The sequence below is a fragment of the Mauremys mutica genome, chromosome 3 (genome assembly GCF_020497125.1).
Source record: "Mauremys mutica isolate MM-2020 ecotype Southern chromosome 3, ASM2049712v1, whole genome shotgun sequence".
NCBI classification, from domain to species: Eukaryota; Metazoa; Chordata; order Testudines; family Geoemydidae; genus Mauremys; species Mauremys mutica.
Window position 1 is genome coordinate 110,046,065 of NC_059074.1, and position 67,192 is coordinate 110,113,256.

Below are 67,192 nucleotides of genomic sequence, written 5' to 3' on the forward strand. Positions count from 1 at the left end.
TTAATAATCATGTATTGCGTGGACACCACCTTTTTATTTTTAAAGCTATCTCCCCATACCAGTCTTTAGCATAGTAAAAAGCTACCGTGTGGATGGAGTCCTACTCTTTCATGAATAATCCTAGTATATGTATGTTAAAAAAAATTCCCAAGAGTTTTATTTACATTTTTCCTAACATTCCTAGTATAAAGCCTATCTCCACTATAGTTTTTACTGACAACCTAGTTGCTCTGCATTGTTGCTACTATTATTTTAAGCAACAGCCTTCTCCATATGCCCAAAAACTTTAGCCATAGGCCCAGGAGACTAGATATTGAAGCGTTCTTTGTGGCCATGGGGAGCATTACAACCAATAAAATATAACCTCGTTGGAGCTTTTTGAGTGAGTTATAAGGATAACTGATAGTGGCTTTTGATTAATCTAGTTCTATCTTTAATGGTGGAGGAAAACCTACATAACAGCATCTGCCAGCTTCAATAGCAAAACATCAAAGTATATCATTATGTGGAAATCAACATACTCAGAAAATTTATATTCTTCAGGAGTATAAAGTGAATTTGGGTTTAGAGATTAAGTGTATTTATAGATTATGTATCTTCCAGTTTTCAGAAGTCTGATTTGACAGTGAAATTCCCTTGTGCTAATGTGATTTAAAAAATATTCCTAACTGCAATCCAACAGCCAGCCATAGAGTGCCACATTTAAATACTGAAAGGAGTGTTCAGAAGCTTAACAAAAAAATATAAAGTAAATTCATACCAAATAAAGGGAAACTCCAAATGTATTTTATTAGAATTTTAACAGACATTGCAAAAAAAAATTGCATAATGATTGAAAACGTAACATTTTAAAAAGGTAGCAATGCAGCATCAAGTAAAAGACAAAGAATGCAACAGCTGTGTACATATGCTGTAAAGGAGATTGCAACAGGGGAGTCGGAATTTGGGGAAAATGAGAATGAGGATATTTTTGAAGTCCCAGGACAAATATGAACAAAAACAGGCAAGTTCTGATAGACTGATTACATATTACCGATGTTTTACAGACTGCATAGCAGTGTAAAATAAATGTTGTTATACTAATTACGTAATGTATTCCTGCATCTGAAACAATTTACAAGCAGAAATTTTGTTTACATCATTGATATTTTAATAGCTCTGGATTTTCATAAAAATAGAAACTTATATTAACAAAAAAGTCAGTATCTAATATTTGAGAACAAAAGTGCATGTGTTGAGAATGTAGTGTTATCTGTCAAGATGAAAATATCTAATATTTAAAATGCCTATTTTAACAAAGCAGCATAACTGATTTTACTTTAGCTGCATATTTGCACTGAGCTACAGGCTAGATGTTGTCAATATAAGCCCTTGCAGTACCCTCTTCTCTCTAGAGAAAGACCTCTGCCCAGCCCAGTTATTCTATAGTAAGCAGGATCCTGGTAGTTACAAACAATACTAAGTACCAAAGTCACAGCAGTGCTTGGCTAAGTGAATATCTACTACCTTGGAGGCAGTTTTAAAGATGGAGCCTGAATAGTCTGAGTTCTTCCAGTATGACAGCTACTTCTGGATGTCAGGGAAAGGCAGCAAGGGTCTATTATAGCTAAGAGATACAGTGCTGAAAGGGAAACTGTCCCTGCATGGGACTGGAGGTTTCTCTCTCTTGGTTTTGAGAGTAAAGGGCATTGCAACACACTAGAGGGCAGGGGGGTAGGGATCCTTCTACCTACAGCTAAAACCTAATTTGTATGTCCAAATTAGTATATCATCTATGTTCCCTGCAGCTACCACCATAGATATGTATGGAGAGTTACCGAAAACAGATTAACTTTTTTTTTTTTGTGCAGAGGGTTCTTCCCCCATTTGCTCCCAACCAAGGTGGGAGGAAGAAGTGCCAAAAAGACACATGGTCCAGAGATTCAGACATTCTAGAGAACGGGATGCAGAGAGCTTGTTTTGCTTGAGCTCTTCAACAGTTTTGTCATATGGCACTGAAGAACTGGGTTTTGTTTCTTTCTGGAGCACCTTTAGCATTCTGAACAGAAAAAGGCAATGACTGTTTAGCTGGATTGGACCCAGAATGGACAATACACAGATGCTGTAATTGTGAACTGTAGCCAGGTTAGCCATAAACAAGTATGTCTTATAGAAGTTACAAGCTTTAAATGTAACCACTTCTGTAGCATTCTCTCCTTAAGGGTACCTTGTTTTACCTAAAATTGAAATACATACTGTATTTCATCATTCCAAACTCTGGTCTGTTTTTGTTTTAGTGTGTGGCACAGTTACCAAGTGCAACAGTCCGTGGTCACCAACACAAAAGTCTGAAAGTTGTTTTGAATTAAGCTAGTGTACTTTTGCTATTACCAGGGCATTTCTCATAGTACATACTTCCTATTCACAAAATGCTATGCAAGTTTCTACATTACAGGAGACTGTGGAAACAATTTACAGTTCATTTAATCAAAGATGTGGCTGAACAGAACATTTTGAATATGCCATATGCAACTCATGGAAATGGTCTCATCTTATGAAGATGATACATTTTGATGCACTTAGGCAATTAAAATGCCCTCAATCAGTGTAGCATTTTTATAGACAAATCAACAGAAATGAAAGACAATACATGTCACAATACCATAAAACAATTTAAGCCCTTTCATTAGCTGCATTTTAAATCCACAGTTGTGCATCCCATATTCCAATTTATGACAAGAAATAGGAAGATTTTGTTCAAGCATTTTCTCCTTTAATCAACTATAGGATTGGCGAATGGGATTAAAAAAAAATATATAAACTCAAATGCCAACCTAACAGCTAATAAATATTTCATGGTTTTAACTTCAAGAGGTTTGCTCCCAAAAGTGAAATAACTGTTAGTTCGCAAGAAAAGTAACCACTGCTGACTCTTCAAAAGAAAGTTGTGCTAAAATTAATCTGCCATAAATCAGAGTTCACTTAGCTCATTGCTACATATTTTTAAAAATGCATATCCTAGATCACATGTATATTAACTAGGATGAGCACTAGAACACTGATTAAACTAAGAAATTCGCACACGTGCTTAAAAAGTCAAGGGTTTGTCTGAGACATCTACTTCAAAGTTTTGAATAGTGTTCAGCTTTTGAATGTTTAGTAATTTGTAACAAGACCAAACACACAAAATGTGTTTGGTTGGGATCCTGTCTCACTAGAACTCAAAGTATCCTATATGAATGTGCATACCTATAGAAGTTCATTTCTGAAATTTTATTAATTCAGCAAAAATATGGGCACCAGTGAATCAAAAAAAACATACATTAGAGATTTTTTTTTAAAATTATATAAGTTAGATAAAACTACCCTGTCCAGCAAGTTCCAAATTTTTCAAACATTAAGGCAACTTTCAATACTTTCAACTAAACAGTATTATAAAAAATAAATGTCACTTCAAAACATTATATACATAGTGACAGAGTAGATTTAACTAGAAATCATCTTTAGTACATTAATAAAGTGTCACATAATATTACATAGAGGTTATATCAGGTGCTTGAGTGTATGTGCAAGTGGAGTGACATCGCATTTAAAGTACAGGTTTCAAGACAGAGCGGAGTGAACGTCCTTCTTTAGTGAGTTCTCGTGTTACACACATACATGGCAGCGGGACAGCCTCCTCCCTTCTCTCTACAGCATTATAATTACATTTCTTCAAGTGGTCAGCCATGCTTACGATGTCCGCAAACTTCCACTCATTTACAGTACAAAAAGCTGTACTGAACCGCCACACCTGGAAAACAAGTACGTGCTTAGCATCAAACTGGTTCTTTGTAAACAGAGAATCAAACTAGTACTACCCTGAACACTTCATTTTGTAACTAATTTGGGTCCACCACTAGTTACAGCTAAATCAATATTACCAGCTAAGTTCCAGTCAGTAATATCCAGCTTGACTTTCAGATTCTAGGCTGAGTTTACAGGATGGAAGTTTGGGGTAGGAGCTGAGGTGGGGAAGAGAATCATTTTACTTTTAAACTGAGCACATCTGATCAGGAAGTTACATGTCAGGCAAAAACATTGTGTGGTTTTAAGTCAGTGTGGTTCTAGTTTGAAAAGTAAGGTTCTGGTTGTTAGTCGTGCTAAGTATCTGCAAGTCCAACTGAAGAGAAAGGAGATGCAGGTACTCAGTTCTTCTTCATGTAATGTGTAACTTAGTGCCTGATTTTTCAAAATTATTTACTTGATGAAGACACTCAATACCATGGCAAGAGACATGATATAAACACCTGAATAGAACTTAGAATTCTATGCTTTCATTTCTTATCTTTATACTATTTAAAATTAGACAAAACTCCTGCTTTCAGATTATATATAAGTATAGTATTAAATAAAGTTATGGAAGCATAACTATACTATGGTTTCTAGATAAATTTTTCGTAGTATTACAGAACTATTACTTTACATATTACCATGATAGAAAACAATGGACAGGAATTACCTCAAATCCCATTCCCTAAACTGTTGGGGATATGCTGAATGTGCTAGGAACATAAGAACGGCCGTACCGGGTCAGACCAAAGGTCCATCTAGCCCAGTATCCTGTCTACCGACAGTGGCCAATGCCAGGTGCCCCAGAGGGAGAGGGCCTAACAGGCAATGATCAAGTGATCGCTCGCCTGCCATCCATCTCCATCCTCTGACAAACAGAGGCTGGAGACACCATTCCTTACCCATCCTGGCTAATAGCCATTAATGGACTTAACCACCATGAATTTATCCAGTTCTCTTTTAAACGCTGTTATAGTCCTAGCCTTCACAACCTCCTCAGGTAAGGAGTTCCACAAGTTGACTGTGTGCTGCGTGAAGAACTTCCTTGTATTTGTTTTAAACCTGCTGCCCATTAATTTCATTTGGTGACCCCTAGTTCTTGTATTATGGGAATAAGTAAATAACTTTTCCTTATCCACTTTCTCCACATCACTCATGATTTTAGATCTCTATCATATCCCTAGTCTCCTCTTTTCCAAGCTGAAGAGTCTTAGCCTCTTTAATCTCTCCTCACATGGGACCCATTCCAAACCCCTAATCATTTTAGTTGCCCTTTTCTGAACCTTTTCTAGTGCCAGTATATCTTTTTTGAGATGAGGAGACCACATCTGTATGCAGTATTCGAGATGTGGGCATACCATCGATTTATATAAGGGCAATAATATATTCTCAGTCTTATTCTCTATCCCCTTTTTAATGATTCCTAACATCCTGTTTGCTTTTTTGACCGCCTCTGCACACTGCGTGGACATCTTTAGAGAACTATCCACGATGACTCCAAGATCTTTTTCCTGACTTCTTGTAGCTAAATTAGCCCCCATCATATCGTATGTATAGTTGGGGTTATTTTTTCCATTACCTGGAAAAGGTGACAACCAAACTACTTACTGTAGCACTTTTTTTTTTTTTCAAATTGGCTCTCAGAATAGCATTGGGTTCCACAGAAGATGGTCTTTTTCAACAGACACCATGATGTCAATTAACCAGGGGGGTGTGGGTGTGGGTGTGGGTGGGGTGGGGATAGGGAAAACAGTCATCCTCAGAACAAGAGCAGATATGTCCCATACCTTCCTTCCTATCTCCAAGACACAAAATTATCTTACCTTTTCTTTTATTTGCCATGAAGAACTTCCATCTGGGTACTTTCTCTTTTCCCAAAGCAGTATGACCATTCCACGTGCTTGAAGCAAGCTTCCACATACATCTCTCATTAATCGTGACACTCTTGAAAGCTGACACAAACTAAAACCATCTAGAAAACCAGCAATATGTTGTAGAACCTCAAAAGGAAGACTACTCAGATGATCACTACATGGACCAATGAGGCAGCTTTTGGCTGGTTCTACTAATACTGTAGATATACAAGGCTGAACTCCAAATGACCGCAGATGGCGATCATGAATAATCTTTGCCCCTTGTGTTGAAGGACAAAACCTACGTTGAGAGTATGTACACCCATAGTATGCCAAGGGACACCTCTGCTCCATCCAGCCATTGAGGCCAGCATGAATGTCACCATGCACATTCTTAAAATGCGAAGAAAATTCATTTCGCCTAAACAGTTGTCCACAAACAAATGTAAACATTGAACGCTGTTTTGTTTGGTATCTAGCCACACATTCCAATACCAAGTCCAGACCAAGTGTCTGAAAAGGACTTGGATTTGAGAGCTGTGGGTTGGCATGATCACATGCTGAAGCTGAAGCTATTTCCCCTACCATTGTATTCGTGGCCAATATCGCAGATGGAAGGGAAAATGTTTGAGTCCCAAAATCAATGCGATATCCATCAACAATGCGACTATCTGATATCCCCCTACCACCCGGAGAGTCTCCTAGACAGAACAGCAAAGCTGCTGTGATTAGATCTATCCCCTGAAGACCCATAGGGTCTTCTGTTATCTCCAAATCTGATGTATCAACAGCTTTGTCTTCCTTTGGTGTAGACCAACAGTGGTTAACAAGAAAATTGTATGATCGATGATGAATTAGAGAAAACACATCTACATTTCTCAATCTTTCTTGTTCCAATTGCCTCTCTAACACTTCCTCTCCACTGGAGACATGTGGCAGTTGTATATGGGTAAGAGCACCATTAAATAAACTGTGAGGCATTATCACTTCTCTAAGTTGTTGTGCTGCTACAGGAAAGGAGCTGCAAGACTTCAATGCTCCATCATCAGGAGATGCAATACATTCACCATTTGCTATATTAGATGGTTTTGAATCACACACATCTAGATCTTCATTCTGGTCCAATGCCTCTGTACCTATATTTTCTGCATGAAAACCATTACACAGAGCAGAAGCATTACCAAGATTCACATTCAAGTCACGTTTTTGCACTATATCATAACAAAAATCACTTGAACCATTTTGTTCCGATTGTGAATTTTGGCTCAGGACATCGAAGTCAATTCCACCAACTGCTCCCATGTTATCTTCATCTGGATATTCATGGTCTGACAATTTACTTTGAATACATCCATTAGTAGTTTGTTCTTTGATCTGAAAATCTTCATTCATCTCATATGGCAAAATACATAGTCTTGAACTTAACATGCTTATGTCTCTTGTAGCAGTGTTCAGTATATCTAATGCAGCAGCTAAACTCTTAGTAGTTTCTACAGTAGCTTGATAAAGTGCACTGTAGGAATCTCCATCTGCAGGTATCAACCCATTTGAAAGCACTGTGTCAGGAGCACTTGACTTAACAGAAGTCTGCTCTCTAGGTTCTGATATCTGATCAGCTGCTTTTGACATCATAGTTGCTACTTTGAGGGATTCTAATAGCATGCGCTGGTCTTGAAGGGCTAAAGCCATGTCTAACTGCTCTACTTCATCAACATCTTTACTTAGATTTTCATAAGATTTCCGGTCTGCATAGCTGACTGGCCATCTATTCCATTCCATAGTGCAGCAAACCACACTTGCAGGACAAATTTCTAGATGTTCAGCGATTTTGTTTCGGGCTACATTAAAGGGACATCCAAAGCCACTATTCAAACAAGGCACTCTTTCAAATGGACACAAAATGCGATGCTCTTCAGCTTTGCATGAATGAAAGACTGCTCCACAAACCAGCGGGCAGCCAATCAAGTCACAGGAAATTCCAGTCTCTGGTCTGGTCATGCAACGCCGACTGACACAATTGACACAGTGTAAATGCTGCTGATGTTCCTCCATGATTCAAGTCCAGCTCTGGGAAGGGAGAGAAAGGAGATAAAACAATCTTAATTTTTAACTCAGTATTTGTTAAAGTTTACTAATAAAACAAATAACTACTTATTCTTGGTCTATAATGTATACAGAGTTATAAATGAACACTACACTAATTGATCACAAACCATAAGTACAGTAATAAGTGACACTTTACCCCCCCCCCCCCAAAAGAGAGCTTGAGTAACAGAGAAATGAAGGTTACTCAACTGTAATCTAGAGTTTTTCAAGATGGAGAACACAGCAGGACAAGAGGCAAACCTCTTAAATCCTGGTCTCTTCCCCTCTGAATCAACCATAGGATCAGTAAGCCTGAAGCAAGGTGCAGGAAGTAATAAATACATTTATAAAGAAAACAAATGAACTAAAATTTCTAATATTAATCCTAACTAAGAAATCTAACTAAGGCACTGAGTGTTTAAAGAACATGGATAAGTCTGGAGAAATTCCTAGTCCATCTGCTGCCACAGTTGGAAGGTAATAAGGTAGTTGGAGTTTCGTGGTGCCTTTTACTATCTTACCCATAAAACTTTGAGGAACAGCGAGGGAAAGACTCCAATGGCCACCAGCAGAGCTGCACTGCTAGTGCATCCTATGAGTGGGAATATATAATGGCCACTCAAGGAAGAAATCAAGTTACACTGTTTTAAAGTGACCTCAAACAAGATCATGGACACTTCTTAAATTTTTAAAATAGTTTCACATCTTTATGAAAAGTGTTTGCTCAAAGCTCTAGTGTGCAGCAGTTTTACTATCCTTTCTAATTTGCTAACCTCCTCCCCCCAGATCAGTAAAATCAAAAAGGCACATTTCCAAGTGTCCTAAAATGGCTTTTACTTCTCCCTATTTGGTGATGCTAATGCTAGTGAGAAGATGGGGGAGCAATAAAGGAACTCCACATAATTGGAGTCATGTGATCAGTTTTATTGTGAAGCAGGCACAACTGAAAAGCACGTTGGCACTAGAAAGTTGGATTCCTTGTTCTGATTTGGACGGCAGAGTAAACCCGGCATTCCATGTTTCACCACTGCAAACATTTGTATTTGAAAGTACATTGCATTACTATGTTTCAAAGTCAGTTTATCTTCCCCTCCCTCTCACATTTTTAAGATATGGGGAGGAATACACTAAAAATTAGAGGGCAGGGTAAAGGAGACAATTGCTCAACAACATTTTCTTACTGCTATTTACATTCAGTCCATGTTTACCCCAAACCCTTGTGGTTAAACTCTATTAATCTTGGGAAAAAATAAATGTACAGGTTGCTCATTTATGCTTTAACCCCTTGCTTTAGCACAATTAGCAATCTCACAATATCACAATCATCATACTGCATCACTCCATGATTCTCATGACATGTTTTACTGAAAGACTAAACCGATGAAGTACAGAAAATATTCTTAAATCATTAATTTTTTGTAGAGATTTAAAGGAACACAGAACAAATTTACATCCCTCTGCCCACCAAAATAAATAGGTTTTCTAAAAATAAACTGAATATAAAACTTAAAGTTAATACAACAGAATTGTTTCCATGTTTGATTTCCAATGGCAAACAAATATACCCTGCAATGTTTTCAACTCAAGCAATGCAGCAGTATGCTATTGCAGAAAAACTTTGAAATGAAATTAACTGACTATAAATAGAAATGAAAGGGACTAGAATTTTTTTCATTGTCTAAACTGACAAATGTCAGTAACCAACCAACAAACTAACCAGTTTTTATATTTTTTTTACTTTTAGTAACTTAAGGTGTTATTTGTCACAGAAAGTTATTCATGGGATTTTAAATCTATGCTCCTCTGATACTTAAAGTTGGCTTGAATTTCAAAATGTGAAGTATCAGCCCCCTAAATTTGAATAATTCAAATGTTTTGGCCACCCACTTTTCTGAACTCTACTAACAAAGAAGCATATGTGCTGCACTTGATAGGCACAACACAGCTGGTTTATTTTTCCCCCACTATGAAGAGTTCCTTTTTATTTATAGGTAACAAATTAGCTTTTCATCCTATGTTGTAAATACAGGTTTCAGAGTGGCAGCCATGTTAGTCTGTATCCGCAAAAAGAACAGGAGTACTTGTGGCACCTTAGAGACTAACACATTTATTTGAGCATAAGCTTTCGTGGGCTACAGCCAACTTCATCAGATGCATCGAATGGAACATATAGTAAGAAGATATATATACGTACAGAGAACATGAAAAGGTTGAAGTTGCCATACCAACTCTAAGAGGTTAATTAATTAAGATGAGCTATTATCAGTTTACCAACCACTAAAGTTACACAATTTGTCAAAGGCTTCTTGCATACATCCTACAGATTAAGTCAATAGTGTCTAAAGCAATTCTTCATTGAAGTTTTAAAACGTATTGACTGTAAATAATTAAAAGGAGGGTGGGGGAAGAAAGGTCCCTAACAGAATTTTCCATAAGCTATTCTGCCAGGAGTTCCTTTTAAGTTAAGACTCATGCACAAATTTCTAATCTGAACAGAAATAGTTTAAAAATGACCTCTTTACAGCTATGGAAAAATATTTCCCTTCCCTTCGGATTCTATTAGTTGAAAAGGAACATCGAGCAGGTTACTCAAAGGAAGCATTCCTTTCACCATATTAGAATTAGTTTCTCTGATAGGACTGCCCCATCCTGCACACACACAGGCAATTTGCAACCTTTATTGCAAGTTTATTGAAGTTACAAAATTACTACAAAATTCCCCATCACAAAGTGACCTAGTCATTTAATGTATGGTTGAAAGGCTAACTGATGAGACTTTGTGTTGTAGGAGCAAATTGCCAACAGTCCTCAAATACAAATTGAGTTTGTTTAGGCATTGTCTACACTACAGCCGTGTCACTAAAAGTCAGGCAGTATAACCACTGTTTGTTGGCACTTTTGACAACAAAATACTTCCATCCCCTACAAGCAGGGTTTGCATGTTCGCATTGTGGACAGGAGAGCACTCCTGCCTTCAATGAGCCCTTTACCCTGCCACTTGCCGTGGCAAAACTTTTGTCTTTCGGGGGAGGCTTTTTTAAGCACCTGTGAACGACAAAAGTTTTGTCGTTCAATTGGTAGTGTAGACAAAGCCTCAGTCTGGAGAAGAGAAGGCTGAGAGGGGAAGTGATAACAGTTTAAGTACATAAAAAGGTTGTTACAGGGAGGAAAAACTGTTCTCGTTACTGAGGATAGGACAAGAAGCAATGGGCTTAAATTGCAGTAAGAGCGGTCTAGGCTGGACATTAGGAAAAATGTTTTAACTGTTAGGGTGGTTAAACACTGGAATAAATTTCCTGGAGAGGTTGTGGAATCTCCAGCACTGGAAATTTTTAAGAGCAGGTCAGACAAACACCTGTCAGAGATGGTCTAGAGAATTCTTAGCCCTGTCATGAGTGCAGGGGACTGGACTGGAGGTCCACTCGAGGTCCTACGATTCTATGATTTTTAGTAACTGTTCCCTAAAATCTAGTCACCCAAACTTGATGTTCAAAACTTGTCTTTCATAAATATTAGAGCTGGTCAGGAATATTTTGAAACATTTTTGTTTGAAAATGCTGATTTGTCAAAACCAAGCCTATTTTCAGGAAAGGGGCAGTTATCCCAAGTTTCTTGGTCTGAAAAGCTTTTGGAAAGTTTCAAAACTGTGAAGCATTCTTGGTTTTGGTTCTAAATGTCTGTAACATTTAAGTTAGTTATAATAAAACTATTTTTTTAAAAAAAGGTCAACATCAAAATGTTTTAACAAACCCAAACCAACAATTTTTCAGACTGTCAGTTTACCAAATTTTTTGTTCTACTAAACATGCAAACTATGGCAGCCAATTAACACTGGTGTACATTAACATATATTCCCTAAAGAGATACATGTAATAAAAATGTAGCATCTTTAAAATGCCAAGAACTGGGCGGACATACTCCGGGTGCCTCCCAACCATGACTCTTTGTGTATCTCCTGCCCCTTCATGTCATCTTTTCCCCCTCCATATGCTCAAATACCCTCCTGAGATTTTTTGGGGGAGTGTGTGTGGGGGCAGGGGAGAAATAGCCCTGCAGCAACAAGGTTTGGTTTATTCAATTTCCCATAGTTATTTTTCAAGAGAACTACAAACATCGTTAAAAGTGACCAGTGACTTCACTAACTCAGCTGCAGCCCAGATCAAACTTGGGCTCCGGGGAAGAAGAGAATCGATCTAAGATATGCAACTTCAGCTACGAGAATAGCATAGCTGATGTCGACATATCTTAGATTGACTTACCTCGTGTCCTCACGGCACAGGGTTGACTACCTCCACTCTCCCGTCAACTCTGCTTCTGCCTCTCGGCAGTGGTGGAGTTCCACAGTTGACGGCAGAGCAATCGGGGATCAATTTATCGCGTCTACACTAGACGTGATAAATCAATCACTACCTGATCCAATAGGTAGTGAAGACCTGCCCTAAGAACACTATTGCTTGGCTCTGTGAATGCAAAAATGTGAAACAAATAAAGAAGTAAATGTAGCCATCATGAAACACTACCTTTAAATCGACTATACAAGTTTACACAAGAGCACGCTACTATAGCACTAATGCACCCTAGCAAGCTATATTGGTCTTTAAAGTCAGATTGTGTGAAATTTGAGCTCTGTGATTAGTAATTCATCTTTTGTTAAGTTTCCAGCCTCCTCTCGCAGCCACTAGCTGGCATTCACTAGTACTGAGTCAAGTATTGATCACACACATGCAGACAACATTTTAAAGTGTCTGGGAGAGGGAGAAACAACAAGGAGTCTTTGTAGCACATCAGAGACTAACAAATTTATTTGGGCGGGAGGGAGGACATGGTGGAGACTTTTCAAATAAACTTAATGGACACTATATTAATGCCAGATCCGACACTAAAATTTAATCATTTATACTAGGCAGACTCAACTTATTTAGCCCATTATTAACTAGGTTTTTGTGTTTGCACTGAATGAATATCTGCTTCTTAATAACAATGTTTTTAAAAAAAAAACCTTTAGACGTGGATTTACATTTTCAGTAGGCAATTAGTACTTCAAATTCACCAACATTCTGCAGGCTGCACAGTTAGGACTTCAGAACACCAGTTGAAGAAGTGTAATTTTGTCAGCAGAGTGTTTTATTCATATCTTATTACCAAACAGCAAATCTTTTTGGATGTTCTTTTCATGAATTTGTTATTTTAATCCCTGCTAATCAACATTGAACATCTACAGTGGACTTTCACTAGTTTAAACCAACTCACTGTTTTAAAGTGTCAGTGTAACCCAAAAATTAATTGCCCATAACTAGGGCTACAATTATGTCTTGGAGGTCATGGAATCTGTGACTTCCAGAGACCTCCGTGACATTTTCTGCCTCGGGGCTGAACTGCTGGCAGCAAGAAGCCCCACAGCTCTCAGCTGCTGCTTGTGGAGGCCCCAAGCAGCTCCTAGCCACTGGGCAGCAGGGGGACCCCGGAGCTCCTTCCCTGGGGGTCCCCCAGAGCTCTCACTCACCACATGCGGCTGGGATCACCGTAGCTGCCCAGCCGTGGCGGTAGGCAGGAGGTCCCCCCACAGTAGCCCAGCCACTATGGGTGCTGGACCTTCCTCCCTCCCCATTTTGTCAGAGATATTTTTAGTAAAAATCACAGACAAGTCACAAGCTTCTGTGAATTTTTGTTTATTGCCCATGACCTGCCCATGATTTTTACTAAAAATATCCGAGACAAAATCTGAGCCTTACCCATAACACAAAATGTTTAAGTCTACATCAAAATTTGTACATTTTCCATTTGGGAAATTTAAGTTTAAGTAGTATTCATTTGTTTTAGGAATAATCAAACATATGAATGATGAGTTAGTTGCCATTACTACATTTAATTTTTCAAGCTAACATACCTACTGAAGTTCCTAATTTTTATTTTGCCATTTTCATTAGTTACAATATCCCCCACATCTAAGCTTCTGTGTGATCCAGGAAGTAAAGAAATCTTTATTACTCAAATTTCAGGCTGCAATCTTTTAAATAAAAAATGAGTGATTATGTCACTGAAAACAGGGAGCAAGAACCTCGAAACACTAATGTATGTGTTAACTTGAAGAGAAGAAAAACTTTGGTAAAAAAGAATTTAGGTTTGAAGATACCTAAATGTTTAACACTGTGTGAAAGTTGTTCTTTAAAAACAGTAATATAAAACTCGAAGAGTAAACAGATCAAGTAGTTGTGTTGCAATAATATGAGAAATGACAAGGGAAAATATAAACATTATTTGCAGATAGAACATGCCCTGAAAAAGAATTGACTTATGTTACCTTACATGATACTAGTTTCTTACCATACTTTATGTCAAATTAGTGACTATACAAAGAACGAACAGCTGTACTTTTCTGATTATGTAATGTCAGCAACTAGGTTCAGTTCATCTGAGATGCTGAAGTATTTACGCTTGACTGTTACTAGCAGAGAAACCTAAAAATACATCCAGTTCCAGTGAGGTGACCACCGCTCTCAGAATTTGAAGGGTCACTTGATGTTATTGTACATACAATATAGTCAGCTGACCAGATCAGCCAGAACATGCTTTGAAAACCTGCCATAATGAAAAGGATTAAAATTCCAGCTGTTATGAACAACCTCATGATGATAGCTGTTGTGCTAATACAAATATTAAGACAGAGTTTAATAATGGCTTCAAATTGTGGGCATACAATATTCCGGATGCAGTGAAGGGAACCTTCTCTCTCTGCCTCTTCTATCCTACAAATAAGCTGCTGTACTGACACAATATCAAACTCAAGAGTGAATAGTTGCTTGCCCCCACACTCTCCTCAGATATAAATGCTTGCCTTTTTTGTTTCATGTGTTTGAGAAGCAAAATTTTACAAGATTAAGTTGAGGTATCTTTTAGACCTTGTAGCAAGGCACCTTCTTCACCTCACTGGGCTCAACATTTCCCCCTCTGGCAGTTGGGGGCCCGGAGCAAATCAGTCCCACTTTGGAGATTTTTTTATTCCTCACTCAGGTTTTATTTTTGAATATTTACAAGGTGGACCTCAGGGTAGGCCCAAGGCCAGCCAAACAAAGAGAAACAAGTTCATAACATAAAAAGGAAATACCTCTCCCTGTCGCCTCTCTGGGATGGTGCCTTGTTATGCTGCTCTGGGGTGCCAGTCCTTCCCCAAAGAGTCTGTTAGCTGGCTTGCTTCCCTTATAAGCAAGAAAGCAGTCTTCCATCCAGGAAGATTTTTCTCCCTGCTGCAGCTTGTCTCTCATCTCTCCCTCCCTCTCTCTCTCTCTCACACACACACACACACACACACACACACACACACACACCAGAAAAGGGTTTTTTAAAGGTCACAGGGAGCCCTTAATTGATCTGAGGTGTCCTTAAGTTGACCTGAAGTAACCTCTTTCCCACCTCTCTCTGGTAGCTGTCTGTCCTGTCTCATTTTGTCACAACTTGCATAGTCATGATGCTAAAAAGGCCACTTTCCTACTTGCTTTCACTTTTAAAAAAAAGTTTCTAGCCCTTAAGATTTTGAAGGGAACCTTTCCAATGTGAATCAAGTATAAACTGATGTTATAGCATCTGCCTGAATGCAGACTGACCGATCTCTGTGCCTCTACTGCTCCTCAGCACAGGGCCAGCTCTACTGTTTTCGCCGCCCCAAGCAGCGCGCCGAATTGCTGCCGCAGACGGTGGGGGAAGTCCATGCGACGTTAGGGCGGCACACGTGTTTCCGCGGTGGCGGCAATTTGGCAGCAGCTTCTGTCTTCAGTCAGAAGACAGAAGTTGCGCCGCCACGGACAGCTCAACATAGAAGCTGCCGCCAAATTGCCGCCGCCACGGAAACGCGCGTGCCGCCCTAACGGTACACAGACTGCCCCCGCCATCCGCGGTGGCAATTCGGCACGCTGCTTAGGGGCAAAAACACACAGACTGCCGCTCCTTGCAGATTGCCGCCCCAAGCACCTGCTTGGAATGCTGGTGCCTGGAGCTGGCCCTGCCTCAGCATCTTCTAAGCTGCAGCAGAATGAAAATTGACCAGTCTATTCAGAATCCTTTGAAATTGATAGTTGCATACTAACTTTTGCTTCGGAAAAAACAAGGAACAGAAATAGGCAATGCAGCTAGTCACTGAAGAAGAGGACTCAAATGAAGACAGACATTTCCTTTTAGCAGCCAGACAGTTAATACAAAAGGCAGAATCCAGAAAGCGCATCCAGAAGAGAATCCTGGTAGTTTGGGGAGGATGTGGAAAGATTTGGCATCTCATCTGGAATGGCTCCTGGACACTGCCACCCTACTGACCCTACCATCTTTCATACTGGTTTTTCACCAGTATATTTAATCCTCTATTGTGTCTGGTAAAAATTTCACACCCTATATTTGAGAGGGTGGATTTGTGTGTTGAGTGTAGGTGGGCAGGAGAGACAGATGGGGGAAGATTTGTGATATGTGTTAGAAAACAACTGGATGAAAGATTCTGGAGGAGAAGAAAGGAGAAAAAATACTGGAGAAGGTAAAGAACACAATGTAGATAAAAATATAAGTACATGGAAGCAGGAGAAAGAAAAACTGAAGATGAATATTTTCCTGAGTTATCAGGATTCATCACGGGAGAAAGAACCCACAAAGGGAAAGGCGGTGAATCAATCCACCCTCCCAATGAAATGCAAGTTTCAAGTGCATTACAGAAAATGGATCAACAATGGTTACAGTTAGATACAGAACACAGATAGACCTATTTTACTCTTTTAAACCACATGATGCATGCTTGGATAGAAATTTCTCATTTTAACTAGTAAATTTAGTTCTCAGGTTAGTAAGCACTGGGTAAATTTTTAAAGTTCTTATATAATCTTCCCCAGCCCACCCTCGCCACCTTCAAAATTTTAAAATAATTTACAAGTTAGAAAAAAGTGAGATAAGAACTCATCCTCTACTATAGCAGGACAATTACACTAACATTTCAAGTATGCATATTATTTGTAGCACTGTTTTTTTCCATTTTATTAAGTTTCAAATAATGGGGCAGATTCATTGAACTGGTCGAAGAACATGCAAGTTCTATATCCTTGCTTCAACTAGAACTCTTCTGCTAAAGGAAGTTTTACCCTAAAAGAAGGCAGGTGATATACCACAACCTGTCATTCCTATGGGTTTTGACTAAAGGAGGGTAGCTTTAATGCCCACTGAGGGCTTCAGAGGAACAAAGGGTGCTCAGATAAGCTGAATACAGCCATCCCCTGGCCATGATCGCTTCAAAGCCAATGCAGTCTCTGCCACCACAAAACAGAGGGTGCAGCCTCAACTTCCTGCTCAAACTTCCCTCCCCACTTCTGCACTGCTGGAAGCAAGTGCAGACTGTGAGGGGAATTTAACCCAGTATTAGTTTCTTTATTGTAAATAAATAAAATCTTTATTTTCGTTGTAAATGCATACTATTTTATTTAAAATGAGTTATTAATCAAGTTCCAGTCATATCTAGTGTTATTTGGTAATCATTCATACGAAATAATTATGTAAAACAAGTAGATGGCCATATATAATGCCGTATATATAATCATAAGGTACATTTAGACACTGATCTCAGTATGTATTTAATACACCCGTGTAAGCCCTTTGACTGGAACTTTATTTTATGATGTACAGCAATTATTATGCAATTTTTAATTGTTTCTTGGATAAAAAAATGTGGTTATTATAGATAAAGCACCCAATGGTATTAGGCACTTCAGATAAATACACAATATAGCACTTCCCTGATGAGTTTATAATCTAATTTTAAATTTATAAAACTACAACAGTAAGGAGGATGAATTAGAAAGGGTAAGGCTTATAGTTTCAAGATTAAGCAGCTACTCAGCCGAGATACGTGCACATCTTGATTCCAGAATTTTTTTATTTATTTTTTTAAGGGCAAATTAACACTTCCTGTAGCAAGAGTCAAGTGAGTTTTAGGAGATACACCTCTATCCCATTATAACGCCACCTGATATAACATGAATTTGGATATAACGCGGTAAAGCAGCACTCCGGGGCGGGGAGGGGAGGGCTGCGCACTCCGGCAGATCAAAGTAAGTTGGAGGCTCCTGAGGACAGCGTTATATCGAGGTAGAGGTGTACTTGAACAAAGAGGTTTTGTTCAGAAAAAAGGAACTGAGAAGGCATGATTTGTCTGAACAGCATAAAAAAAAGATCATAGACAAATTGTCAAAGCATATACAATGAACAGGATTTTGTATTTTATATGGATTTATAATCCCATAGTCAGTTTTCAGAAAAAAAACTACTGTTAAGGCAGCTTCATGGACTTGTATGTTTCTCTCATAATTACGTCTAATCATATGTATTCAGTCTACAAGAGGTTTCCCCATAGCATTTAGAAGACATGCTGGGTTCCTTTCTTCTCATCATCATCATCATCATAAGGTTCTACAGGCCACTTACATCTTCAGCAATAACTGTGCAAAGCAACTGCCTTCAATGCATTTGCACAGGTGAATACAACTAGAACAGGGGTCAGCAACCTTTCAGAAGTGGTGTGCCGAGTCTTCATTTATTCACTTTAATTTAAGGTTTTGTATGTCAGTCATACATTTTAACATTTTTAGAAGGTTTCTTTCTCTAAGTCTAGAATATATAACTAAACTATTGTTGTATGTAAAGTAAATAAGGTTTTTAAAATGTTTAAGAAGCTTCATTTAAAATTAAATTAAAATGCAGAGCCCCCCCGGACCGGTGGCCAGGACCCAGGCAGCGTGAGTGCCGCTGAAAATCAGCTTGCGTGCCACCTTCGGCACGTGTACCATAGGTTGCCTACCCCTGAACTAGAACTTAGTAAACAAGGCTTTTGATGCCCAAGAAGGAACAAAATTCCACTCCCTTTCTTAAAGTGCTGGCTCTCCATGGCTAACATGAATAAAAAGCAGTAAACTTACTTTAATCACTAAATTCAGTAGAGAGAGCTCTGAAAACACACAAGTAACATACTACTAACTTTACTGTCATAAAGCATGACTATTTAGAACCACTATAAGATAGAAAGCAGAAAAACGACATTCACAACACTGTTTCCTGATATCTTATGGGGAAAAAAAACACTAAGAGAGATTCAGTTAGCATCTTACAGCTCTATGCATCAACAAACTATTTCTGATGAATGAGCAAAACAAATACTATAATGCTTCGAAAGGCAAATGACCTAAAATCATGTCTGACGCAAAATTATAGCTGCTTCTAAGAAGTCCAGCAGTGAGACTGAGCGGAAGAAATAAAAATCCTCAGCACTTATTATTCCTTTTTAGATTTTAATATTAGAGAGAAAGTTTTATATATTTTACTAGCTCTAGGAGTTATAAGCCTGTCTAGAGGCCCCTTATGCCCCTGTTTTCTTGTCCTAAAACTATCTCCTCATTCTTCAGAGTATTTATTAAGACATACTTCCTTCAGAAAGCCTTCTGACTATAGTCCAGAAATAGAATAATTTAAAGAAAAAAACCCCAAGATCATTCTACCGCTTCTAGATTGGACCCCCTGCAGTTGGTGCCTTAGTCTGCAAGACACCGGTCTTACTTCAGAATGCAAGCCTCTCTCAGGTGGAACTCAGCCTTCTCTCCAACAGCTTTAAATAAATTATTTAACATATTCTCATTTTAAAAAGAATTATCAGGATTTCCGTTTTGTGTTTTTGTGACAGGTCTGCTCTGCTTTCTTGGTGTCTTGCCCCATTCCCCAATTAACAGTCCAAAACTTTGATTAACCTTGGGCAATGGACTACTACATGACAACTACACCTGGAGCAGCTATACTTAGTGCATGGCTCAGGCACAAAAGCACTCTACCTGCTGAGGTGGTGCCAGAGGGAAGTCAGCTAGAGAGCCAGTTTGGCTTCATGTGTAAAGTACTTCTGAACTTGAACTCAGTACAACTGCTTGATTGTTGCAGACTCTGCAAAAGATTAAATCAAAAAAGATAAAAGGCTACATTTTTTACTGTAAGGACTACTCCCTACTTGTACAATCCTCTAAAAAGAGTTGTGTGCTTGCCTATCTCAGGCTGCAGGTATGTTTGTATGACTAACATTTTGCAAAATTCTATATTCCACAAAGGACAAATAAAATGCAATTAGTTTTATTATTAATCTTAATAAAGAATAGGGCAAACAACCTTAGCACCAAAGACGGTAAGTTTTTAAACACTTGTCTGATGCCAGTTATCAGTCACGCGAGATTGCTACTTCATAGATTTTAAGGCCAGAAGCCTTAAAATTAAGTTTATCTAGTCTGCCCTCCTGCATAACAACCACCACTGATTTCACATAGCGATTCCTACATCTAATTCAAAAACTGGCATCTTGAATAAGAACATATCTTTTAGTAAGATTTCCAATCATGAATAAAAGATTCCAAGTTATGAAGAATTTACCACAGCCCATGGGTATATGTTCTAGTGGTTAATTACTCTTAAAAATTTGCATTGAATTTCCAATTTGAATTTGTGTAGTTTCAATTTCCAGACATTGGACTTTGTTAAGCATTTATCTGCAGCATTAAAGAGCCTTCAAGTGCCCTATCTTTGCTCTGTATATGCATGTAGCCACGCACTGCTTGTAGCTGCTAGGGGATATGGAGCACAGGGATGGTAAAAACGAAGGGGAAAAACGTATCCTTTAAGACTGTACCCTCTCTGAGAAAAGTTCTGTCAAGCTAAATCAGAGGTTAAGAAACAAGATGAGAGGGAAGCAGTCTGACCTAGAGAAGTAATGAAACACTGCACAAGCATAAGAATAATTATGCACCTGTGTTTATACTTATAAATGCAAAGATCTACATTAATGCACGATGGTTGACATTTTTAGCTGCATAATCAAAACCACAGCTACATACACCCTCTTGCATATATGATATACGTTATTTCTACAGAGTATGTTGCGTTTAATCCTTTAATTCATGCATGTTGTCGCATTTTCACTGGAAAAACATCTACATTTGTGACCTTTGCCTAATTATAGAAGTCAATCATAAAATCTTGTTGAAACTTTGTTTCTGTGGTTTCTACACATACATTTGTATGTACCCAATTGGAATGAACAAGCATATTTAAATACAAACTGAACAGATGAAATCCTGTATCTAGTGATCAAGCACTGAAATGCAGGTGCAATGCATTGTTGTTTAATTTTACATATATGCATGCATATCTGGGGATCTGATCATTATTTTGTACTATTGTAGCACCTAAAGGCCCCAACTGGGCCCCCATTTTTCAGTGCACTAAGACAGTCTCTGTCCTGAAAGAGCTTCCAATCTAAATAAACAAGACATACAACAGAGAGGAGAAGGATACACCATACATATGTGCAAACAGCAGGATGATCAGTCCCCTTAAGTCCATCCTATGTGTTAAAAGTTAAGAAAATAAACCTCCCTTCGACTTTCAGGCACTTAACTTCAGTATCATTAAACCATATCTCATTATACAATTTAAAACATTCATACTCATTGGAGTCTAGCATGTTTTTTCCCTATTTTCCCCTCTATTTGAGTTTTAGAGCATCAGAAATCAGAGGCCCTTTTTACCAGGTAACTGAGTAATACAAAGCAGGGAGGAAAAAGAATTCAAGGCTTTTCATTAACCTTTAAAAAGCCACTTTTGAGCTAGAATGAGACATCTAAGCCCCCAAAGTAAGTTTCAGAATGTTATAAAGGACATGTAAACAAGGGCTTAAATTTGAAGAGCTCTCAAATAGTTGCTAGAATGTACCTTTTAGCAACACAAAAGAGAATGTGTACTGATAACTGCCCAATGATCATATCTGTCAATATACTCGCTGTTTTATAGTTATTGAATTAGAATGAAGAACACTGTGTAAAGAAAAAAAGATTGGCTCTTCACGATTGTTTTGAGATAATTTTTAGAGGACAATGAATCATCCATTTCTCATCTATATTTGCCAGTTAAAAACAGAAGTATTTTCCAAAAGTCAGCACACATGAAACTAAGATATATAATCCACGGGCTCCAAACGAGCATGCTTGTCCAAACCTTCTCAAGGGCAGATGACAATAGTGACTCAGCTAAAACAGAGTGTTCTGAGTATTGCAATGCACTGTGGCTGTGGTAAACAAAGCATACTTTAAAAAAACTACCTCATTTGTTACAGAGCTGTCACTCAAAACTGTTATGATTCTCCACAGCACATAAACATACCCACATGGGGGGCGACGGACAGGGGTGGGCGGGGAGATGACGAAGACGACTACTGATTCTATGAGAGACATACTTCTAAGCAACTCAAATTTACCTTAACTTTAAGTATGATTGTCAAAACTGAAGATAATTTTAGCACCTACATAAAGTTTTTTTAAAACTGTTGCAACAGATACCAGTAGTTTGATGAACAACTTGAACCAAGATCTTTTGTTAAATGTTTTTGTACTGACCATTACTTCTGCTAAGATTTTGTACTAAAAAGTAGTAAGCTTACTAATTAGAAATTTAGCCAACAATATACCTTATATTTGCTTTTAAAAAAACATTTGACAGGATTTTATAGTAGTGCTTAGAACAATTGTTTTGCCTTTGGTAAACATAAAAATTGGTTTCTATGTGATTATATTCCCTCCATTTATCCATAAATGTCTGTTGCATATTCTTTATATGCACGTGGTACTGAGAGGTATTTCAACACGAAAATATTCAGACATACTATACATCAGTCATAAGTACTTTCATAATTACAGTGTATACACAAAAAATGTTAAAGACATTAGTTTTCAAAGTCAAGTTAGAAAAATCTAAGAATTTAGATTGCCCATGCAACCTTAATTCTGCCCTCTTGTGTGTATGCAGTCTTTGATTACATGATCAGTCTTTGATTACATGATCACATACTATTTTTAACAGGATCATTGCCTCATTCAGTGCAGAGAGGATGGACTACACTCACAGAATGAGTCAGCTGTTCAATACTTCTTTTTATCCTGTAGTAGTGGCTCCTGCATACCATCCAAACCCTTCAGTGAACACAGAATTATTAATTTCTTCATGGTCTTTTCTAGGGTATTCATCATCATAGTATCTGACTGAATGCCTCACTAACAAATGAATTTATCTCCACTGTGAGATAAGAGCATTATGCCCAGATGGGGAAAATAAGACAGAGATTTGCCTAATGCCAGACAGACAGAATTAGGATTCCTAACCCTATATTCATACCTCCAGACCACATTGTATTACTGACAGAGTGCAAAGCATCCACTTTATTTGCAGTGGGAGCACTCAACGCTTCTGTTTATCGGGCTCCAAGTGTTTCAAGAAGCCCCCTGCCAAAATTTTGGTTTATGTGACTTGTGTAACATCACATATGAAGTTTGAAACAGAGGCAGTGAGAAAACTGTGCTTTCATGTGGCATTCACCTGCCTTGAACATGAGACCATCCTCTCTTCTTGCAGTCTCTTCCTTTCTTCTCTAAATACCTTTCCACTTCTGCAACAAATGAGGCAAAGATCATACAAAATGCCTCACACAAGCCTGATTCATTCTTATACATTGAATAAAGGAATGCTCTTGTAAAAAAAAAATAATAGTATGTGATCATGTAATTAAAGACTATCATAATGCATACACACAAGAAGGCTAAATTAAAATTGCACAGGCAGCTTAAATTTAGACACTTTTTAACCTTTCAGCTGTTTGACTTTGCAACCTAAATAATATTCTTTTAACAGTTTTGTGTTATGTTATGTTGACTTTTTTTTTTTAAGTAAAAACAAAAGTATATGCAAATATGACAATCCCACTATTGTACATCATCTGCAGAGTTTGAACCCTAAACCTTCAAAACTGCAACACCGGTTGAGTTACAGAATTATTTATATTACCTGGCAGTGACAAAAGGTTCTTATCCTGGGTGATGTGGGGGATTGGGCTATGTTCTGGGCCCAGAGAAAGGGAAGGGAACCCAGCCCAGCCCACCTCTCTCTTTCCTCACTTCCTGGGGGAGGTTATCTGCTCCCTGGGTTCTCAGTGTTGCTGTTGCTGCTTATTTAATATGTTAATAATACAAACAACAAAAGAGAGATGCAGATTTGAAAAGTTACTCAGACAAATCTGAATGGAATTTCAGGGGACAAAGAAAAAAAACTTCTCCAGCCCTACAGCTTTCTCCCTTCCAAATGTCCAAGGTGTTACAGCGTCTCAAAATAGACTGCATGATTTTTTTTTTACAGCTAAAAGTTTTAGGCAAAGTCACTGCCCAGCCCTGCTATATTTATGTTTGTTATTCTTTATTATCATAGAATCGTAGGACTGGAAGGGACCTCGAGGTCATCTAGTCCAGTTCCCTGTACTCATGGCAAGATGAAGTATTATCATCAGTGTTCAGCTATACCCGCTCCTTATGTTTATATAGGAGCAAGCTGCCTCCTGGTTTTTTATTTCCACGAATTAAGCAACTCAGGGACCAAGTCCCCTCTTAGACAGTTGGAGCTGTCACTTACAATACACACACAGGGTCAGAGAAACCTTTCAGCAACAACTAGGAATTATTTGCTTCCCTTGTCTATGAATAAAAAGAGCAAGGCTGCACTGTGGGGCAGGGGCTGACTTTTTGTATTCGGATCACACCTAGCGAAATAGGATCTTGACCCTACTCTTGGGGGGGGCACTGTAATGCATATATTTAGTTGGGTTTGGTCCTGCTTTGAGCAGGGGGTTGGACTAAATGACCTCCTAAGGTCCCTTCCAACCCTGAGATTCTATGATTCTATGATTAATATTAACAATAGCAGCAACGGGGAGGCTAAACAGAGAGGGAAAGCGGCCATATGGTGAACGTCTCCCTCCACATAGCCATTGTGTGCTCCGCAAGGAACCTACCCAGGCAGGGCCCATAAAGGGAAAAGGGGTGGAGCTGGTTCGCCAGCCACCCTAAATGGCATGTTACCACCACAGACACTCTGAGATCGGGATTAAAACCCGGTAGCCAAGGGAGGGGTGACACGATCGCCCCTCCCCCGCCGGCAGAGCCCCTGCACGGGCCGGGCTAGGAGAAACCCCCCCCCCGGTGCAGCGAGCGCGCCCCGGCTCCGGGGCAGCGGGGAAGGGCGGCGGGCAGCCACCCAAGCAGCCAGGGCCCGGGTTACCCACCCCGCGGGTCGCGGGGAGGAGGGGAACCACTCCCCGGCCCGGACTCTCCCATGGGTCGCCGAGCTTCTCGCGGCTGCGGCAGCTGAACTTTCACCGCTTCCCAGGCAGCCGGCGAGGGGCTGTTCCGGCCCAGCCCCAGGCCCGGACTAGAGACCCCGCCCCGCTCTGGCCCTGGCGGCGGCGCCGACGGGGAAGATGCGGACTGAGGAGAAAACCCCTCCCGGCCCCGGTCACTCACCGTCCGCGCGGCGGCTCTGTCCCGGGCAGGGCTCCGTGCGGCCCCGCTGCCGGCCGCTCCTGCCTCCAACCGCCGCGCGAGCGGCCGGGCACGCGCGCAGGGAGGGAGAGCGAGCGAGCGAGCGAGTCCCTCCGGATTCAATCCGGTTCCGGGATGAAAGGAGGAGAGTGCGCGCGCCGACTCCCCCCGGGACTGGCGCTGCCAGCGGCGTCTTTCTGCCCCCGGTTCCATGCAGTGGGGGCGGGGCGGGGCGGCGGTGACGCTATGACGCACGCCGGAGGCGGGGAGGGGGGAAAAAAAGGGGACGGATGGAACGTCGCACTGGAGAGGGTGAGCGCGTGTGCGTCAAGTACCCGGATGTTACCCCGCCCCCTGTGTGGGCTGCGCTGGGGGCGCGCGGCTGGGGCTTGGGACCGACGCAGGCGAGTGCGGGTTGCGCTGGGGGCGGGGCGGGCTTAGGTCCGTCACCCCGCGAGGGCGCTGCTACCCGCTGTGCCGAGCGCCAGGGGCCCCGCGTGCGTTGGAAGCCGGACGCCGGCTGCAGAGGCCGGAGCCCCCCAGGCTGCGGAGCGGTGCCCCTTGCCGCGGGGGAGGGCGGGGTTCCTCTGACAGGCTGGCTGGTGGGACCGGGTGCGGGCCTGGGAAAAGCAAACGTTTTACACGTAACTTATTGTCACTCTACATCTGCTCCAAAGCAGGAGGTGAAGTAGCTGGAACGAATTAAATTCTGCCCCCATGGGAAAAGCCGGGGGGAGCAGAGTGGGCCTGTAATCCGCTGCCAAAGGCACACTTACCTCACGCCTAACTGCTGCGTGTGTTTGTCAAAACCCTTCTTCAAATTCTCTGGTCATGGCTCAGGCCAACTCTTACTGAAGGGTCAAATCCAGAGAAATTCTGGACTCCTGCAGTGAGCTGTGGATGCTGAGTATCTCTCAGGATTTAGCCCATAGCTGATAAGTGTATTATAAGAAATACAGACTTGGACCCATGGATTTTTATTTAGAACATAACTTCTTACTTTTTCTCGTTCTCAGAATAACAAACACACAGAGAAGACATGAAACTGAAAACAGGGTCTAATAATAGGAAGCACTGCCAGCTTTACCTGTAATGAATATTTGCAAGTTTGCCAACATTTACATAAAGTCTTGATCCTGCATTCAGATTCCTGTGGAGAGATCTTTGTTCCTGCATAGATCTGATTACAGGATCAGGACACAAGTATCCTGCATATAAGCTCAAGAAGAGAGGCATGGAGCCAGTCCTTGCTATCTGCAAAAGCAAAAAAAAAAAAAAAAAAATCCTTTAAACTATGCAGCAGACAACTAAAGAGATTCACAAGTAGTTGAAGAAGTCCAACTCTCACTTATTGGCCCTGTATCTTTATTTGGGCTGGTGCACCCTATGGGAGTTTTTGTAGTGCTACTATCTCCAACTGGAAATGTGAACTGAATTCTATGTCTAGTTTGAGATCAAGCTGGCTAAACATTGTTAATTCTTTAGTACTGTGTGCATTTGTGTACAGCAGTGGTTTTCAACCTTTTTTCATTTGCAGACCCCTAAAAAATTTCCAACGGAGGTGTGGCCCACTTTTGAAATCCTAGACAGACCCCAGGTTGAAAACCACTGTTATATGGTAACAACTTTTTGCAAATCTCTTGGACAAAGTCTGCAGCCTCCCAGGGGTCCACAGACCACAGGTTGAAAAACATTGGTGTACAGAATTTATGCTTCCAATTTCCAGTGTACTATGGCAGGACTTTTATTGTGATAGTGGGTCTCCTTGATCTAATTACTTTTTTGAGTAGGGAGAATAATTTTCAAGTACATGGACTTTTTGTTCATGCCCTTGGCTGATCTCACCCGTAGATGTTCGGTCCCCCAGGGGAGAATCCACCCTTGCATTAATACATTAGTGGACTTGCTCATACTCAGTGAGCTCTCGCCCTTTACTCCACCAATCAACATAATTTCCATGAGCATGGCTGCCTTTTAGGGTGATCAGGCTGGGTGGAATCACACAGTTGGTATTCTGTGGTTACTAAAGAAGAGGTGGTACTCCTTCAGCACAGTATGCAGTGGATTCCAGTGCTTCATGGTCCAGAAGGCGTATGAGGGTTCTGTGAGTAAGCAACTATGGAGGCAATTTTCTGCTGGCTCAGGTCCAAAATGAATGACACTTCATTCTTTATAAAGGGAAACTGAATATCTATGCTTGGGCCAGTATTGTTTTGCATGTGGAACTCCTGTTAAAATCAGTGGGAGGTTGGGGTGTGAATTATGCAAAATCTAATTGAGTCTCAGGCCAAATGCCATCCAGTTCTTTCTACAAGTCTGAAATAAAAACTCTGATCAAGTGTCAAGCTGTTCAGTTGTGTGTGCAGGCTCTGAGAAACTCCTGCAAATTAGTAATTGTTTGTGAGTAAAATGTTAGAAGTTTCCAAGTCTACAAATAGGTTCAAATTATTTGCCAAGAACCAGTCTTCTTACATGTCAATTGTTCCCATAAATTTTAAAATATATAAACTCTGTCTCAAGTTGCAAGTAGATATAAATACCCAAGTTCAGAAGAGTTTTTCTCTTGCAAGAATTTGTGCATGGAAATTGTGTGTACACCAAAAATATTTAAAGTTTTGGTGAGTGCTGTAAATATGAAAATAGGTGCAAATGCTTTCAACACATACTTGCAACAGATTTACAAGTATGTAAGTATTTCTATTTAGCAGGGTATAAAAATAAAAAGTTTTGGTATTGAATTCTGCCTGCAGATCTGCACATACAAATTCCACTGTTTGCATGCACAGATCTCAGAGGGCAATATATATAAACAACAGAGACCTCAGACCAAGTTCAAAATACACATCAAGGGCCAACTTTTCAAACAAAGGCACACTGAAAGATTTGTGCCCCCCCTCCAATTTTTTTTTTAAATTCCACGTGGTGGCACTTCACAGTCCTTTCCAGCAAAGCTCATCTGCTCCTATTAAAAACATCAAGCAGTAAAACGGGTTCATTTTGTAATGTCATAGGATAGCAACAATACTAATACTAAGCCTCTCAGCATTTGGCATATTGACATTATAAGAGAAGTGGTTTGAGAAGCTCCCATGACCTGTTAGATTTCTCTTACTGTTGCCTCAATACATTCTGCCTTTAATCATGAAAGACCTGTTTGCTTGTAGGAAGAAATGGTATTTTAACCCCCTTCTACATTACTATTATGACTGAGTCAGGGTCCCTGCTTTCAACACAATTATTCCCATACCCAGTTATAATAGTTAAAACTTTTAATGTAGACAGCAAACTGCCAACTGGGTTTCAATAGCAAATCCTGGCCTGTCCAGTGTTTTAACACTTACAGGGATGGGATTAGGTCTAGACTACTAATTTTGATCATGATGTAACCATATCCCTTGAGTCTGTCAAAAAGTGTCAAGTAGCAAGATACAAAGGATTAATGTTCATCTCAAAGAATGCAGAAATTTAGTTTCTTTATGTACTTCAAAATAAAATGTGCCACTGAATGAAACTTGTCTATTGAATTGGAAGAGTAGAACATTGATGACTTTAATGATTCTGCAAATGGTACTTTTGATACCATCATAGTCACTGAAACAGAAGTAGGCCTTTCATGACTTCTACCAGTGACTCAGCATCAACTTCAGTCAGAAACAGTTTATCTTTGAGGTGCTAGCCTATTGGTGATTATGCCATAACAATTGGGGTGGCCTTTTTCAGTGGAGTAGGAGGAGGTGAAAAATATCTGGGTTTTTTAGGTAGGGGAAAATGACAAGTCTGTGGTAAATTAAAATACTCCAAAAAACAGGTTCTCAGCATGCATTACTTTACCAGTCCATAATAAACTGTACTGCTTATTATGAAAATGAACAGAAAAGTGTAGCCTTATTAATCTGTGACCTTCAATTGAATCAAAAATAAAAATCATAAACGTATAAAATAAATGTTAATCTGAGATTGGCACCGTATTAGGCCTCATGACCCGTGCTATGACTTGGATCAGATAGTGTAAAATGGGGGAATCAGCTAATCATGATGCTACTTCTGAGTTATGAAAATGTGACATAGTCAGCTGAACTTGCATAGGAGGATATGCTCTTCTTGACTGAAGCAAAAGTGTTCCAAAGACTCCAGTTATAACTAAAAATGCCATTAGCAGTCCTCCAAGAATCAAGGTTTCAACTGGTGGAAGTTTTCCTTTATCTGGGGGGAAAAAACAGAGAGGATTTACAAAGGAATTCCCTGTCATCAAATCCATCTGATGATATTGTTACTTGGGACAGAAGGTGTTTTTCCAGTCTTAATGGTGTAAGAATTCATTAGGATCCAATTCTGAACAACATTTACATAGCACTATTGAATGCATAAGCTCCAGAAGGCAGCAAAAGTGAAGGGCACCAGACTCACTTATCTTGGGGACGGTTAGTTTGATGTGTAATGGCAGGAAGAAGGAAATCACACCTGAAACTCAGGTTCAAGCAGCTTGTTGGGGGTGAAGCATGAATTCATGTAAATGATCTCCCCATCTTCTACATTGCATATCATCAGCCTTCACTATCCCTTCTGCTTGCAGGTGGCATATGGAGGCAGCAAGGGTGGCATAGGGTGTGTTTAGTGGAGGTGAGGAAAGGAACAGGTTTCTGGTCATGTTTTTAAATTAAACAACAAAAAGTCTGCTCTGCAAGATGTGGATGTCCTCCTTCTCTTCCATTTACTGATTGCTATAGTGGGGAGGTGATTATCTTGATCTAGTAGGTCATTTGTACTACTGTTTCAGACCTGTTAGCTACTTAAAATCTTCAGACCACTAGGCCCTTTCTGAATTTTTCTGTCTGGGAAAGAATTGATCTCTTTGCTGAGAGGTTGGGGAGACGATCAGAATGGTTAATTAATTCTCTGATATAATCCCATGTGTGGCAACTGGGCTGGGCAGAGTGTTTGGGCTGGATTCTCCTTTCAGTTACACAACTTCTACAATGGTGTAACTATGGTAACTATAGTGACTTTGACGGAGTTACTCCTGATTTACAACAGTGTCAGTGACAGAAGAATCAGGTCCTCCGACTCCACCACTCTGAGGAGCTGGGTGGATGACTGAATTGGACATCGCTGTTTCCAGGGGACCTCTCCAGCTCAGGACAAAGATTAGCTTTTAAGGGTATGTCTACACAGAAAAACAAACAAAAAAAAATCATGGCACTGTCAGAGCCCAGGTGTAGACTTGGGCTCATACTACAGCACTAAAAATAGACATTCTGACTTGGGCTGTGACGCCCAGGAAGGAGGGTGAGTTTCAGAGCCTGAGCTCCGGTCCAAGCTGGAACATCTACATGGCTATCTTTAACACCATAGGGCAAACCCCACAAACCGAAGCCTGTAGACCGGGGCTCTGAGACTTGCTGCCGCAAATTCTGTGGACTCAGAATTCTGCTGTGTAGATGTGCTCTCAGGCTACAGAACAATCAGATCCCTACAGTGGGCTGACCGCAGCCACTGCTCCTGTGGTGGGAGCTGACCGCCACTGGTGGTTAACCTGACCCTGTTGTTTCTACTCCAACCCCAGGCTCCTGGTTTGATGGTGGCAGCTGCTGCTTCAGTGGCCCCAGCCACTACTCCAGCCCCCACCATTGCTCCTGAGTGGGGGCTGAGAGCTGCTCCAGCCTTGCCACTGTAGCAGGCTAAAGCCAAATAAGTCACGGAGGTCCACTGAAGTCACGGAAGTAAGGTAAAGCATAGATTGACATAAAACATAGATTTACTTAATCACATAAATAAGAAAACTCATATTTATGGTTTCCATCGCAGCTCACTCATAATAAGGCATAATCGTATATGGGTGATGACACAGGGCCATTGACTTCTCTGGGAGTTTAAGGTTTCCAGAGCCTTCCAGGAACTGGCACATAATAAAAATTAATTTGCATTGGGCAAGGAAGCTAAGTTGTCTGTGATATGCATGAGTTTGAATGTCCTGGATTTTGTGTGTCTAAAAAAATTTCTCCTGTTAATGGAGTATTTATGACATTTTAAAAATTTAAAATATACTAAAATATATCACACCAGGCTACAGAAAACATTATTTTTTGAAACATGGCTTTATGAATCACTTACTTATGTTAGCTTCTCCATCATCTGCCAGCTTTCGCTTGATGGGACCATAAGAGACTCTGTGAGTAGGAAATGGTGTGGTTTCTCTTTTATTCCTGGTTATTCTTCCATAATTAGTACAATTCTGATAAAAAAGAAATTGCAAAGAGTAAATATCCAAGCCTATATGCATACATGCTCCTCAAAGGGAGGTAAAGAAATTCACACTTAAAACTGTTTGCCTGATAAACATAGGCCCCTGATTAGATGAAGGAGCAACAGAATAGAACAATGCTGTGAATAGAGCAATGTTTGAGATGAGCAGAGTCATGTTGCTCCAAGAGAGGGCAGTGATAACCATACACACACACATCATATACTCAATACTTAAGACAGAGCTTGTCCTGAAGTCCAAAGCAGGAGTATCTGCTATTCAGGAAAGTCATAGTGGAACACAAACCCTTATCATGTAGGTCACTGGCTCAAATTCGGGTCAGGTCAGTAGTGACCTGATCTTGCAGACACATGTGCTTCTCTTTGCTGAACAGTAGTGTCATTAAGCAAAGTGGGGTTAGCTGTGAGCAAAGCTAATTTGTTACCATCTGGTAGCTGTTCAGTGACCTCTTAGAAATGAATTTGGTAGGTTCAATTTTAGTGGACAAGTCCATATTACAAGAAAAAAATCCCTCACCTGCACAATGGTACTAACTGGCACCTTTTATGCCTTTCTCAGCAAAAAGACAAAGGATTGATTAGACTTGGAGATGGAACTGCCCTCTCATCCCCCACAATTTAGTGTTAGGAAAGCATGGGAAAGTTTGCCAGTTGCTGATCATTCTGTACTTATTCTGTGGATAAATTGAGGTGCATTTTCCTCTGCTGCCGAACTTTTACAAGCACCAAAATCATTTAGAAAAACAAAAGGCTCTCTGAAATCTGTGTGTTCAAGACAAGCTATCATCTAAGAATGAATTTACAATGATCTGCTCATCTGTGTATATGTATATGTGTGTGTGTGTGTGTGTGTGTGTATTTATATGAACAAATCATTACAAATAGATACATTCAGTAATAACAATAGAGAGAAGAAGTAATAGGATTCAAACCAGGACATTTGATCACAAACTACAGGGTTCTTGCCTGATACCTTAATGCATAATTTCTAGCTGTACTTATATTTCAGGTCTGGAACCAGGTCCTCTAATAAAGTACTGGATACAGAAGTAAATTGAAATGTAGTTTCTAGACTTCAGAACAGTAAGCATTGGGGTAATAGTTAAAAGTTTGGGGGGTTACGACAAGCCCCTGAACCCACTTAGGTACCTACTCACTTTGCAGACTTGTGTTCTCTCTTTCTTTCTCTCAAACGTTAACAAGTATGGCTAAAGGAATAGGTCCATATTAGCTCATCCAATGCAAAGAAATGCTATTCTTTAGCAGAACCTAATCCCATAGAGGGCAATTTTATATACACACACCAAGAAAGCACAGCTGTGTTTTAACTTTTGGTGCATTGCAGATGCAAAGGATAGTTGCTGTTATAGTAAGAATGGGTAGTACCCTCTTGGCACTGCAGTAAGAAGTGGATAAATCACAAGTGGATAAATCAGGGGCATTTCTTCCAGCTTTATGAAAGGCACAGGGCTCTCAGTACAAAACACTGACAAACTCAGAAGTGAGTAATACTGCTGGGGAGGAGACATGGCCGGGGTAGCAATAGCACAATAATGCACATATTTAAAAATATTGTTTTGGAAGGTCCTGCACATCCAGAAGGGACAATTTTCAGATATTAATACATTTGGCTGTTCTCATTTTATACCTCAAAATAAACAATGCGCTTGATCCAGCCAAAATGATCCTTCATGGCTGCTGTCCCATGGAAACTGTACAGGTCCATTAGTCTCTGCAATCATGGAAGATAATCTCTAGTCTGAGGAAAAAATGTCCCCTTTCCTGCAGTCTCAGGTCAAATCAGTCATCCTGTACTTTCCCCTTTCCAAGGACAAAATTAGAGGCTTCTCCCAGGCCAAGTACTATATTGGCATTCTAGTTATTGGGGATGATGTTGCGGAATTCCACTTAGCAATGACAGGGAATCTCTTGCATTCTTGTGGGAGACTGGGTTCTTCCTCAGCGCTCAGTAATCTGGAGGGTGGGAGTAGGGGAGGGCTTAAAAGGTTTATATATCTGAATAGCTGTACAGTTTGGGAGACAAGAATTTAAAAAACAAGGATCAGGATTCAAGAAACCCTTTGCATCCATAACAAAACAAAGATCAGGAGGCAGAAATTCTACCCTTTCACTCCCTTGCAACACACTGGGGACTGGACATCCAGGTCAGCTGCAGAGACAAAAATAAAACTGTTCATGGTTGGGCTCTGAGCCCACCAATTCCTCCACTCACAGCTGTGCAGGGAAGTTACTAGGGCTGTAGTTAGCACGTGGTGCTGTGGGAAATTTGTGAATGTCCTGAGTCATGGGAGTTGTGCAGACCTATAGAAAGAGGGCTGGCTCATATACAGAAGTCCGCTGCCTCCTGGGTAGATCTGCAATGTGCAGCTACAAAGCCTTTACTTAAAGGCTTCTATTGCAGGCTGACCTTTCTACTGAGGAACTGGGATCCACATCCTCCCAACTTTTGGGGTCCCAGCTTGGGTGACCAGATGTTCCAATTTTATAGGGACAGTCCCGATATTTGGGGCTTTGTCTTATATAGGGTCCTATTAGCCCCCTCCCCCTGTCATGATTTTTCACACTTGCTGTCTGGTCACTCTCGTCCCAGCCCACATAGGCATTTTCATCTCGGTCAGACTTTAAAAAGTCCCAATCCATATACTAGCCTACCAGCACACACAATTTCATCCTGTTCCAAAACCTGAAAAAAACTGGTTAGCAGTAAAGGACTGCAAAAATCTACCCAACACCAGAGGCCAAATTCAGGCTTGGCATAAAGGGATTCAACCGCAATGGAGGTTGAACTATGCTATTTCTCTGTGGAATTGCAGTTTGTTTTACTGGGTCTGAATTTGGTCTGAAATATTTAAGGCCTGATTCTCTTCTCACTTACATCAGCTTTATGTGAGGGTAAGGCTATTGACTGTAATAGATTTACTCCAATTTACACCAGTATACGTGAAAAGAGATTACTGGTCAAAAGAGGTTGGATTTTTTTTTTTAAAGGGAAGTGTACATTGTTTTCTGGGCATCTTGTAAAAATCAGTCTACATAACTAGGTGCATAGCAACAAATGACACATGTATCAAGAAACAGACACATACCCTAAATTGTCTGTGGCAGATTTTACTTATGCTGAACTATTGTCTTGTGTGACTTTCAGACAAAGCATCTGGTTTTATTTGAGTCAATTTCCAAAATGTCATACTGACTTCTTTCTTGATTTCTTTTCTTGCTTAATATGTCTTCCTGGTAGCTTTTCAGATGTAATTCTTGAGGAAACAAACCACTGTACAAAGCCTTGTTATCATTATGCAGCTGCTGTTAATGCCTAAACATCTACCATCAAAAATCATTCACGCTGATATTGCATTTTTTGCCATAATGTCAGACAAGTACTGAGCAAGCTGTACTATATCTTCCTTTATGATGTCCAAAAGGTTTCTCTTCTGTTCTGTATTGCGAGCAAAGATATAATCAATCTCCTTGCTAATCATATAAAATTCAACTGCATGGACAGTTTTAAGGAACAGTGTGGTTCTGAGGTGGAATATTATATTAATCCCCTTAGAAAACTTGTCTTCTATGTCACCAGCCCATAAATTGTCAGCTGAATGCTGGTAAATGTCACTTAGTTATAGCTCCTCTAGGATCAACTAATATTTCATGCTTTTTCCTACCACATTATATTATCTGATGAAAAGGATGCAAACTCTGCTATATGTTTTGCTACCATACTGACATGTCTGAATGAAGCTGCAAGCTTCCAGCAGCAGGGCCCTCATCTTCCATAGGTGTTTGTACAATATTGGTTACATTGATGGTGCTCTAAAAATAATATTATAAATCAGTCCAAACTATGTGACCTTGCTCAGGCAAAACACTCTTTGGTGTCAATGGGAATTTTGCCTCTGGAAGGTCTGAACAAGGACCACAGCACAACCATAATTAATATAGCACTTCACATTTGCAAATTGCTATACAAACATTGATTTCTCATGACAATGCTGGAAATTATGCAAGTGTGATGGTGTGCAGGGACACGCCGTTGTCCTTAGGGAGCAAGGAGGTAAGCTCAGCTCCCCCTTCCTTGGCACAGGAGGGAAGGACTTAAAAATGGGCTACTTGGGAGATTGGGGGTGGGGGGAGGGGAGATGCCAGTGGGAATGGAGTCCACAACCAGAGTTGGAGAACTTGGCTGAAACTCTGGTGGAGGGAGTTTTCTGTTACTCTTTTTTAATTGGTTAACTTGATTTGATTTCTGGTTATAAACATTATCCTTAAACAAAAACCATGTTGACTGCTCCTGGGTTTGCTGTTTAATCATTCTACCAACTTACACTAAGGATTACTATTCTAACTTTGCAGGTGGGGAAGTGGAGGCAGAGGGCTAGGTGTCTTGCTCAAGGCCACCCATCAAGTGATAGAGATTAGAATTTAGGAGCTCCTGATTTCCAGACCTGCACTCAGTCTACTAGACCACATAGTTTCTCCAGGTTGGCCCAATAATAATTAATAATAATAATAATTAATAACCCCACCCCAATCCTCATGTACACATGGATATATAAAAAACTTACTGGCTTGCAAACAGCTGCTGTATTGTGACAAATCTGAACTGTGCAGTGTAGAAAAATGTCATTGTAATTGATGCCAACAAACTTGAACATCTGGATCCTAAACATTGCTTCTGTACCTTCACCATTCATTATTACTGACAGTGTTTCATCTTTGACAACTTGGGGGCAGCTATGTAGGACAAAAGATATAAAATAATTAGATCTCAAGGGTCATAAATCTTTGGCATTCATCTGTGTTATATCAGACACTAGAGGAGATTTAGCCAAACAGCAGTGTCAGTCTGATGGCTGGTCTTGTTTGTGCATCCCTCACATTACCAAGGTTAGAGCTGGTCAGAAAAATGGTAGCAATTTTTGATGACTAAAATGTCTTTGCAACCAAAATAAAATTTTTCTGCAGAAAACAATGTTTTGATACACATTTTTGAATTTTTATTGTTACAAAAATTTCAAAACAAAAAAATTTAGAAAAAGCTTCAGATCTGTTTGTTTTCTACATTCCCCTTCTTTCATCTCAAACTATGTTTCCCTACTTCCCCCACCCCCCACTTTTCCAGTGGGAAAAAAAGTAAGAAAATGTGAGTAAAAAACCCATTCTTCCACTTTTTACTCTTCCCCCTTTTCAAATGCATAAAAGAGGGAAACACATAAAAGTAAGAGAAAAAGAAAAAATCTAAATTAATTTTTTAAAAATTCAAAATGAGTTGAAACATTGAATTGCATTTTAAAAGTTTTAATTGAAAAAAATTCCTCAAGCCTCATAAAAATTGTTGCAGGTAGTTGGCTTCAATATAAACACCTTCACAATGTGAATGTATCAACCTCATAGGGTAGGAGAATAAGTCACCTAAACTACAACCTTAATGATGCACAGCAGTGCCATTCTGAATTGAAATATTTTGGGTTTTGGCCAAAATATTTTGGTTTTTCAGGTGTTAAAGTTTTTCAGTGAAACATTGAAATTACCCAAAGATAGCTGAAACTTTTATTAAATATTTTGTTTAGTTGAAAACCTAGTTTTCCATTGAAAAACAGTTTTGATGGGCAATATTCAACTAGCACTAATGTGGGATTCTTTTTATTTGCCTTCTGGTTTCTGAGACAGAGTACACTTGAGTCATGTTTTAAAGCTTTTTTCTGCAACCATGAGGGTGAGAAACTTTCTTTTTAAAAAAAATGATAGCTAAGATTTTCACTTTGTCCCTTCTCTTCAGGAACTGCAGTTTTAAGAAAAATACCAAATAGAGCAAGAGTATCAATAAAATTGCAAAAGTTGGCAACACTGAGATTCCTGAAATGCAAACTATGAACTTTGAAATTTGAGTTTTCACACCAGAACCTTGTTACTAAGAGTTGCTCTCATCTAGTCTAGGAACAGAACTAATAGCATGTGATCTACATGTCCTGTCAAAACTAAACACCACAATTTTAATTTCAAATATCAAATAATTGCATGAATGGCTTGCAAGCCAATCTGCAGATCAAAAATTATTTGTAGAAATGTAGAAAATCCTGTATCCTATGCAGCAGACAGACCTAAATTGTGTGTGAAGGAGCCCAGAATTGTGTTGTACTATCCCCCAACCTCGTTCCCCTCCGAGGCCTCTCCAACCACCACAGTATTCCTTGATGGTGTTTCAGATAGAGAGTGACAGAGAGAGTCATTTTAGTTTACACTTCCTCCATGTATTTAATTTTCAGTGTGCTGTAGATTTTTGTATTGAAAATAAGTACGTGCATTATACAAGCTGTCAGGTTGTGTTAGGAGATAGTTGGGGCTTTCACCATTTCAGGAAGGCATAGTTTTGTACCTAGGAGGCAGTTGAAACTTTTGGTAATGGGGAAAGGATATATCTCCTCTGTTCCTTCCCCATCTGAGAAGAGGCAAAAATACTTTAATGTGTGAGGAGAGGAGGGTTTGAATTGGTTATTCCCCATCCCAACAACCCATGACATCAAATAGTTACCCCACTGCAGCTTATCCCAGTATCTGCCATTCCATCCAACAATGGAAAATAAGCACATTACCCTGGTATTTCTGCTAAAATTATCATCAGTAAAAAAGCTACTGTATTTAAACTGTTCCAAGTCTTTACTGTCACCACCCCACAGAGATGAATTACAGAAGTTTACGCTACTTATGTTACAAGCTGTGTGCAGACTCAAGGCAGATCTCACATTATTGGTTTACATTACCTCACACTTGAAAAGTTTTTCCTTCCCAACTGACACTTTGGGGCCCACCCAGACTGGTAAGATTGTGTTTTGTTTTTAAACGAAACCTTAGATTCTGGAATATAACTGCATGGGAATTTAAAATTATGTAACAATTTAGATGTCTGCATAATCACATTATACACAGGGCCCAGCTAATGTATTTTAGGTTACAAACCTTTCTTCTATAAAGGAATATTGAACAGCATAAGAAGGATCCTTTGTTGGTGTAGACCAGCAGTCCTCAAGTTGGATTATTAAATGACCTGGGACCTGTCAGAGGACAGAAAAAAATGAATCTGATAAGAATGCAGATTTCGATCTTCAACATATAATATTCTCACCATCTCCTAGGTGCTTGTGACAAGCTCAAAATATGTTATGGATGAAACCAATAGTTAGATCAAATTGGTTACGCTGTGTCATCATTCGAACTCTCCAACAGATGGTTGTGTTGTTGAGACCCCATTGCATCCACTTGAAGCATTTCCGCATCAACTTCCAAACTTCACTGAACTATGAGGGAGGCCAAGGAAATTGTGTGTTTGTGTGGGAGGCAAAGGTGAGTAGAAGAAAAGTGGGAGGCATAGAAGGACACACTGGAATGTCTTAATCCATCCCCGCAGGTTCTCCAATTTAACAGGTCTTCTCAGGTCCACCAGAATGAGAACTCCCCTCCCAAATGAAGTTCTCCAGAAGGAGCTATCTCCAGAGTGAAACTTGTTGCTCCTCCTTGAGATATCCTGAGCTGCAAGCATCCCCATCTCCATGATCCCCTGCCTGTAATAAGGGCTGGGACGTAGTGGGAGGGGACAAGATGAGGGGGAGATTTGCTTCTGAACAATGGTACCAGCTCCAGTCCTTTCTTCTGGCAGATTATTTCTCTGGTGAACTTGTGCCCATGATTCACTGTTGATGAAGGTCTGATAGACCCTTCGTCAGACTGGGCCTCTGTATGCTTTACAGCCACAAAAGGGTGGGGATAGATTATGGAGACATTACACATAAAGGGGGGGGGAGATGTAATTGTAAGCAGGGAGCATGGATGGTGAGGGGTATGGATGGGGGTGGATATGGCCAGGGGCTCAGAGGTTGTAGAAGGAGCTGCGGAGCAGAGCTGAGGAGCTAGGTTGAGTGGATGAGCTCTTTTGTTGATTCTCACCCCTGTCCCTTCTTCCCACTGGTTCCTCACGCTGCTGAAGAGACCAGTTCCCTGGCCCCAGCGGGCAGCCTTGCTCCCTAGTTCCATAGGCCTCTGTCCAACCACACCGTCCAAATCTATCCCAGCCAGCAAATTATTTTTTCCCTACTACCCCTTTATTTTATTATCCATTTTAAAGGATCAAAATAAATGATCATAAAAATGCCTAATGACTGAAATGTTTCCTCTTCTGTTTTGTGTACCTTCTCTCCCATGTTTGGTTAACTATCAGAAGGTCTCTGTTATACTCACTGTGAAGACCAATGGTTGTACAGATGCTTGCCTTCACTTTCTAGGCACTGTACCTTCACCTGAAAGGGTTTAATCAAGGAATCAAGTGTATTAGGTACCATATTGACTTTGACAAAGATGTTATCCTCTAGGGTTAGAAAGGGAACAGTAGTCCACATATCCTCAAAATTTGGGTCCTTGTACAGCATCATCGAGACAGAAAAATTCCCATCTTCTGTGTTCAGTGTAATGGTTCTGTAAACAACAGTTCAGATCAATCAATCAAGCAATTAAAGTGGCACACACATTATCATGAGTGTATACAAAAGTAAAGCTAAAACATTTTTAACTGCCATGGTTGAAGTGTTTAATATGGTCTGCCCTCCAGAGAAGCAGCAAGGTGCCCGGTGATCAGGCGTAACCAGTTAGATTACCTACACTCAAGGGCTTGACTCACCATGGGGCAGACCCTGTCCCACACCCTTTGGCTGCTTAACATCATGACAGTAGTGCTGGTTGGAAAATCTTTGACAGAACCATTTTACATCAGAGAACGCATTTGACAATGTTGCAACATCCCATTTTGACATTTTCAGAATGAAACATTTCTATTTTCCATTTGGAAATGACTTTTCATTTCATTTTGTATTGTATTATAATGGCAAATAAAAATAATGGCAAAATCAAAACAAAATTAAATGTTTTTTTTTCAGAATTTTCTTTCACTGGGAATTTTGAAGAGTTTTTGGATTTCCTTCCTACTTAGAATGAAGACACAAAATCCTTCACAAAATGGAATTTGCATTCTGCCATACAGCTCTACTCTCCAGTGATGCAAAACAGCTATAAAGCCAATGGATCTGACTCCCTAAGGATTTTCCCTAGCCAGGGGAATCCCCAGATGGGCTGAGCTGCTATACTGGTTCCTATGCCACTATCCTTCTCCTCAGTGCAAGGGGGTGTATCTGGAGGAAAGCGGGTAAGCCCCAATTATCTCTGATTGCCAAAATGGTTCTTTGGGGCCACTGATAGCCAGGCATAATTTTGAGCAGCCTCTGATCTTCTTCAGTTTGTGACAGAATCTGGCCCATCCCATGGTTGTCTCCGGGATCAGGTTAGCATAGAGGTGATTTAAAGCTACCTTTGCATCCCCACTCCAATGGTCTTGTCCTGATAGGGTGACCAGATGTTCCAATTTTATAGGGACAGTCCCGATATTTGGGGCTTTTTCTTATATAGGCTCCTATTACCCCCCCGCACCCCCTGTCCCGATTTTTCACACTATCTGATCACTCTATGCCCTGAAAACAGGTTAGTCAGATTTGGGGATCTGGGGCCATGTGCACAGACTCCACAGTATTCTAGCTAAGACTCAAACCATAGCTATCATAGTATGAGCGAGGAAGGCCAAGCCAATATGAGTTGTGAAAGTGTGTCTGAGCTAGAAATAATTCTTAGTGTCTCTTATAGGGATTCCTCTATTTTTTCACACTAGTGTTTCTGGATTTTCCCCTTTCGCCTTCAGAGGTCCTCTTGTTTCAGGAAACAGACTCAGTTATTTCAAAATAACAAAAAACAGGCTGAAAGAGAATATCAGTAAAAAAAGTATTCTTTTACCCAGGCTGGTGCTGGGACCCTGTGCTGCTGATGCTGCTGTCTTTCAGAAGACACACAAAACTGAGGTGTTGAGCCTCTAATGCAGCAAAACACTCATTACAAGCTCAAGTCTGACTGAAGTCAATGGGACTTGAACACAAGTTAAAAATTTGCTTTATGTGTAAGTGCTTTGCTGAATTGGGGTCCTAGCATGGTCATTTTTCACAAGAATAGGCTGTTAGCCCCAGTGTCCTGTCCAGTTTCCATCTCTAGTATTTAGGGGTGAAGTGATTAATCTAGGCCCAGATCCACTTACACGCTGGGGTTACCCTGACAGCTGGGAGTGTGTTTCTGCATGCCAGCTGACTCAGTCATGCCTCCCATCTGTTGCTGGTACTTCCCCTATCTTGGCTGACATTGTGCCTTGTGGCCCCAGAATTCATTTCTTCTTCTCTGAGTTCTGGGCTGGGAGCAGATGGGTGACCAGCAGCAGCCAGCTGAGCACCATGATGCCAGTAGCATACTGAAGCAATGATTCAAGAGCTCCTCCATAGGTGAGGCGTAGATTGCCAGAATCCCAATTAATTTAGTAATGATTTGTATTACTGTAGTGCCCAGAGGCTCCATTGTATGGACATAAAGAAAGACAGCCCCAGCTCTGAAGAGCTTACTGTGTAAAACAGACAAGACAAAGGAAGTATTATTAGTCCCATATTTTAGTTTAACAGATGGGCAGCTGAGGCACAGAGAGATTAAGTGATTTGCCTTAAATCACCCAGGAAGTCCATTATAGAGCCAGGGACTGGACAGAAATCTCCGAGTCCCAGTCCAATCTCCTAGCCAAAAGAGCGGCCTTCCTCTCAGTAAATGTGCTCCAGCCAATATTACTATATATTATGCAGCCTACAAAAAATTGGCTCTGGTTCTTCTGGATGAAACAAACTAGACAAATGAGAAGTGTGTACACATTCTGGCTTAATTTGCCTTTGTTTTCAATGGAGCTTTATTCAGGGCAATTTAATAGTACAAGCTAGAAAACAAAAACAAAAAAAAGGAGTTACCTGGTGTCAACACTGATTTTATTCTCTCCGTTAGGCTGTTGTACCATGTAATTAACAGGGTATCGGCAAGCAAATGTGATATTGATAAAGGTCCTTGTAATTATATCAGAGAAGTTGCTTTGTATAGTGTTGATGAAAACAATGTGTGCACCATCAGAAGCCTGAAAGATAATACAAAATATAGAGAGTTGTTGCTATTTCTGTATAAAGAGCCTAATTTGCATAATACGCTGAACACTTAGGGATGCATGTATCACTGTACATTCTGGAACTCCATTAAAAGTAATTATTATTAGTTAATTAAGTTTATGGCACAGTACAAACAGACACCACTTGACAGCTCCTGCCCAGAAGACCTTTGGATCTAAAGGTATGGTCCTGCCTCTGCATTCAGATATGGTAGTAGGTGTGTGGTAATGGATATGCAGGACTTGGAGACATGATTGTCATCATACAAGGAGACCCAGTAATAGACTTGTAAAAGACAAATGTGCAGATGGAGTCATGGGCTGGCAAGCTGTGTATAGACATATTTCATGGAGGTGAAGCGCTAGGTGTGTGTGAAGACATTGTAATGCCTGGAGGCAAACCACGATTGTAAGCATGTTCTCCCAGAGGCAAATTAATGAGCATGGAGGTTCCCATGCATTTTCCTAATACAATTCTCTTGATGTCTAAGGGGTTGCATGGGATTTTATTCATGGCAGAATTTGGCATTTTATTATTGCTGGGGCTTTCCAACCTAAACTGCATATGTACAGCAAATCTTTGCAATTGCCTGTAATAAGACCTGCTCAGATGCACCTCTGGCAATATGAGCTTTTTGATCAGTGACAGTTAAAGTATAGCTTCCCTGTCAGACATTAACACATTAAGCGTTAGTAATATTTTTACTAGTGAGCCCACATTACTAATATTAATAATTCAGACAACATGTATGATTGGTATTAGTGCTACAATGTTCTAGGAACAATTTGTGGCAGCATCAGTCTTGCTGAATGTCTGAGAGAATAACAAGAAACTATGACTGAGTAGCAGCAATGGAACATACAGAGAAAATACCAAATTGTTTGATTCAGAGTTAAACATTTGAGCTATTCTGCAGTTGTAATCTACAACAGCTGTAGCACACAGAGAACCAAACACGCTATTCAAAGGAAGTAATACAACTACTTCACAACAACAGCAGGTTGTGCATATTACCATTCTAGTTCCACAGTCTGTGAAATTGATTTTAATGCTGAATACGTAGAAGCTTCCTATCTCAGTACCATGGCATTCTGGGTCATTGAGGTGTAAATCAGAGATCTGGAATGAAATCATATTTTTTGGTACAGTTTATCACACTTTTAGCACCAGTTTATTTCATCACTACCTAATCCATACAACATTCTGGGTTTTAAGACATAATGTTTCACCATCAAATAGTATAACCAAGAAGAGACTATTAATCTTAACTACTCAGAGTAAAAAAACAAAAACAATCCTCTCGTACCCCACAACCAGATGACCAGACTCTTTAGAAAAAAAAGAGCCTGATTCTGTTCTCACACCAACATAGGTGAGATCAACATCAGGGTCTAAAATACTATGGGCCAAATTATGGCTCTGAGGACCCATGGAGGACAAGACTTTCAGCATGTTACAGCGTGACTGTGTAATGCTTTCAGGGTGCTGGGGGAGAGAGAGCTGAGCAGCAGCAGTTATTATATCTGTACTAAAGGTGGGGCAAGTGTTCCCTCAGCATTGCTCTGCTGGCCCAGGGTCCCGATCCAGCATTGCTCTGACGACACTGGGCCATGACCGCAATCTCTCTGGGGCATACAGCACTGCAGGAAGTCAGGTAGTAGCATTGTGTCTGTTTCCAACAATGTACTGGAGAGCTGTGGAGGATCAGTTTCTTGTGTTTTTCTCCTCTCTAATCTTCCACCCCTGTCCAGGGCAGGCATAACAGAACCCTGCGAGTTTGATTTAGATGACTCCAACATAAACTTTGCTCCTTTTTTGTTATTGCTTGTGCTGCCAACACTGCTTTCTAATGTAATGCCAGCATGCCTGACTTTTCATGCCAATTTGTGTTGTCAGCTGAAGGCAGGCGAGCAAGTCGCACAGGTCTCATAGCAGCTCCAGGAAAATGGCGGCAAAGACTTCAGCAAGACATTACCATATATATCTTCTTTTCACACCTCTCTGCTTCCCCCATTCCAGTCACTAAGTAGACCAATCCATCACCAAGCAATAAAAAGCAACAAACACGAACAGAGTTCTCGTAATAACTCAGCAAATTATGCAGTAAACTGAAAATATCTTAACTGCCATCAAATTTCCCCTCTAGTGTTGCTGAAAAATGCAAGCATTCTGCCTGAATAATGATGAAAGGGACTCTTTAAAATGGTAACCTGAATCTTAAGGAAATGTCTCTCTCTTGCGATACAGGACATAATGTCAAGTACTTGATGGTTTATGTAAAAGCTTAAGGGAACAGCTACATGACATATCCGTGTGCATAAGCTGCATGCCAATCTGTTACAAATATTGATAGACACACAATAGGGGCAAGTGTTCATTTCAAGCTCTCTTGTTTCTGAGTGTTTGTGACATTTGATCGTAGGGCATGCCCCCACCAAACTCAACAGTGAATCAGCAATAAGATCCCTGGATTGCAAACTGTTGAAACCCCGGGGGAGAAATGTGCTCTCTGGATAGAGGGAACAGTCAGAAACTCCTGCCAATCCCTCCTGACGTTTCAGGAATCACAATTTGAAAAGAGAAATAATTGCTCTTTCTGGAAAGAGCCATACAGACAAACTTTCCACTTTTGTCTTGAATGTAGATGGGCTGTCTATACCTGCTGAGGATCTGGCTTATTATGCTGTATTAAGGCCCCTTAACTAAGTAAAAAAAATGTATTTAAAGGGGCTTACTACTTGAATGCAATTTCACACATTTTGGTCTAATCTGCACTGTCCCTTCCATGCAGGTGCCTGCCTGGACCATAGTGTCCACCCACGGGATATTACAATTTAATATCTGATTGAGTCAAGGGGGAAAAGTACTAGGAGGAATCAAGGAGAAAAAGACTCATTGTTTCCTCTTGGTCACTGCTAGATTATATAGTTTATAGGGTCACATATGGGGCCTGGGTGGATTGTGTTAACGTCAACAATAGCCATGATGATAGAATTTGGACCATCTTTTATTGTCTATCCGAATTCAGGAGCTTGCAAAAATATCATGATGATATGAACTACAGATATGAATTATAGTCACTGAGATCAGAGGAAACCCTACTGCATACCAGAAAAAAAGTTACCATATGTGAACACAGTATTTTTTTAAAAAAGCTGAGCTGTTTAACATATGAGAGTACTTACTAGGACTGGAGGGTTCTTTGTTAGAAAGAATTTACTTGGAATCTCCACCTCAATCAGGTCTTTGGTACAGATGATGGTTTCATTGATTTCTGTATAAACATTAAAGTTGCTGCATATTAAAGGGTGAGGACTTTCACCATTAAATTAGATCAAACAAATTATCTACCTTGGTTTTTCTATATCATGGCAATGGGCATGAAACAAGTACCTTGGACATGAATGGCATGTTGCACAGATCTGAGTACCAAGTTGTATGCTTTTAGTACTCTGAGTGGCAAAAATGAAATCTTCAAGGAACATTTTTTTATATCAGTTACTTTCTAATAGCTACATCCTCATTTTACTGTTGCCCCCACCTGCATTTAAACTACAATAAGAAATGTCTTTGCCTCTGTAAGGAATATTATTTCTTCCTTTTCCTGTAGCTGAACGCTCCTAGCTGCCTTGCTGAACTCTGCAAGTGGACAAGACTCCAGCTTATTTGTCCAGTTGAAGTGGGATTTTTCCTCCAAAACTGTGGAGTATGTTGACACTGAAGCCTCATCTGGGTTGAGGGTTTGTCAGCTACATCAGTGCAAATGGCTACGTTCCTAGTCTACACTAGTGGCTTGTATTGGTGACAGCTAAATAACTAGAAAAGGATCCTAGGGAGAAAGGAGGAGCCATTTGTTAGGGTGCTGGCATGAGGCCTGAGTGATTTCTCTGGCCCACCACAGACTTCCTGTATGATCCTTGGCAAGTCACGTTCTGTCTGCGGCTCAGTTCCCCATCTGTAAAATGGGGACAATAGCACTTCCCTACCTCACAGGGGCATTTTAAGGCTAAGTATTTAAAGATTGTGAGGTGGTGGTGGGGTCCGTATTAATATCACAGATAGTTATGGTCTCAGAGCAGGTTCATTGAAAGGCTTTTAAACCTGAGCAACTGAGCCTAGATCAATTTATGGTTTTAATGCACAGTCAAATGAAACCTGGCAATTTTATCTGAGTTTTGTTTTAAGATTTTGAGTTCATTTACACCACTAATTGCATATTAATTGCTGTACAGTGCATGATGCAGGGTAAAACTCTTTTATAGGCCAGGTGTAATCCTTATGAAAGATCTTATGATTTAGATATGTGGCTAATATGTTTGCTTTCTAGTCTTGGAGATTAACTATTTCCCAAAGTGCTATTCTTTAGACATATGTAGATATCATGGAAAGGTACCGTCTATTTCTCCACAGTGAATTGCTTAATGTAGTATGGTGGATGGAACATGAAGCTTGAAGACATTTTATGTAAGTGAAGTAAAGCTATGTAGTCTGACCCAAGATGACTCTGAATCCAAGATGTATTTAACAAAAAGCCTACTGCTTAAAGCTGAGTAATAGATTCCATGGTTGAAACTTCTTCAATGACAATACATACAAAGAAAAAAAACCACTATAACAAAAATCAGGGAACAAGCACAGCTGAGCAAAAATCAGAATTCCATCCCATCCCGTAGGAAATTCTGATATTTTGACATTCAAATCCTGACAAAAAAATCAAAATAACATTTTTTGAAGAACAGAAAGTTCTAAAAAATTTCCGTTCAAAAATGTCAAAACAAAACATTTTATTTTGAATAAGTATGACATTAAACTGCCTTTGCCTAAGGTGCCATGGTGGCTCACAGGGGTTGTAGTTCAGGCGCTTCACACCCTCATTCTTTTCTATAGACTGGGCTCCTGGCTGGACTATATCTCCCATGATGCATTGTAGACCTGTGACTTCCATGATGAACCGCACAGTTCAGTCATACAAGAGACTGTGGTACATAATGAGAGAGGTAGTCTGGCCAAAGAACCTGGCCCACAGGAGAGAATGGGAGCATAAAGCATCTGAACTACAACTTCCATGAGGCATGGTGTCAACTTAGGCAAATATAATTTAATGTCAAATTGACTTGAAACAAAATGTTTTGATTACATTTAACAAACTGAAATAATTCAATTAAGGTTGAAACTTCCCAAAATGAAATTTTATTTCTATTTTTTCAATGGAAAAATGAAAGATTTCAGCAAAATTGAAATTTTCCCTTGGAAAACTTTGATTTTGCAGAAAGTAAATTTTCAATTGAAAATGATTTTGACAGGAAATTCCTAACCAGCTCTAGGAACAAGACTATGGTTGCAACTCAGTTTACACAGTTATGCCCAGGGACTTCAGAAAACACAGCATTATGTGTGTGGTTTTGCATGCCATATGGTACAAGGCATAGACAAGTTGAACATCTATTAGTTTTATTTTTAAGACAAAATTCTCCTCTTTGGGCCACACTATGATTCTCTTATCCAACGTGCAGATTTCTTTTGTATATTCTGCATTGTTCTAGGTACAGAATCAGTATAGAATATGCTTTAGAGAGCCATACTTTGAATTGGATAGGAACATTGTGCTTTTAGTATTAGTGTAATATACATTCCTTTTGGAAAAATAATCTGTCATTTGTAGAGACACTTACATAGTACACATTTTGTTGTGCATTCATGACAGTCTTTGTATTATACTGGAGAATCTTTAGAATGCAAATTATTAATGCAACAGATAGTAATGTCCCAGTGAGTCAAAGCTTACTTTGGAACCTTTAATCCCTGGTTTCTGGTTGTTGTAAATTGTCATGTCTCTATCAAAACCTATCATGTTAAGCCCTAATTTAGCAATTCCCTCATTCACAGATCACTGGACCAATAAGCCACAAAGGTCATGTCAGAATTCTTAAGGATCATTTAAATAATAAACCAACACAACTCCTTTCTCTCTGGTACTAAAAGGGATACAACAAATCTTTTATACATGATGGCAAAAGACCTTCCGCAAAACAACATTTCTATATACGTCTTAATATATTAAATGATACATTAAAATAATAATAATGGACCAAATCCTGAAGTTCTTACTCAGGAAAAATTCCTGTTGACTTAAACAGGAGTTTGCCCAGGAACTAGGCATTGGCTTACACTGAGCCCAGGTGTTTGTTCATGCTGTTTAATGCAAGACCAGTGATCAATAAAAGTTACCATCATCTATGATTTGACCAGGGATAAGAACCTTGATTTATGTACAACAGACATGTTAAGACGAGTCTGCAAAGCTAACGTTGTTCCAGCTGGTTCTGAATAGGTACTTGGCTCAGACCCAAGAGAGAAATTAGGAGGAAGAGTGGGTTTTGCTACTGACTCCAAATTTGGAATTGGATACTTATGCACAAGTCTCAGGATGGAATTTATATTGTAAATAGTCTATTGCACTATGAAAGCTCTTTCTGAGTTTCTCTGGTTCGTCATTGTGGTGATGCTGGAGGTACTAAAACTGATATTCCTTGGTGACATCAGTGTCCACCTTTGATAATGATTCTTCTGGGTTGAGTTCATGGCTACCATGGCCACAGAGTTCTCACATGTTGTTGATGTCTTCACCCACATAGTTGACCACACTCCGGATCTAGTGTTTGGAATGCAGATTGGAGAGGTAACGATGACAAGCTCATTGTGGACTGATAAGGTTTGAGGCTGGGGCATTCTTAGCCCATTAGAGAGAGACATATTTTGATGGACTTCCCACGGAGACAGCCAGAACCAGAACTGTTTCAGAAGGCTCCGAGGAAGTGTACTCTTATCTAATGGCTTCTTGGCACTGCTGGTAGGGTGACTATTATGAATATCTTTGTCCATGATTATTGATACAGTGGCTCTTAAACACCTCCCTCTCACAGCTCACTGCAGTCCAGGTGATGCAAGAAGGAAGACAGCTACAGTGCTAGCGGTAGAAGTCCTGATCTGAGTTTAACTGATTGTGACATAAAAAAGATTATGAAGTCTTACGCCTGGCTGTGTGAGAATCAGTGAAAGGTTTCTTTGCCGCTTTTAGTGCATATTTGAAGTCATAACCAGCAAGTGATAGAGAGCTTGATTAATCCAGGAGGCCTCTGCATGGTTACAGAATTTACTTTTTTCTCACAATGACGAATATTTAAGTTACTTTGTGAGTAAAAATCAGAAAGGAGCTTGTTGTGTCCATGCGGTCAGAGGAGTTAGGGAACACACACTCAGTCAGTTTCTACCAGTGTTACTTGCTGGGATTTTGGAGATGGATGGAGGACTTCAAGCCACTATCTGTGAACTAGATGCATGTCCCACCTGGCTGGCTAAGGCCAGCAGGAGAGATAGTGACTCAGTTTGGTGGACACTGTCAACTGACAATCTTGTTGACTATAGACAATGAGCCTGACCAGAGTTGGCGTAAGTCAGTTCCACCAGCTGAAGGTATGAACCAACAATGCCCTAGTTAGACTTGCCAGTCGCCTTTGATACGGCTGATCACACGGTGTTGCTTACAAAGATGCAGTCCTTAGTGGGAGTGAACTCCTCCTGTGGAAGTATGCAGAGGATGATTATGGGCAATTATTCATCCATCTCAGTGGCTCTTTCATGTGGGGCATTATAACCATAATTCCCAACATTCCATTTAGCAATATGGGAAGGACAGGGTGAGTCATGATCCTCAGGATGAAAACTCCTCCGCTAGAGAAGGAATCTACTCTCTCACTCCACCTTCAGTGTATGTATGAAGCCACTAGGCAGGTTAGTATGGAAATACTGATTATGGTGTCTATAGCATGCAGACGATCCCCAGCTGTGTATCCTCATTATGGTCAGTCCTGTTGGTGAAGTGGAACAGTTGACCTAATGCTACTGGAGATTGTGGCTTTGGATGAGGACTAGGTGCCTCAGGCTGCTTCAGGTAAAACAGAGATAACTTTGCTAGGGCTGGAGCAAGCAATAGAAAAAAAATAGAATTTTCACCATCATCATCCTTCACTGAAGTTCTGTGTACTTGTGAATCAGATGTACAACATAGACTCAAGCCTGCTGCTGGATACCCAGGTAGCAGTCATGTCAATAAGGGCACTCTCTCATTTGCACTAGATAAGGTGAGGGAAACATTATATTTAGGATGTAGCCCTTGCAGTTGTCTGTCCCCACCTTTCTTACCTGTATGTTTGAAAGGATACAGGGAGGATTATTTGCTAAGCTTGTAGAGGTGCTATAAAGACACTCTCAGCTCTCATTTAGCATGCTTGCAGTTGAGTCACTCCTCTTGTACAAACTACCAATTCATGTCAGCTGCAGCTAGTTTATTCCACCTCAGTACAAACATTTAATTCTGTCTGCCAGTTAAGGCCGGCATAATAAGCTACAAATATTTTTTCCATATTGCAGACAGCGAGTCCTTTGAGTTTTATGAGCAGTTCTTGCTTCAGTTGAAGCTGCTCATGAGCAACCTTTTGTGCTAATTGTCTTCCAAAATGTCACAGTGGTTATTGGTTTTTAATTTACATTCTGGAATGACTCATTAGCTGTGGGTACTTTCCACAGGCAGCTGATATTTATGAGGGGTCTAATTTCTGTATATAGTTGCTACCAGAGAGCATATCTAATTTAGAATAGCTCCTATTTCCAACAAGCTGAAGCAGGCGGGGTGGGGGGGAGGATAAAGAGATCCGAGAAGCAGTTCTCCTTTCCTCCCCCCTTTCCAATAAACCATCTCCTTTAGTCTCCATTTCTTAGCATCTCAGTTAGTGTTCCTTTTGGACTGACGCCTAAGACTGCTTGCAGGAGCCAAAGTATCAAACCATATATGTCCATGGTTTAGCAAAATGTAAGGCTGGGATTTTCAAAGGAGCCCATGGGCATTAGGTGCCCAACACCCATTGAAATCTCAGCTAAAGTTAAAAGGAATTAGAAAATAAATGTGAAAACAGAATTATCAAAACTTGACTCCTGCTTCATGTAAGGATCAAAGAAGACTGTGTGTCTCCCTGGCTGTGATATGTTTTCACAGGGGAACACTGGGAGAAGGGATGTCCTGAGCCCACAGCAATCCTCTTGTAAAAGAAACTTGTGCATGTTCTAATACTTCACACTTTTGTAGCAGCTTCTAACTGAGGACCTGAAAGTACTCTGAGCTAAGTCTCAAAATGCCTGTAACTGGGCTGGGCACCTCCAGTTCGCCCCCTCATGTCTTATGGTCATGCTACAAACAGCCTGCCTAAGTACTCTGGACTGTTCAACACTTTTATCCATTCCTGTTCCTTCTTTATTAAATTAACAGACATTCAAAATAAAATTTTCCAGGCTATCCAAAAATAAACAAAGTTTTCTCTTCCTCCTCTCAGGCCTTCCTGCCCAGGGCCTTCCTTGCTTCAGCAAACTACTCCCAGCCCCTACCTGACTGGAGTTTCAGTCCTAACTTCCAGGACTCTTCGCTAGAGCCTGCTCATGCCTAGCAGTCTGTAATTCCTGAGCATTCCCCATTTCTTTGCAGCCTCTTTTGTTTTCAGTTCCTGTTGTATGAAAATAGAGTCATGGTTTGCTGCAAACCAAGGGCATAGCATTTTCAGGAGGTATTCCATGGGCCTTTGCTTCACTGGGATAGTTTTTGTTGTGAATAGTGAGAAGCCAGGTGGGTTCAATTAAAAAAATGTTTCCACTGTCGCCCCCCCGTACTTCCTTTCCAGGCAACCTTGTACTATTTTAAAATTGCTGTCCTCCAGCATGGACCCAGCAATTCTTCACACCGCTATGGTGATAAGTGCAAGTACACACAGGCTGCTTGGACTGTATTACAGCCCTCAGAGCCAGATGAATTCTGCATTGGACTTTACCCCTCACACCACTGAGCAGATGATAAGGGAGCAGGACAGTGTTCTACAGCAGCAGCTCTTAGGGCAGCAGGAGGACACTCTGTGGTGGTGGTGACAGCAGGATGAGGAGAGAGGACAGGATGATATGGAGCTCTTGGAACAAGATTCTAATAGGTGTTCCTGAATCACCTACACAGCATTCAGCATCATTGCTGGGCCTGGGAAACCAGTGTGAATTAGTGGGAGAGGATCATTCTGTAGACCTGGGATGACCTGCAGAGGTGAGAGGACTTCAGGATGGAGACAGGTACCTTTATTGAGATCTGTGCAGAGCTGACCTTGGAGTTTCAGCAACAACGTCCAACATGTGGGGCCCCATACCCATGGAGAAACAGGTCACCATTGCCATCTGGAAACTGGCCACCCCAGAATGTTACCAAGCTGTAGCTGACCAATTCAGCCTGGGGAGATCAACTGTTGGGGTCATTCTGATGCAGGCTGCTATGCCATTGGTTAGATGCTGTCTAACCAGGTCATGAAGCTGGGTAATGCTCAGATTATTGATGGCTTTGCATGCATGGGGGGCCCAAACTGTACTGAGGCAACTGATGTAACCCATGTGCCTATCATTTGCCACCCCCGTCCCCTGCCGCCCCCCTAGGATGCTGAATTTACCTACAGAAAGGGGTAGTTCTCCATGGTGCTCCAAGGACTAATTGACCACTGAGAGAGGTTTACAGACATAAATGCAGTGAGATCAAGGAGGGCTCATAATGCAAGAATCTTTCAGAACTCAGTTCTATTTAGAGACACGGAGAAAGGACTGTTCGCCCCCCTGGAGCACAGTGGTTGATAAGGTTATTCTGGGAGACCCGGCTTACGATGCCCAGGCTAATGAAGCCACACACAGGCTGCTTAGACAGACGGAAGGAACATTTTAACTTTCGGCTGAGTAGCTGCAGAATGGTAGTGGAGTGGGTATTGAGCAGTTTGAAAGGCAGATGGTGCTGTTTTTGGAATAGTTTGAAAGCAGCAACAAAGATGTTCCAACCATTATAATTGTATGTTGTACATTGTACTTTTCACTATACTTGTGAGAGGAGGGGGAAGCGTTACTGATGGGTTGGAGGTTGAGGTGCGGAGACTTGCTTGGAGATTCAATCAGCTGGCAAGGCATCCCACAGAGAACACAAACATCTGTGTGAATGCAATCAGGAATGCCAACTGTTTGTATTTTGAGTCTGATGCCCAAACATGTTAGACCATGTTGGGATGCACACATTGCAAACACTGAGGTATTGCGTGTAGGTGGTTGGTGTTTTATCTTTCCCTAACTGCTTTTGTAAAACATTTCAGCTGTATTTAAACAATTGTCTGTGTTAAATGCAATGACAATTCTCAATGGATGTACTGTGAACAGTTTTATTGTGAAAACAATAAAAAACAATGAGCAAGTTTTAATAAAGGCAATGGAAAAATAATATATTTGTGTTTGGAAATACATTTAACAAACTGATCTTCTTAAGTAACCAACTATATACAAACCTTTAATTACTCCCACAATGTGAACACAATTCAAAGTGCAGCAGTCACAATATTCCAAGTATAAGCAAATGGGGGATGAGGAGGGAGAGAGGGAAAGGGAGTTAAGGGCCAGCATAGCCCTTGCCTCCAGCTCTTCTTGTCCACATGGGTTCTGGGGTTGAGCGCCACAGTTCAAAATTCTCGGGCAGATTGCAGGGCTCAAAAGGGCTGGACGCCCAGTTGCAGATGTTCTCGGTGGCCAGAGGTTGAATCTGCTGCTGGAATACAGATGTTAGGAGTTGCTGCTGGTCCCAGTAGCCACCATTCTTCAAGGGCTGAAGGAGATGGCTGGAACCCAAATTATGGGACTGCAGGGCCTGCTGGCCTAGCTGAATCACGTTTTGCCAGAGGGCATTCTGACTCGGGATAGCATCCATGCACTGCCTCAGCATCTGTCTTTCTCCACGCGCTCCTTCACTTGGGACACCTGCATTTTTTTCTCCCTCTGGATCCTCCTGTACAGCCTCCACCTCTCAGCCAGCCTGGTTTTCCTCTATGACTCTGCCACGAGTTCAGTAGACATCTCATCCCGAGTCCTCCTTTTTCCCTCCCTCAGGTTGGCTAGCCTGTCAGCATTAGATAGATAGAGGCCCTTCCTTGGCAGTCTGTCACAGGTGCTGTGGCTCTAGGGAAAAAAACAGTTGCTTATTGTTCATACCCCAGAGAAGTCATGATAGCTTTTATTCATATAGAAATATGCCTCCTTGAGACTCTTCCCATTCTTGAGGGCACCTCCGCTATGGTAAGTGGTCTGCATGTACGGAGGGTGCTGGGTGCATTTGCACTACGGTGTCTGCTTTCATGCTGGTAGGGGTGGCTTGATTGGAGCTACATTCCAGATTTATTTGTGCAGTTTTGTTTGTTCTATGGCGTTGGAGGTGTAAAGACGGGGCTACGCGGTGGTTGGGGGGGAAGCTGAATAGTAATCCCTTCTATATCCCCTTTAGGCCATCCTGACTCTTGGTGACATTTCACAGAGGTGGATGATCAGGAGGCAGAGACTGGTCTTATTCAAAAAGGCAAAAGGGAGACCAGCAACATATGCTGTGAAGTTAGTCACCAAGCACTCCCCAAAAGCGCTGTAGGAGTGGAAGGGGCTTGCAAGCTAGTTCTCCCCTGCAGACATGGAGAAACTGCTGGGGAAAATAGAGTCACGCAATCAGGGCCGGTGCAAGGAAGTTTTGCGTCCTAGGTGAAACTTCCACCTTGCGCCCCCTTGTGGCAGCTAACTGAGCCCCCCGCCCGGAAAGACCCCCCGCGGCAGCTGACCCCGCCCGGGGAGACCCCCCGCGGCAGCTGACCCCGCCCGGGGAGCCCACCCCAGCTCTCCTCCGCTGAGCATGCCGGCGCTGCTCTAATTCTTCTCCCCTCCCAGGCTTGTGGCGCCGATTGGAGGAGACTTAGAGCGGGGGCTGGGTGCTCAGTGGAGGAGGCAGAGTGGAGGTGATCTGGAGCAGGGAGCGGTTCCCCTGTGCGCCCCCCCCCGTTACTGCAGGCGGCCCTCCCCGCGCCCCAGCTCACCTCCACTCCACCTCCTCGCCTGAGCGGGCTTTTAGGCGCCCCCAACCACTAGGTGCCCTAGGCAGCCGCCTAGTTTGCCTAAATGGTTGCACCGGCCCTGCATGCAATCGTTGGCGGCCAGAATGCATGTTATGGAGCATTTGTACTTCAGTGGGCAGCAGCATTGTTTGTGCCTTGAGCAGACATGCAACGTGCACTCATATCTAAGGCTACAATTATGTCATGGAGATCACAGAATCCGCAGCCTCGCCCCCGCAGCTCCCAGCCCCTCCTCTGGTGGGGGGACCCCCACAGCTACCTTGCCACGATGGGGGGTCCCTGCAGCTACCAGCTGCGCAGGGGCAAGGGAACTTTGCAGAAGCCCAGCCCCACAGGCAGGGGGACCCCAGAGCTCCCATACACCGCAGGGCCAGGGAACCCAGGAGCCCCAGCAGCAGTGGGTGCTGGAGCCGCCTACCCCTTTTTCCAGGGATATTTTTAGTGAAAGTCAGGGACGGGTCACAGGCTGTGAATTTTTGGTTTTTGCCCGTGACCTATCCATGACTTTCACTAAAAATATCCATGACATAAGGTATGAGTAAGGCTAAGTTTATGTAAACTGTGCAAATGAACCACATTTTCTCTTCCTGTATGCACTGTCTCAATACACTGCTGAATTCTGCACAAATTAATGGTTTCGGTATTTGAATCTGCTGGAGGTGGGTCGGGGGGGGGTAAAGGAGCAGGACTGAGACTGCACGATGCTGGTGGGTGCCATTTTGAAGCAGCACAAAGGAGGGTTTGGGGGAAGGTGGGGACTGGTACCTCACATCTGCCAATAATAATAATAATAATAAATTTCAATGATAGGTACTTACATGCCAAAGTTTCCTTCATAGGATTGGACTGTTCAGACCAGGCCTGGCTTTCTGGCTGGGACTTGGGCTCAGCCTATTCAGGGCAGGAATCGGTCCATGGCAGGAGGTCAGGCATGGCAGGAGGTCGGGCTGGCTTTCCAGCAGCTGTCATCAGGGTCCTGACTCCCAAAAAGATCTTGGGGGATGGGGGTTGGGGTGAGACAGCTCTGCTCCGGCATCTTCCTGCTTATCCTCTGATGGGTTGAGCCCATCGTCCTTGGAGGGTGGGCGGGGGATTGTGCAAAAAATGGTATATAGCAATTGTGTGCACATGAATGAAAGGCTAAACCAATTCAAAGCGAACACTGTTCATTTTGCAAGAGGACTCCAAAGTTCCAAACAAATGTGGTGCCAGTATGCAGTGATATGTTGCATCGTGTGTACGTAAGCATTTTCAGTAGGTGTAAGTACAGAGAAACTCCAAAACACCAGATTTACACTGGAGTGACTGATGGCAAAAGATGTCCCAAAGCCTTTAAACTTTTCCCAAGCCATCTGCTTCCTTAGAGAAATCTTTTTAGGAATAGTCCCCTCTGTGCCCTTACTTTTGACCTCGTGCTCAAGCTGTTGCTTCTATTCAGCTTCTGCCTCCAGCTGGGTCAGATGTCAGGTTCTTTCCCCTGTGAATATCTAGCAGCACTTTCCCTATTAACACCCAGCATTCCAAGTTCAGGTTACTTTAAATTAAGAGCAGGTTTATTTGACAAAGTGAGACTCAACAAATGAAAACTAAACCGAATAAAAACCATGACTTGGCTATTCCTGTGCACAAGTGCAGTGAACAGGCCAGATATTGTAGTTACAATTTATTAAGCTTTTTAACCCTGTTTAAAGCTTGCTTATCCCTTCTACCAGCAGCATCATCTTTGTCAACTTCCTGTCAGATCTTCTTGGAAGAAGACCTGTAGAACCCGTTGTTTACATAGGTAGTTGGAGCGCTTTTTTTCAGGTTCAACCATCTTCATTAACAGGTTTAACTGTTTATCATCTGTTTCTCTCAGAAGTCAATGTGCAAGTAACAATTATACTTTGTATATTTTCAGCATTTTTGGTTATGTTCATTATCCTTTGATATAAAATCTTCTCCTTCTCCTCTGTGTTTGCATATTGAGTATATCAGAGAGTATCAACCTATTAAAAAGATCTAGTCAAATGTGTTAACAGCATTGCTCCCATCTCTAAAGAAGTACTATCCTCCAGTGTTTTCTCCACTTTAAGAGGAAATTTCATTAGTAATTGACTAGCTTCCTCAGCTCAGGAAGTCTTAACCATTTTAAAATTAGTAAACTGAGGAACAGACAGCTTGTGAGATTTACTGAAAGTCACAGTGAGCTGTGGGGAGTTGGACCCACAAGCTCTGACGATTGTTCCATACTTTGACTAATACACTCCTCCTCAGGTTAAAAAGAGAGCCCAGATTGGCTTGTCTTCTTGGTTACTTCTAGCTAGGATCTAGTAAAAAGAGCAGTATCTACCAAATATCCTGTCTATATTACACCACATTTTCACCAAGTCCTAAGTAAAAGTGAATATTGCAAGAAAACAACAATTTTAGTCCAATTCTGCTTTCCTTGCCTCAGTTGTACATAGACATAACTCTACTGGGGCTGATACCACTTTCAATATACAGCTGAGTAATTCCACTGAAGTCAATATTATTTTAAAACCAGTGTGTGGTGGGTCTGGCCCATTGACTTCACCTGAGTTACTTTTTACTGCGCACCGGCGTATTTAAGGCAGACTCATTCCAGTGTTCCCTGGGTTTGTTTGGAAAAAGCCAGAGTCTGGCTGGTGCCAGTTTGTCAGCAAACCAGCCAGCAAAAAGCTGATTTATGACAGGAATAAGGGGTGCCAGGAAGCAGTGTGAGCAACAGCAAGTGATGAATGGGCCCAAGACTGACTGTGCTAACATCCTCACTTGACAGATTCTACAGATACAGGTTTGTTTGCTGCTGCCTACAACAAACGCATGTAGGAGACATCATAATCTAATGGATGGGGTGCTGGACTGGACCTCAGAAAGCCTGGGTACTATTCTTGGCTCTGCCATTGAGTGACCTTTGGCAAGTCGCTTGTCTGTGTCCCTTCCCGTTCTTTGTCCTGTCTGTAAGCTCTTCTGTCCCAAAGCCCATTGAATCCAATGAAAAGTCTCCCATTAACTTCAGTAGGCTTTGGATCAGACTTTGTGTTTGTACAGCTCCCAGCGCAGTGGGGGGCTGATCTCTTTTGGGGTTTCTAGGTGTGACAAATAAGAAAAAAATAATAATTATACACATTCCTTATTTACAATATCTTATCTTTCAGGTGGTTTGGTTTTTCAAACATTTTACCAACTATTTTTTCTGCTGTGGAACTAGCACCCCTGGCTCTAGTTAACGGTAAGCGTAACCAATTGAATAACTTTGTCAATTCGGTTTCTCACAGCTATACAGTTTCCTGAAACAGTCATGCCTGAACTGCTAGTCAGCGATAGACTCAAGGAGTTGACTTCTCCAGATGTAATCTAGAAAATGCTTATTCTTTATACCCTGGGATTGATGAGAGGTGATTTATAGCCACAAAAGGAGAAGTACACTACAGTATAGCAGGCGAGCCAGCAGAATAATCCCACTCTCTCAGTTCCATAGAACTGGAGGCCTCAAAATGAAGGATGGGAAGAGAGCAAATCTGGCCAGGTGACTTAGTTGCAGAATAGAACAGGACTTGGGTTCAGTTCCATCTGAATACAATGAGCAGTGATATATTAATAGTAAACAAATTGGAATAAAAAGCTAAACACTCCTTCAAGTAATCAGGTGTCACTCCCTCCCTTGGACTGAAATGTTATAAACCTACCAGCAGGAGCCCAGGAAATCTTGCAGGGTAAATAAGACTGGAATTTCTAAGTTAAAAAACAAGCAGGGGGAGAAAAAAAATCCTTTCAGACCTTCTTTATACATTAGAAAGAAGCAAGAGGGTACAAGATCATTATATCCCCTTGCCATTTTTACAGGTCCCTTTTAACATGTTTTATAATACAGACATTTCAGTCTGAATACCAGGAGACGTTTACATGCAGTTTACTCAGAGCAATCCCATTCATTGAAACTGCTTAACGATGTGTAGCACAGGTTACATCTATCAGATACCTCAGCGACATGCTGTGTAAAGAAAAGGATTAGGAACGCAGCATTGCTTAACAACTAGCTTACCGGAATGTTCCTGAGTGATTTCCCCAATGGCTTAGCAAAAAATAACGAATATTTCACAACAGTTAAAAAAAAGGCATTTTTTCCATAAATTTCATAATATGTGCTGTTATTTCAGTTCCCAGGTAATTCAGAACAAACTTAGTATTTAAACAAAGAGATTAAGAGAGAAATTTTAAGAGACAATCAACACATTTAATGCCAAAACGTGATTTCAAAATAAAAGGCTGCTGACAGAGACATGTAGTTCTTCAGGGACCAAAGGCACAATATGCTTCCTGCTGTGTTAAGGTACTGATAAGTTATCAGAGAGGAAAAATATATTGCACAATAAAATGAGAGGTAAGGCAGCAGCATGTGATATAAAAACCCAGAATGAGTAATCTGACTAGAAGAGATACCAGCCTCATATTTTATATGTGGCAGCATTAATGTTTTCCTTACACCTTTCCGCTCAGCAATTTGCTTTTAATTTTTTGTTAATCTTCACATGCTGCCTAATCAAACACCTGTTGAAGTCACTGGATCAAGTGCTAGAGGCATAACCACGAGAATGAAATGTTCTAATCTCCATTAGAAACAAAATCCAGAAGCTCTGATATTTCACAAAGTAAAAATATTGAATCCCAGTGGAGAAATGGTGTTACTGTTTGGCGAGGAGCACTTGGGACGGGGCTAAATGGTACATCAGTTTTGGAGTATGATAGGGAAAAACAGATTTTTTTTTTTGCATATATTCCTTTCTTTAATTTCTTTAAAAATCTCTTCACAGTAGCCTGCTAGTGTATAAGATAATTAGTTCCACTTTTCTCTTAGCAAAGCAATTCAGTTAGCATCTCAGAATGGAGAGAGGGAGTATCATTAAATTACAATATAAGGAATCCAACAATTTGTGAGTACCTGACTCATGCTATTTTATAAAATATGTTTATTTATACACAGAAGAATGCATATGCTAGCTCCACATCGATGCCCAAAACTAAGTAAAATATACACAGCAACAGAATAGTAGCAATTGCCATTCAAAGCTTCCATGTCAGGATTAATTTAAAGCTTAATTGTAAACGTGCAATGCTTACACGTATCAACTGATCACATAAGTAAATGCTAGTACAACTAACCATTACATTCTAATATATTTATTTAGATTTAAAATAATAAAAAGATGCCTATCCAAGGCTTGAGATGCCGTAACATTATTAATAAATCAAAGTCGTATATGAAAGTAATTCAGGTGCAAGCCAGAAAAAAATAAAAGCTTTCTAAATATTATCTCAGTTAAAATCAATTGCATCTACACCCACCACATACCAGCATGATGCTTAGTGTGTGTGATTTGAAAAGCATGCCATATTCTGTGCACACAGAGCTTGATTCTGATCTCACATTGGTTTAAAGCCAAAGCAGTTACTCCAGTGTGAGTGCAGAACTGGGCCCATGCTTGTTCAGAATTCCCAATGGAAATGCTTTTTGTGTGTGTGAATTAATGGTAACATTTTTCTTTTTTAAAAACTCACCCTCCCCGATGTCAGTGTCATTTGCTGAAGTTAAAGAAGTCAGCAGAGAAACAGTCAGGAAAACAGCAAAGAGCATCTTACATACAACAGTCAGAACTGGAGATCCCTCAACCAGCTCTAAGTCAGGAAACCCCTAGTATCTATTGCCCTTTCAGTTGCTTTACTTGGCTGGAATAACTAGCTCAATGGGGGTGAGTTTCCTCAAGACTTTTACATTGTGGGTAGGGAGTTTTTTTTTTTTTTTTTTTTTTAAAAGCTCTTCACGGAAATGACTACCTCCCAGCTAATGGCTGAATGGGGTCCTGTGCCCAACAATGGGATTCCTAACGTGCACAGAGATAGTCAGTGGAGACCAAGATCACTCACAAACCAATTTCTACCTAGTTTAGTACTGAATTCCTCCAAGACAGAACACCCACCCACCCCACACACGCATTTTTGTCATGTACTATAGCAGCAGCACAGCTCATTCTTTATTAGGCAGAACTCTAACCTCCCTCACTGCATTTATTGCTTTGGTGTTTTATATCCTTGCATTTTGCTTTGCAGGCTGTTAATGGGAGCTGTAAATGGCACCAATCCTTGTTGGAAACATGTAACAAAGGAGTCCAAAGCATTTTGTGCTATCTCCCCTCCCCCCCCAAAATAACGATCCTTTGAAGAAAGGCAATTTTTTGATGAAGGAAATTTATTTTTTTTTGAAAATCATAGTTTCAAGAGTCCTACTAAGAATGTGTATGAAAGAACAAAGGTCACATGGCCACCAGTTACTAGAGTTGAAATATTTATGATACAGTCCTGTTGTGAGCTACAAAGGGAGCCAGAATCCCACTCTGCAGCCTGTATGCTCCTGTACAGTGGAATTGCAGTGATTCTATGCTTTTTAGGCCTTGTGCTGACACGAAAGTTTGCAAGGTGCAAGATTTCATTGTGTGGGGGACAGTTGTGAAGTTTGCGGCCTCATCCCATCAAGATGTCTGTACAGTCACTGCAGAGAATGACTTGTAAGTCTAATGCATCTGTTTTAAGGACAAAGTCTATAATTTTATTTTGGGGTGCTGTACATTTGTACTGCATGGTTTTGAGCTATTTTGTTGGGTTTGGCCAACAAGTGCCATAGTAGTTATCACACGCATTGTTAAAGTACTCATCGCTGAGGCAAACCTATAGAAAAGGGGTCACTTTCCTCAACAGCTGCAAAGCCCTTTACATTTCCAGTAATTCTGTTTGTTTCCACTAAGAAAATAACTGTAGTCTTGATTATAAATGCAAGTAAAATATGGCTTGATAAACATTCAGCTTTTTATGATCCCTATTGTCAATGAATGTGTTACATATGAAAAATACATTATCCTTTTCCTATTCATTGTTCATAGCTGAGGGCTGGATCATTCTTCCCATGGAAGAGGACCTTGGGGGAGGAAATTGCTACAAGGATCCAATGGTCCTCCTCCATTGTTCTATCAAGAGTGGGTTCTGCCCTCCAGCAGGGTAGGCCACTGGACCAGCCCTGAACTTGACAGATGACCAGAGACCTATGGGAGGCCCCATCTCTCTTCATTGGCTTAATGGGGCTCTCCTGGCTTGTTACCAGCTGCAGGGTTGCTTCCTTGTTACAGCTGCTTCCAGACCCAAGGAGTTGGAAGGGTTCTGTAGAAATGACAATACAACTCCTAGCTATCTTTTAAGTTTTTCTGGGACTCACCAAGAGACTGAGAGGGGACAACATGCATTCCCTCAGCTGACCCATTTTCCTTTCTCTCTCCTGATGTGGACCAGATCTACAACATGCTCCCCCTGGAGTCTGGAGGACAGTGCCACAAAGGCAGCTAATGATCTTCCTTTTGATCTTGGAGCAGGTCATCTATACAAAAGAGCCCCTAAGTGCACAGAGCTGGGAGGCTGGTATCATGAAATGTCAAGGACAAATCCTACACCCTTTACTCAGGTTAAATCCCCATTGACTAAAGAGTGCAGGATTTGATCTGATGTTAGGAAACCATTGCAGAGAAAAGCTACTTGCTGTGCACCTGCAGCTGTAATTCTTAAGCTTTCTTTCAGTGGTGTTAGAAGTAGCTAGAAGATAGGATGACTGGAATAATGATCCACTCCCTACACGCACAGCAGCTGCATACAAGCTGGTAAAGTAATAGTGTATGCCTGATTTAAGTGGGAAGAGGAAGAATTAAACCCCTTATTTGCCTTTCCTCTAGGCAAACTTCCTCCTTTTGTGACCAGGAATTGGGCCCCCGTTAATGTACATGAGTCTGAAAGCTCTCTCTGGGCAAAGACTTTGCATTTACGTTAGCTAAGTTACCAAGGTGATAAAGAAAAAGCTGTTCCCAGGAACCATGGCTCCAGTTCAGTGTTGTCTCCATCAAATCCAAGCTACTGCTGGATTTAAGTACAGTCCCCTTTGTCTCACACATCAGATTCATTAGATCTATATATCACTATTTGTCCACTGTACTCACGTCTGGGCTGAAAATACTAATTAAGCTCCCAACACAATTTAACAGGCGGTACAAACAAAAACCCACAACCAACGAAGGAGCAAGAAAGATGTCAGCCTAGTTGCTTTTATGTTGCATCCTTTCCCCCACTTTCCTTAGCTGCAGCTTGTTTCTTTTGGTTACAAACTTGTATTATGTGTGCCCAAACACCTTACACAGCAATGGCACAGTATCAATAATTGTAATTATTAAGATAATATTATGCAAGATGTGGGAAAGGGACAGGTCAATCAGAGTTATACACAGTTGTATGCGTTGAATATGTGTATGCTTGTGCAACGTGAACTATACAGGAATGGCTCAGGGTTAAAGTGGTGGGGGAGGGAATGTATGTATCTTGGTATTTTAAGTGTCTAGCACTTGAATACCTAAATAAAATAAACTATAACAATGTCCCAAGTGACTAAGGAAAATTTAATTTTGATGGAAATGTTTGTTCTTATTTCTTTTTAAAAACAGAAACTTCATTTAAGCTGCTTGATGGGGCCAAGTCCATTCCTCTACTTTTTTGAAGCATCCAATATAGTGGCAGATGTCACACATTGCTAGACCTTTGTGGTCACAACTTAAACATAGAAATGTGGGGCTGGAAGAGACCTCGAGAGGTCCTTAAGACCAAATAAACCTAGACCACGCATAGGCACCGACTTCCCCTCTGCCCGATGGGTGCTCTACCCAGCCCAGCCCCACTCCTGCCCCTTCCCGCTTCTGCACTGCCCCACCCTGCCTTTTCCCACCACAGCCCCCCACCCCCATTCCACTCTCTTCCCCCAGGTCCCAGTCCTTGCCTCCTCCCCCTCCCCTCCTGGAAAGTCCTAAGCACAGCCAAACAGCTGTTAGGGGGTGGGCAGGAAGCACTGGGAAGGAGGGGGAGGAGCAGGACATGGTGCACTGGGGTGCGGGAGGAGGCAGCAAGGAGAGGGAGCTTGGCTGCCGGTGGGTGTGGAGCACCTGCTAATTTTTCCCCATGGGTGCTCCAGCCCCAGAGCACCTATGGAGCTGGTGCCTAGGATACCACCCCTACAGATGTTTGTCCACCTGCCATTAAAAACCTCCAACAAGAGGGATTCCACAACCTCCCTTGGAAGCTTATTCCAGAGCTTAACTACACTTCTAGTAAGAAAGTATTTTCTAATATGTAAGCTAAACCTCCCTTGCTACAGATTAAGCGCATTATTTCTTGTCCTATCTTCAGTGGACCCAGAAAACAACTGACCACAGTCCTCTTTAGAACAGCCCTTAACATATTTGAACAGAATGTTGATTTCCCCTTAGTCATCTTTTCTCAAGACTAAACCTGCCCCATTTTTTAAAATTTTTCCTCATAGGTCAGGTTTTCTAAACCTTTTATCATTGTTGATGCTCTCCTTTGGACTCTAATTTGTCCACATCTTTCCTAAAGTGTGGCACCCAGAACTGGACACTGTACTACATCTGAGGCCTCATCAGTGCCAAATAGAGCGGGACAAATTACCTTCTGTATCTTCGATACAACACTCCTGGTACTGAACCCCAGAATATTACCCTTTTTCACAACTGCATCACATTGTGGACTCATTCAATTTGTGATCTACTATAATCCCCAAATCCTTTTCAGCAGTACTACCTGGCCAGTTATTCTCCATTTTGTAGTTATGCATCTGCTTTTTCCTTTCCAAGAGAAGTACTTTGCACTTATCTTTATTGAATTTAATCTTGTTGATTTCAGACCAATTCTCCCAAATTTTCAAGGTCATTTTGAATTTGAATCCTGTCCTCCAAAGTGCTTGCATCATCTTCCATCTTAATGTCATCTGCAAATTTTACAGACATACTCTCCACTCCATTATCCAAGTCATTAATGAAAATACTGAATAGTACCAGACCCAGGACCAACTCCCATTGGCCCCACTAGATACACCTTCCCAGTTTGACAGCGAACCATTAATTGATAATTACTTTTTGAGTATAATCTTTTAACCAGTTGTGTATACACCTTACAGTAACTTCATCTAAACCCCACTTCCATGGTTTGCTTATGAGAATGTCACGTGGGACTGGGTCAAAAGCCTAACTAAAAATCAGGATATATCAGGTTTACTGCTTCCCACCTAGGTACTAGGCCAGTAATCCTGTCAAAGAAGGAAATTAGGTTGGTTTGTCATGATAAGCTAGTTCTTTAAATAGCCTACAATGAATTTCATCAGGCCCTGCTGAATTGAATACATCTAACTTATCTAAATATTCTTTAACCTGTTCTTTCCCGATTTTAGATTGTATTCCTTCCCCCTTCTTCCCTTAATGATTTTACCTAGAAATGGGGAGACAGGGTAAGAGTTGAAGAGGATTAAACAGATTATTGCATTTCTTAGAGGAGGGTGGTAGGTTTACTTCTCTGAAGGAAATGCTGATAATTTCTAGTAGCAGTGGGCACAGTTCTTAGGTGGTGTAGGATCTGTTTCACATTGGAGTTTGTTTGTCAGGACCTCAAGCTTTGAGTGTGATGGAATCAAATTCCAGAAGGGATAGCAGGTAAAGCACTCTGGTCTTGATTAAAGTAGCTTTTCTTTGCTTCTTTTACTAGATGGCATAGTTCCAGAGAAGGTCTTTGTGTTGTTAAGAATACCATCTGCATTATAATCATCTGCCTCTAGGCCTTTACCTAACAAAAAAAGTTAGTTGATGAACTATGGTGATCTGTTTGTTGTAAAGAGAAGGCCAAGAGACAAGCAATTATACTGTCCTAGTAGCTCATCAGTCCTTTGGCTGTGTAGGTGGGTGATTGTCTTCCTAAGGCATGCTGGAAACTTAAGCTTCAAAAGATTTTGTGGGCAGCCAGACTTTGGTGGTTCATTTCCTTAGTGGAATGAAGGTAGGACAGTTTCACAGGGATGAGATGGTGGTTAGACAACGAGGTCAGGACACTTTGTGAGAGTTCCAATATCCACTCCCGAGCTGACAATAAGGTCCCGTTGTGTGAGTACAGAAAATAGTTTCTGTGAAACCTATTGTTTCCACGTGGACAAGCTGATGTCCTTGGTCCTCTCCATGTGCAAGTTGAAGTAACCAAGAACATGATACCATAAGCAGAACCCCTCCTCCCCCACTATAATGAGGAAGAAAAACAGCAAGAGACTTCATGAACCCAATTGGGGCCCTCACTTAGCAGATCTAACTTACAGGAGATGCACTTAGCATGAATATAGAAAATTCTGAAGTATATAGGCCATTCTGCACTTCATGCAAAGGAAATTCCATCCTAGAACAAACATTTCAAAATAGGTCATTTTCGCTGATATGGGTTGAGTGTCCCTTTAAATGTGGTGTTGGCAGTTGGAAAAATCTTGTACGTAAGCTGAACAAACTGGAAATGGAGTTGTGGAGACAAAATGCTATTGTTAGAGAGCCATTTTTCTGACCAGAGCTACATTTTAATCTGTAGCACTCTGTTTGGATAGTTTCATTTACCCACAGAAGGCTAGAGAAGTAAGTTTGTTCTTTATTCCTTAACTACCTCTGAGAGTGTTAAATCCAACTGGAAACCCTCTTCACAGTCTTGTATATAGAGTAACAACACTTGCAAGCTGTTTTGTTGCAATGCATTATGGGTACCTATGCTTTTTCCCCTCCCTCCAATGAGAAGGAAGAAAA

The 67,192-nt window shown here is 41.0% G+C and overlaps 1 protein-coding gene across 2 annotated transcripts; it reads right to left on the bottom strand.

Moving 5' to 3' along the window:
• Window positions 1-764: 764 nt before the first annotated feature.
• Window positions 765-25,362, bottom strand: FBXO30 (F-box protein 30). Of its 2 annotated transcripts, XM_045008514.1 has the most exons (4): window positions 25,136-25,362; window positions 19,589-19,694; window positions 5,634-7,730; window positions 765-3,772 (listed from the first exon to the last, which is right to left on the bottom strand). In XM_045008514.1, the coding sequence occupies exons 3-4, from the start codon at window positions 7,713-7,715 to the stop codon at window positions 3,569-3,571; spliced, it is 2,286 nt and encodes a 761-aa protein (XP_044864449.1). In that variant the 5' UTR covers window positions 7,716-7,730; window positions 19,589-19,694; window positions 25,136-25,362; the 3' UTR covers window positions 765-3,568. The 2 variants fall into 2 exon arrangements, with proteins under 2 accessions (XP_044864449.1, XP_044864448.1); XM_045008513.1 differs by lacking the exon at window positions 19,589-19,694.
• Window positions 25,363-67,192: the final 41,830 nt, after the last annotated feature.

What these genes read in the sequence shown, in the direction of transcription:
- FBXO30 (XM_045008513.1), bottom strand. Translation starts at nt 7,715, where the DNA reads ATGGAGGAACATCAGCAGCATTTACACTGTGTCAATTGTGTCAGTCGG. An exon ending in CATGGCAAATAAAAGAAAAG is followed by an intron (nt 3,773 to 5,633) that starts GTAAGATAATTT and finishes CTTGTTTTCCAG; the next exon opens with GTGTGGCGGTTCAGTACAGC.